Raw genomic sequence first — 72089 nt, forward strand, 5'->3', positions numbered from 1 at the left:
ATTGCTCATGAATTATCATGGGCTCATAACAGAGCTACTGTATATTCCACACCCCAGAAAAGCACTTAATACATTCTGCTCGGTGCCAGGGTGATTTTGGCTAAAAATTAAAAAATAGATGGAACTACAGCTCATCTTAGCTATGTACACATTCAGTAATTAATGCATATTTGGAAGCGTTGCTCAGGGCTTCGTTACACTTGTGAAGCTGTTGGGCTGTTGTCCTGGAACCCATTCACTGGGTTGCACGTACATGTCCCAGTATGCTCTCTCAAAGGTCAGAACAGGTGTCTGTGCATGAGGCCGTGTTCCCAGGATGATTAAGGCAGTGACTATGATTGGAGCATACAGCTATGGAAGATATATTTGCTTCTTTTGAATTTTGTTTCTTCTCATTTCTGCCTGACATTCTCTGTCAAGTTGCCATGCTTGGCTTTGTCAGTCTCATTTCCCTATTAAAGCTTGCTGGGAGGAATTCAGCTCCGGAAATCGCTCTCTAAAACCTCCTAAATCAGAGCTCAGCTAAATCACTTTCACCTGTGTCTCACCTTTTTTTTTGTGACAATCACTGAAAGAATAGTTTAGGAAAGGTTACCAGGATTATCTGGTTTATCACGCTGCTCTAGGGCAGGATTTACTCTCAGTGTTAAACCTGTGCATGTTTTGTCTACGCTACTCTGGATTATTCGTAATGGTGGTCCCTCAACTACCCTGCTCCTCTTGGCAGATCCTTGTGTTGTCTAATTGTCCTTTCTTTTGGCATTTTTATTCCTTATGTCTAACCTAAATTAATTTTCTTTCTTCAAGTTTCAGTCCATTACTTTTTATTATATTACTCTTAATCACTTGAAGTAATTCCTCTCCATATTTTTTGTTACTTCTCCTAAAGTAGTTAGACACAGCTGTCATATCTGCTCTTTGCCATTTTTCTCTCTGCTGTACAGGTTACATTCCTTTCCTGTCACTTTGTAGATCAGGCCTGTTAAATTATTTATTATTTTTTGCTGCCTTTCTTGCCATTTTATCTAATTTATTCCTATTTTTTCTTTAATGGTTAGGAAGCCTGTAATACACAACCAAAAGAAAACCTGTTAAATAAAGGAAAAGTGAACATGGAATCTCATTTGTAGCAGTCATTTTAAGAAAGTGTTCTGAAGGTTTATTAAGGTATTGCGTACCTAATTAGTCATTTTTATGAGTATTGAATCACTGTCTTCTGTGTTAGTATAATTAATTTATGTTAATTAATTTAATAAGTAGTCTGAATAATCAACCTTCTTAAAGTAAATATATCATTTAACACAAAGTTTTTGTTTGGTGTCCTGGCAGAATCATTAAAAAGCTAATTTAATCTCATGAACGTTGCTGGATTTGTAATTATTCTGAGTTGCACAAATAATCTTGGAAAGGATATAAATTTCTGAATTAAGAAGGCTGTAGATGATATTCACAGCAAATTCACAGATGACAAAAGTCAGCTGATGCCTGCAGAGATAACTGCACCTATGGCAGTGAGGAAGCAGCCCCCATTCATGTAAAGAATATCTTTCATGCTGCTTCAATTTGAGAGTCACGTGCCAGAGAAGTCTTTATTGAAAAATAAATGTTATATAAAAGTAAAGCATTGATAATTTTATTTTGTATGACCTTATTTTGTCCTTGGGCAGGCAATTTCTGAAAGCTGCTTTACATTTCAAAACTGGTAGTTGTATTTTAAAACCACACCAGAACTCTAGCCAACAAGGTGGCTGATCATCAACAGCTTAGACAGGGCCCATAGCTGTGCCGAAAGGCTCTGGAGAGCAAGCAATTGTCTTTAATGCTTCTTGAGCAGTTTCATATAATCCAGAGTGAATTTGGAAGGGCTTGACTGGGAGAGCTGCAGCAATTAGCGTTATTGCTGGACACTAACATCAGGACCTTCTCTTCACTGAAGAGTTTACAACCTAAATATAAGACAAAGGACTGTGCTCAGGAGGACATTTGAGAAACTGCTGGTTAAATCTACTTTGTGTTCCTGGGTTCCAGTGCATATTCTCTAATAGAGGAGGAAAGACAGATGAATGCACATCTCTTCCACTTATAATCTTGGTTTCTACTGCCAGAGGAGCCATTCTGTACTCACAATATCCCGGTGCTGGAGAATGATAGACCTCATCTGAGATGCCACTGTGCCACTGCAAAAAGCACTTGCTAAATTCTTCTTCACTTCATGTAAATCTCAGTGAAATTTGTAAAAGACACTTCAGGGATTTCTTTTTCTTGCATCACAAGAACAAGAATGATTGGGAGAACGAATCACAGCTTTACCCCAAACTGTTGCTTCTAGTGACAGGCTCCAGGATGCTTCATTGCATGGTTTTGATCAGAAGAATGACTATGGTTTATATTTTAAAGAAACAAAGCCTGCAAGACATACCAAAGTCAGACTGAGTTTTATGAATTTGCATTTTGATAAAAATAGATTGTGTTTTCATAAAAACCTTGGCAATGGCTTTTATTTTGGGTATTGTTGTTATGGTCGGTTTGGTTGTTGGTTTGGGTTTTTTTTTTTGTTTTTTTTTGAGAGCTAATGCACATGGAGACTCCCACGCTGTCTTTCTTTCAGTCATGCCCTAAACAACAGTGCTTAAATAGGCACCTCTTCTAGAGCGGTGCAATTACACGGTCAGCCTTGCAGCTCAAAGAATTTGTATATCCTCATTAGAAAACAAAATGTAGCTTTAATCTCAGGACCGTTTAATACTGCATTAGTTACATTGTCCAGCCTTTGGAAGGTGCCAACTATCTGTGACAATATGTGGTTTCTTAATTGAAATCTAGACTATAGCATTTGCAAAGGCTATGCATGGGATTATAGCAGATTAACCATTTCACTCCTGCTGAAGTAATGCATTCGGAAGACGCGTGCCTGCTTGGCTGCTTGCTGGAGCTGGCCTGACCTGAAGCATATGCTAAGTGGATGAGGGAAACAGGATGAGAATGTGTGGGTGGGAGACCAGACTGAAATTTTTCCCAGATTCAGATCCTGCTTAGAAAAGCAGGGAGATCATTTCATCTAATTTAATGGCAGTGTACCATGCTGGCAGCTTGCAGTCATTTCAGAAAACACAGTTGAAAGAAATGAAAAATCAACAAATATTATTGTCCTTTTGAAAGCAACTATAATTCAGACAGAGCTCAGCAAATGGATTGCTGTTATTTAGGATCCGGGGAGAGCTGCTCGTAATGCAGAGCTGAGCTATACAGGCTGTTATTCCACAATAGCTAATGTGTTTCACACCTGACCAGATCCAGATTTACTTTCAAGAACAGATAATTCTATCTCTAACCATCAGTCTGACTCTTCTAACCCATATGTGATTTTAAAAAAAGTGTATTTTTGTCGTGGAACACCTTCTGATTTAACTCATAAATTTAGGGCACAATAATGCCCTAAGAGCATGCCATTTGCCTGATAATCAAAGTGGGCATTCTCAATTAGTCTGAAAGAGAAAAGCTTAAAAAGAGGAACAAGAATTACAATATTCACCAAATAGTGTAAGTGGAAATTTAATTCACACTAAAGTAAGGTTTCAGTAGGGCTACTGAAATGGGAGGTATAACTAGAACAAAATCACTATGTCATCTCACTGTTTTGAAAAAAATCTCTGTATGCCTCTGTATGTAAGTCTAAGATAGCATATGTCATGGAAGAGTCTGAAGGAAAAATCCTTACTGGAGTTGATCTGAAATGGTCTGTATTTCACCAAAAAAACACTGAGAATACTTGACCTCTCCTCTGTTAAAAATAAAGAATTTGGGTAACTGCTTCATAAACTCAATACTTGAGAAATTTTTTGATAAAGGTTTTTTTTTTGTAGATTCATAATTAATGTAAATAATCTTACATGAGCGAACAGAAAGTAATTTCTGGATTAAGAAAGGAAGTAAGTATGGATGGATAATGTTCTTAAAACTTCTCTACTTGTTACTGTTATTCCTTTTGTCATTGTGATCTAGCAGCATATTTAAAAGTGTTTCATTGTTTAATTTCTATGGCATTGGCCCATATGTGTTTCAAACATATCAGGCATATTTCTAAAATTTTGTATTTAGTAATGATTTTAAAATTATTTTACTGTTGATTGTGCCACTATTTTCCATTTTTTTTTCTATTTGGAAATACAACCTCAAATTAATTGGTGTTTGGATATTTGAAAATTTAAGATGATGCTGTCTTTTCAGCATTATCAGTAAAGCCACATTGAATTTATTTCTTCCAAATTTTCATTTATTTACCTTGTAGTCAACTGCGGTAGTTCTGATAAGTAACTAAATTTGAGTTTAAAATAATGATTACTGAAGGATTGCTCCCCGGCCTTGGATTGGCAAATACCTTTTATATAAATAACTAATGCTTCAATTTAGGTTTTGATTATTTCTAATGGAACTAGTAATACACTGGAACTGAGATAATGCAAATTGAACAGATGGAATTGAATGAAAATGGCATAATTCTGTTTAATTATATTTCTTCCTGTTTTTCTTTTAAATAAAAACAATGAAGAGGATTTTATAGGAGATAATAAAATTTAATAATATTTAGTATGAAATAAGGCATTGCAAAGTAACTCAGTTGTCATTGAGAGTAACTTTGTAGGGAAGTCCTCCACTGTACTCTCCCTCAAAAATACAGAGAGGGTACAAAAGAAGTTTGATGATATTTCCACAATAAATGTTAACGTGTTAATCAGTCTCAGAATAAAGTATCTCTTATTTTCTTTTTCATGTTCCACAAACTTGAAAACAGCAATAAACAAAATCATATTTAGATAGTAAACTCTTTCAGAATGATTAAGTTATGATTGTGTTCTCATTTGCACCTTTATAACAGCAAATTTTTAAATCCAGATATTCCAGTACACATTATTCCCAGCTTAAGTTACAGAAGAAAAGTTAAAAAGATAATTTACGGGGGTTTTTTTTTTTCGTACCGCATTAAGTAGAAGCCTTAATCATCTATTCCATAGTAACATCTGGAATTCTGAGATAAAATGCTGTTCTGTTAGGTCCCCTACAAACACACAGTTGGAAAAAATCCAACTCCGAAGGAGCTCTCAGTCTCAGAAACGCTTGAGGAAGGAAAAATAACGATTCACTTTTTGTAGTGGCAGACACGAATCACAGAAAGGTGATGTGACTTGCCCAGGGATATACATGAAATCTCTGTCAGAGCTGGGATTTGCACTTTCATTTCACTGCTCAGTGCCTTAATCAGAAAACCTTCATTCCTCTTTTAGCCTGAAAGTGAATTATCTTTATCCTGCTTTGGTTTTAATAATAAATAAATAGTTTTCCCCAAGTTGAGCTTGTTTTGCCTGTAATGGTCACTTTAAGGATTTTCTCCCTGTCCTTATCTCAAACCTCGAGCCATTTTTGTTATATTATCTCTCCCTATTCTCTCGGAGGGTGGGGGAAGTGAGAGAGAGACTGCTTAGCTTGGTCCCGAGCAGGGCTAAACTATTTGACAATTAACTTTGCTGTAAAATATTTCTGGTTTTGAGGAAATAGTATTGTCTGGCTCTTCTGAATCTTAGTGTTCCTTGTGCACAAGTTCCCAGTCTTAAAATCTCTCTAGCTGAATCGGGTAGAACTTAAATTTAAAGGTTGATTTGCAGAATTCACAATACTCATTATTAGAAACTGAAGAACTTTAGCACAACTGTAAGAATGTATTTACAGCTGCCATCACATACGTTAGCTGTAGGCACTGTCTGAGATCTCTCTATCATTAAATTAGAAAAACAAAGTTTATTTTAAAAGCATTTCTTTGTCTATACTCACTTGTATGGCTCTTACCCTGTGTACTTGGCAAGTTATCCTGTTCTTCTTTAATTAATGAATTTGTATTCTACGGAATATAATAGCTGTGTTTACTTTTTGTTATTACAGTATTTCATTGATTACCAACCATTGCCATACAACGAGGTTTGATATCATATCAAGGAGAGGGGGCCGAATTTCTCTGTGGTTGACATGCTGACAGCAAGGTTTGAAAGGGCAGATTTTTAAAACAGTGAGCGAAATTATTAACATGAGACTGAAGGGCAAAGTAATAAAACTTTAAAGCCACTAACTAAGCCTGGAGGCCGCGTAAGAACGCTGTAGTAGAGGCACAGATGGTGTGCATACCGATGAGCAGAAAAACATAAAAGAGGAAGCAAAACTGTATGCCTAAATGGAGAATTATGTAACTTTTACTGGGGTAACAGATGCATTATTTTCTAAAGCAAAAACCCACTGTAGGCAGCAAAGAGAAACTCAGATGGAAAGCTATAGTAGATACACTACCAAGAGAAAATCAGGGAGTGAAGTTGTGGAAAGAAAAATAATAAAAGACGGAAAATAATGAAGTGACAACGAGAGATTTGAGACATAGAATGGAGTTACATAGTAACTCCCAGTTAGCACTTCTGGGAGTCTACCTCTGAGATTTCAGAATATTCATTGATGGCGTTGCATCTCAAGGTGTCTGTAGTCACCTTGTTGGGTTGTCTTGGCTAAATGCTGAAGTATTGCAGACATCAGCCTATGACCTCTTTTCTTCTCATCTGAAGCTATTGAGCTTCATGTCTTCTGCCTTTGGCTCTGAACTATGTGTGTTGGTCAAGCTAATGACACACAGAAATTTCTAAATCATTCCTTGATTTCCGGTCCGACTAAAGAATGCATGTTATAACAGTAACAAAATGTTCTGCCCTCCTATTCTCCTAATAGTTATATCTTCTCTGTTTTAAGATGATAGCTCTCACCATCTACAGAGGTGAAGCTAAGTACAGTAGATAAAGATGCAAATGTAATTGCCTTGGAATAACTGCCACTGAACCTGAATTTTAATTCTAAAGATCATGGATACTTGCAACATTTGTCGTCATAAATAGTCCCAGGTGGCTAAAAAATGCATTTATTCTGGATCCATGCTACCACAAAGTCCTGAGAGTCACATTATTATGTGGCATCCTTTTCTACTTGAAAGGCTCAGCTGTGGATGGGAATACACCCCTAGGAGTGTTAGCTGGACATACGGGAAGCAGAGCAATGGGGAAAGTGAGGCGATCACAGAGGTTGCTGATCCAGTGTTTCCCTTGTTTCCAAGAGATTTTCTGAAACACCTTAAAAGCCTCTATTCATTGGTTAAACTCTTAAATTGTTACTGTCTCCAGGGAGCACCATCAGCAGATGCTAATTACAACTCTTGGATTGCTATTACTTAATCTAGCCTATCAAATGCACTGCTTCTCAGCAGCAGAAAAAGATTTTCCATAGAAACTGGGAAAGTATTCCCAGTCCTGCCGTACAACTTCTTAGATGCAGTGTGTCTTCCTTCACAGTCTGTCTTTGAGGTGTCTCATTTTGGTCACCAACTGTGTTCAGATCATCAAAGTTGGTTCCTAAGTTTCCTTCATTTTTAAGTTTATTGCTATTCTGTCAAAATTTAATCAGTTGTTTTATTCCTCTCTCCGCTGTTCAGTGCCTATACATGTACTCTTTTTACACCTCTGATTTAGAAAATACTAAACATTAGCAATATCGCCCCTTCTGTTCTCAAGCTGACACAGTACTCCTCGACCCGCACGTATTTTCTGAGCTTCTTAGTTCTGCATCTGGACTCAGCATGGGGAAGTGCCATGCACAATGGGAGATGCAAGGAAAGGTGAAATTAATAATTAACTCAAATTCACATTTGTTTAATATTATACTGATGGTAATTCACCCATGTTCCTGTGCATGCTGCACTTGGGATCTACAACTGGATTGTTACCTTATAAAGATGACTCCTGTTTTATTATCCCTTAACTATCTATAGTTGCAAAATAAATTGTCTAAGTACATGTATGTGATAAACACTACTGCTGAAATGATGCAAAAGCTTTAGAAATGTCATTGTAGTCTGTGTTAATGGACATATTTTCAGTAGAATTTTGTTTTTATGCATGGCTTCAAATTTCATAGCACTTTAAAACAGATTAACTGTGTCAAAAACATGGTTGAAATATACTTAATGAGGCTATTCTGTGCCGAAAATAAAACTCTGCCCTTAATTCAGTGGCTGTAACTTCTGCATTCTTTACATATTTTAGGCAGGAGGGATGAGACCCAGTCCCACCACTTGGCCTGTGGCATTTATTGAACTTTCTGCTATTGTGAAGACATGTGCTGGTATTTGAGGTCTGAACACACTCTCTGATCCCTGTGTTGAGAAAGTCCAGGTATCTATAATCCTCTACCTTCCATATATAGTCGAGATAGAGCTCACCGGACCATGGCATCAGAATCTGGCTGGATGTTGTGGAGGGATTTCAACAAAACTAGGGCGTGTTACCAGAAGCCTGCTATGAGGTATGCTAGACAGCAGTATGGAGTTAGGCTTAAATACCCGAGATGCTTATTAAAGTGATAAACACAACCACTAAATTGCTTGGTCCTTCCACATAACATTTCTGAATTCACTAAACAATACTCATCAAGTGCCTTTTAATAGGCAACACATTTTTAATAGGAAATACAGAAAACTTTATTAGGAGACAAAAGCAGCAGCAGTGTATCTGAATGATTGCTAGGTGAATCACTTCTTTACCATAATATTGACAGCAATCTTTTTGTGTATTTCTTCACCTTGCAACAGGCTCTTCGTCACAGACTTTCTCTGTTCCATTTATGAATCACCACATACAAGCCTATCTCAGATGTCTCTCATCCCAGTGCCTAGCAATGCATTTGGGCAACACAGCTCTGTCAGAGCTCACTTGGCTCTGCTGTTGCAGCATACATCTTCGTGTGAGAGCCTCCCCTTGCCACCCTCCAACAGACTGTCCTCTTGCTGCTGCAAAGCCATTAACACAGGGAGAGGGCCGTAAGGCAGGGTACTCAGAGTTACTGAGGGTGGCTTTCTTGCTGCTTCATTTTTCCCTTCCCAATGCTTTTCTGCTCTCTGACCAGTATATGGTCATTTACATTCACTCCTGAAGTGGTTTTGAGAAATCCTGCATTGAACTCACTCCTGTATGCACTGACACATGGGAGTAGTTCTTGGTGTGCCCTGTCACAATCCCTGGCCCAGCTCTGCTCCTCACAGAGGGACAAAGCTGCTGGGGAAAGTCCCTCCCCAATCTGTACCATGGCCTCTGTTGCTACCTGCCCCGACCATGCTGCACTCTGACAGGAGACTCATAGGTTGCAGGCGGGAATCCAGAATGGACACTGATAGCTCTGTCCTGCTCACGGACCATGAGGCTCTGTTCACAGGGGATCAGAAAAACACCCTGTGAGACAGTCATAGAGATTTGCTTTGTCCTACCCTTCCTTTCAAAATTGCTTCTTATGGTGACAGGATGATCTAAGCAGGCTAGCAATCATAAGTACCACACAGAAATAAGGGAAAACCATCGAGGGCGTGGATGCTGGTGGGTACTTATTGCAAAGGAATGGCATTTTAGGGAGGATTTTGCTGTTTAGTTCATTCAGCTCATAACCTTCTTTCCCTGCGTGAGTCTGTTTCCCAAGAGCTCCTCAAAAACCATCTGCAGGCTTGACAAACTGCTCTGCTCGCAGTGACATCTAATTCTCTGTCTTTAATTTTTCCTGGGAGCCTTGTGATTGCTGTTGATTATATGACACGCCCAGACAGGTATCCCTAAGGGAGAAAGGAATAAGCATCTTTGGAAAAAAAATTCTAGGAAGGAGCTGCCTGTGCAATTGCCAAAGTAATTATTCTGGGTCTTCCCTACATTGTGTCTCTGAGTAGTTCCCAGGACAGAGAGAGACTTGCTGCAGATCATGTGCATTGCTTTTCTGGCTGCAGCTCATTTTCAATTGCTCTCAGCTCTAGTATACCTCAAACATAGGCAGGGATGAATAACAGGATAAGTGGACTTTGCATGGAAACTCTGGAAATGTTATGGGGTCCCTGTACAGGGTTTTCCATAGAAAATGGTCTGTGGCTCTTTCAGATGAAAACTGAGCACCACTTGGCTCTAGCAACCTCTAAGAACTATCTCCTGTATAGATCCCTTTAGTGTTAGGTCCCAAAGACACAGTCCAAGTTCAGCATTTCCTAAATTTGTGAGGGTTCCACTAAATATTTCATGTTGAATTCCCTAGCTGAAAAGAAACTGCACCCTAAAATGTTTATCTTCCATAAAGTTACTTCTCATTGCTTAACTGTTTGTCAAGAATTTTTTGTTTCTATGAAAATAACTATTAGGTTCCAACCAATCTAGGGTGTTTCACTTTTATTGTGCAGTGATGGTTACTTTGCTTTCATAGGTTGGCTAAGTGTTCATCCTTACTTGTTTATACAGATGTTATTCAGCACACAGAAAATTAAATTCAATATATCTACTGTAAAAGCCATATCTTGCTGGGGTCTGTGTGTGTGTGTCTGTGTATTACTAATGCATGTTGTTATCTTACAGCCAGTTGTACAGTTTAATATGCAGATACTTTATAGAGGTCTCATATTCATTATTTTATTTTTAAAAATAAATTAATGAGCCAAATAATAATTCTAAACACATACAGCAAAACAACACAATAAAAGATGAACTGACCAAGCCCAGAGCAGGGAGAGGGCTGTTAGGCTGAAAGGATGAGCTAGCCTAGTTCTCCTGGCAGTTGGGATAAAATTATACATACCAGGATACTGATTTTTAAGTTCTTGTTTAGTTTTGCTAGTATGCCTGTTGTGTTTTCCATCCCGACCCATAGAAAACTGAATTGAGATTGTAATCTTAAAAAACAGCAATAAAATCTGTCATATAGCTTTCTCTCCAAATTTCTGCAGCTTATCTCCTCCATTCTGACAGTTTGAATGTAAAAGTTAAAACATCCGAACAAACATACGTCTTTCCTCTGAGTATAGCACCTGGGTAGATAAACTGATGCAAAAATATCTAAACACGAGTTGAAGCAACATCTAGGAGTGGAGTGTATTTCATAACTCAAATAATCTCAGACTTCTTGCACAGCATACAGAATTAGTATGTTTATGTCTACACTTTCAGATTTAGGCTGAGATCTTTCATCACCCTTCTGAAGCAGGCAAAATCTTTTGTTTATTGTGTGCTAGGACCTAAAGTATGCCAGAGTTTTGAGGTGAGTCCATACAGATCTTTACCATACAGAGAGTTATTTTATTTTCTAGCAAATTATGATATTTTCCTTTATGTTTAAACTAGAATGATTAGCTTTCTGAGCTAACTGGTAAGAAAAAGCAGTGAAATGTCTTAAACATGATTCTACCTCTATCCATTGTGTCCTTGCTTCTAGTCTTAATTTCAGTCAGCTCATTCTCTCTCTGAGTTTCAAAAGGCTTACATACACAAGCTTCCTCTCATGCCTAGAAAAATTTGACCTTGAGACTTCGTTTGTCTGCTCGTTGGTGAGAATTTTATTCTCCTGCCACACTGCAGCACCTAGAACTATTTATTTCCTGAGCAAGTACATCTACCCTCCAGGATATAGCAGCTTCTGATTATTGTTTTTTTTCTTTAAGGGAACCAAGAGCAAACAACACAGACTGTTCATCCCAGCCACATTTTTTTTGGAATAAAATTAATTATATGAATTATATGGTGACTACTGAGTTTATTTATGTTGCATTATATCCAAATGACTTCCCTATTAAAAACAAAAATATTCCTATTTCATTAAAGTGTAAAACTACCAAAACAAAAGTTCAGCAATTAAGATTTCAGTAAATTATCACATATGGGTTTATCTGTGTTGTACTGAAAAAGTGATAATAAACTGACAAACATACAGCCAAGAGTCCAAGTAAGGCCCGCTCCCTCAAAACGACTTACAAAGAGCTGCAGAAGAAAGAGCAAATGAAACAAAGCAAAACCTTCATTACAACACTCCCAGTTTGAATAGAAGCATAAAACCCAATCATGCCGCTTTTTAAATCTGTAGATTTTGGTATCATGCCAAGATAATCAAGATAATTGCCAGCTCATTTTTTTCTAACATTAAAATAAAATCGTTCAGCAAGCTTCTTCATGGTAATCAGGAACACCTCACATCTGCATTATGAAATGGACGATTTAAAATATTTAGTTTAAAGCCACAATGCAAGAAAAAAGGCATCCTGTATTTTGCTCATCAAAACAACAGGACACCTGACTGCAGAAAAAAAAAGAGATCGTCACATCAAACATGACAGCTGGCCATCTTACACTAACATTTGAATTGCAAATATCCTTCTAATCTTCAGTATTATCAGTAAAGGCCAGGAATGACTTCTCTTCCTTACTATAGTTTCGGAAATGAGAAGGCTTTGTCCAAATTTCTGAGAAGAAATATTTCTTGACATCCCTTTTAGGGACTGCTTCAGGACATCGTGTGCTTGCAGTTGCGTGGAGGCAGAGAGCATCTGATTCTACAGAAAGACCAGGTGTCAGCTCTCGAAATGAGAGCACCTCCTCCCAGTTGGAAGCCACCATCCTGACTTTGAGATGAAATCGCTAACCTTTTCCCAGCCAGAGAGGCATTCCTTGGTACGATCAGACAATGTTAGCTCTTGCTGAGACATTGCCCCAGTCCTGTTTCTGGGGTTGGAGACAGATGTCTGGGATTTTGCACTCATCTAGATCCCCTGTCACTAAAGGACAGAGGTCCACCTGTGCAGGAAGGCTGTAGAGTCCTTTTTTCACTTTTCCATGCTGCCTAAGTACTTAATTATTCCTTGTGTTTGAGAGGAGCTGTCACCTATTCATTCTGTATCCTGATACACAAAACAACCCCTGGATGTGGATGATCTGGGTTCAAATCAGCATTCCGGACTAGAAAGAGGGGGTGAGTCCCAGTCTCAGTCTTTTACATGAATTAGTGAGAGCCAGTTGTCAGCCATGCTGGAGCTGCCTGAAGGCTTTTTTTTTTTGACAAATATTCATCACACTGTAACTTTCTCATGGAAAGTTTTAACTGTTGAAAATTTCCATGTCTAAGGGACTATCAGGGTGCAGCATGGCTAGGGTAGGCAGTGGTGGGGTAGTGGGGCAGGGACCTCCTGCAGTGGCCTCATCTCACCAGAGGTGGCAAGAAGAGTTGGGCTAGGGATGGTGATCAGGGTAGGTGAGGCAGGGACAGGCAAGGGACTGGGCTGGGTACAGTGTTGGAAGTGACAGCTCAGGCCAGGAACAGGGAAAGGCCTAAGCTTAGAGGCAGCTCCTGGGCAAACAGGATGAGGGGGCATGGGAGAAGGCCACTGTTGAAGCTGGTCAGGGTCATCAAAAACAATTAGTGCACTCAGGGCCCTGACAGCAAACTCAGTTCAGAAATACTCATTAAAATCAGCGCCAGACTAAACATCCTTTCATCTCCTACCAAAGTGTTATGGTGGTAGGCAAAGGAAGAGTGCAGAAGAAAGACAAATCTCTTGCCACAAATGCAAATTAAAATATGTTCAAAGCAAAATATGCATTAATAAAACATATCCTACTGAGATAATTCAGCATATAAGATTATATATACAAGAATGCAGCTGACAAACTGTCTTCTTCATTTTCATGTAAAATGAAATAAACTAAAATCTTTTCAGACCAGTATGTAAATCAAAATATATAAAATCATGCAATTGTTGACCATCTGCTTGCAGAGGACTTAGAGGACTTTTTTGACTGTGATAAGCTACTTAGTGATGTTGCTCACACTAACAATGCCTACAAATTAGAAAAGTCATGTGCCTTGCAACAATTTGCTCTTATGTCTCTTTTCCAAAATACCTTTATTGTCATTATTAGACCCTGGCACTGGAATTTATCCAAAGTAGGGTGTAATTAAAGCTGGCTGAGAGCTTGGTTCTTGGAACAGAATGTCGAGCTTGGTCGGATGGATGCTGTTTCAAGCTCTGCCAATGACCACTGACTGATATTTCAGCAGAAGACAACATTTAAAGCAATATAATGTACCTGGTCATGTTTTACAATATTGTCCATGGCTTATAACTTCTTACTTGAATTCAATGTGATCTAGTTTATCTTCTGTCACATAAAGTTTGATTATCCAGCTTACCATGCATAACTGCAAACATTGCTCTTAAGATTATCCATTTCTTTTTAAACTCAGCTGTAGCATGTGAAGACTTGAGATCCTCTAGCAGTGGAATGTGGAAAGGTTATCTAAAAATCATACGCTATATTAACTTCAAATACACACACTTATTATTAAATGTATAGCATGGCTTACATGATTGCAAGAGAATCTGAATAAGAGATTTTGGGTCTTCATCTCAGGACACAACATGAAGGAAGGTGATATTACTGCCAACACATAGCAGCAGCTGAAGTGAGCCCTAGGCTCAGGGAACTAACTCCCTGGGAAAAAGAGGAATTTTGACTCCACGTAGAAGAGTTTCTGAACTTGTGGATGGTACGTAGGATGAAATTCTCCAGACTTATCTTGACTCTTCCCAGGATACTTGGGTTTATACCTGTAGAAGTCAGATTAGTGAGTTTTATGAAGGAACTGGTTCAGTCACCACTTTACTAACAAAGGAGAAATAAAAGAAAAATGAAGGATCCAGCAAAACTCATCTCCAAAAAGGTTCTGGGCCTAACATTATCTCATGCACACTACAGTCAAGTAGTTCTGTTGTTAATTACTTGCTTGGTTTGCAGTACAGTTGAACAAAATGTTCCCAGTATGTCGTAGCTCAGCCCCGATCGGGACCAGACTATGCAGTCTCTCTCTCTCTCCCCCCACCCTCTGAGAGAATAGGGGGAGATGATATAAGAAAAATGGCTCAAGGTTTGAGATAAGGACAGGGAGAAATCCTTAAAGTTACCGTTACGGGCAAAACAGACTTGACTTGGGGAAAACTATTCATTTATTACTACAAACAGCAAGATAATGAGACAGGGAACAAGATAACCACCCTCCACCCCTCCCTCTTCCCAAGCTTAACATTATCTCTACTACCTCCCCTCCCGAGCGGCACCGGGGGGAAAAAGGGAATGGGGGTCGCAGTCAGTTCATCACACTTTGTTTTACGCTGCTGTGTCATCGTTGGAGAAAGAACTCCTCACATTCCTCCCCTGCTCCAGCGTGGGGTCCCTCCCACGGGCCACAGTCCTTCGTGAAACTGCTCCGGTGTGGGTCATCTCTTCCACGGGGTGCAGTCCCTCTAGAACAGCTGTCCCAACGGGCCCTCCACGGGCCACAGCCTCCTTCAGGCCTCCACCTGCTCCGGCATGGGGTCCTCCACGGGCTGCAGGTGGATCTCTGCCCCTCCGTGGACCTCCATGGGCTGCAGGGGGACAACCTGCTCCACCATGGTCATCACCACGAGTTGCAGAGGAATCTTGGCCAGAAGCTGCGTTACTCCTCCCCCTCCTTCTTCACTGACCTTGGCGTCTGCAGCCGTTCCTCACAACAGGCTGGCAGATGCCTCTCAGGATCCTTTTTACATCTTATTCACTTCTCATCTCCTCTCCACTTCTTGCAGCCGGGCCGGGCTGAGTTGAGCCCAGTCGGCTGCCCGGCGGGAGGCCAGAGGGTGAGGCCTGCAAGGCCCATGAGGCTCGCGCCTCCCCCTCTCTGCCCCCCGCTCAGCTGTTTCACATCTCTCTTCTCTTTTTTTTTCTGTTTTCCCCTACTGAAATATGTTATTACAGAGGCGTTATCATGGGACATTCTGCTACCAATTGGCTCGGCCTTGGCCAGCAGCAGGTCTGCCCTAGGCCCAGCTGAGTCCACTAAACAAAGGGGAGCAACTTCTAGCAGTTTCCCACAGAAGCTACCACCTTAGGCCCCCCTCACTAACAAAACCAGAACACAGTAATACTTCAAATTATGTGAAATGTGCTTGTTTTTTAGGTTTCATTGCAAATGAAATAATTTCAGTGGTTTTGTTGAGATTCACAAAAACCTTTTGGGTGAAAATGCATCTTTGTTGAGAAGAGAGGAATTGGTATTTATAGTAAAAGTGTTGAAAAAATGCTAGTCTTTGCCATTCTGATGTGAAAGACAGAAAAGCTTGCCTGATCTTTATTTTGCATTCTCTGAACCTTAAGACGAACCTCAAGAGTTATAAACATAGGTGGAAAAATGAAAAATGAGACTGTAAATGATAACTTATCACATTTCACCTTGCTTTATTCCTACCACTTACAGCTAAATTAGTAAGAGAAGAGAATTAACTCATTAAAGGAGTAGAGATGATGCCTTACAGAACGTGAAAAATCTCATTACTTGCATGCAAGATAGAGTGGGCCTAATTTGCATTTATGTAAATCCACTGGAAGAAACGCAATTATGCTAGCATAACTTAATGTGAAGATGAATCAAACTTGATGTCTTTCTTTATATCTGCAGGGAAAAAAAGTTTTACTAAAAGCTGGGTTTCACAAAGACCCTTTAAGGTGAAACTTAGGGTTTCTAGTTGATGGTTATTTCAGTGTTTCTGCCTCAGGAAAACAATTTTAAAATCCTCTTTATTTTATTTCTTTTTTAAAGGCAAAGTGAAGGACTTACGGGGAGTTACTTTTAGGTTATGTGCATATTTATTGGTCATGCATATTTTGTAACTGAGCTAGCTGGTCAGCTGGGCTACCCTGCAGATTCTGCCCTTTACAACTAGTGACCCAGGATCTTTTAGCAGGCACTCAGAGATATCTGGCCTGCCTGATATCCACCACACGATGTCACCTCGAAGTCCGATCAGAGACTGAATGCACAGTGCTGGGGCTCATTCCCACAGCAAACGAGTGTGCCACTCACACACCCACACATAAAACAAGGATGACAATCATAGTTCCCCTCACATACTACTGATGCCTTAACTGGACCAAACATCGCCTCTGAAGAGAAATAACCAGGACCTGAATCCACTCTTGGGCTGCTGCAGCCCAGCAGCAGAGCTACAGCCTTTTGCAGGGATGATACTGCCTCCAAGACAGAGTAGTGATGTGCCAACACGGGGACTCTGAGCTGAGGCTCTGGGCTGCAGGCTGGCTGCTGTAAAGCCTTTCCCTATGCGGTCTTGTTTCCCATGGCAGATCGCAAAGGCAAAACAGTCAAGGTTTAGGAAGACTTGGGGAAGGAGAAAGAAGGACTAGCTAGTATGTAATTAGTGAGTAGGTACATGTGGTCACTCAATACTAGAGTCCTCTTTTGAAAGACTCACTCACTAGGAGTAGGCAAAGATGGACGGATGCTGTATGGTACCCCAAATGCCTATGATCCCTCACCCGGCGCTCTCTCCCTCCTTGCAGTCCTGTTTGTCCCTCTGCTCAGAGCACCTTCCCAGTTGGGCTCTCTGAGCATCTTCCCAGAAGCCCTTTGCATTCAGAGACCACATAACTGCTCATTTCTGTCGTTCTGCTTATCTGATCACTGCTTTTCCCACTCCTCTCCATTCACAGGGTTTTATGGTCGTCTCCTGGCCCAGTTTACTGGCTCACCTACATTACATGTCACCTCATAAAATAAGTCCTTCTATGCAGGAGGACATTATAAAAGTCAGAACACAGGTACTTACACAAAGTCTTCACAAATACGGCAAGAAAAAAATGAGGTCCCCCGCAACATCATCAATAGTTATATCAATGCATGGGTGGACAACTCTCCATGCAATTTTTTTTTTTCACAAGTAAGAACCCATCTTTTATATGCTTAAAAAATATATATTTTTTTTTTTTTAAAAAAACAAGTGTTTGAAAACAGTGATCTAGGGAAATACCTCTCTTTTCCTGGAAACCTTTGTCCCTGTTTGTGGGTCTGAAGCTCATAGAGGATTATTTTTTTAAAAGAGAAGCTCTTCAGGACGTTCCTCCATATTTTTTGCTTGATGGAATTATGATATCATGTTCTTAGTTACAGCCAGTTCTCCGGGGATATTTTGAGATGGGCACAGAATCAAAAGAGCTGTCACTCATTGAAATGACTCCTTAGAGTCAGCAAGAAAGTAGTTATCTGTAGCTATATTATTTTCTGCATTTCATACCAGACTTCTAAACCATCAATTTACAGAACAACTATGTTATCACTCTATGTCAGAAGCAAACATTTCAGTAAGTAAATATATTCTCAAAATAAGGGTCAGGAAAATTATGCATTGTCTCCAAAAGATCTAACCTGAACTGACACTGATGTGTATCTGGAATATATATAGAAAATATATAAACAGATACATATCGACATACATCAACAATCAAATATATCAACATTTATATGTACATGCCTATATCAATATATGAACAGAGATACAATAGTGTGAGAATAGAGTCAGCTTCTTGGAGCTGGTTATTTTACCCAAACAGCACTTCAAATGTCTCATGGATTTTAAGACCAGAAAGAAAGGCCATTAAATAAACTCCAGCGTAACATAAGAACGTTCAGGAACCACCTGTGAAACTTGGAAAGCACGATTACAACAACAAGCACTAAAAGGCTAAGTCTATGTTTCAGCGTAGTCAGCTTTATATTAGTTTAGCTCAGGCACCAGATACAATCTCATTGTAAAATACCAAGCACACTTTGAGGTTTCCTCAAGGTGTGTGTTGCTGAAATTACACTATTTTTACAACTCATACTGTTGTATTTATAACTGTCTCAGCTTTTTCTAGGTGAAGGTGAGGTGTAGACAGGTTCCAGACTTTGATATACTGGGTTTAATGCATTAACCCAAGAAGAAGAAAATCTAATTATCATTCCATCCCAATTGCCACAACAGCAGCGTTGTTGAAGCTGCTGCAGAATCCAATTGGAGTTTTCTTGTCTATGTTACTAATTCAGCCCTATTTTTTTTGTCTGGAAAATTTTAACAGGTAGATAATCCTGTATGTGACTTGTATATAATGTCAGAGACATAATAATATGTATAAAGGAGCACCTCCTCCAAGCTCAGCAGAGGTGCATCCCGATGAAAAACAAGTCAGGCAAAAAGGCCAGGAGGCCGGCGTGGATGAGCAAGGAGCTCCTGGACCAACTGAAAGTGAAAAAGGAAGCCTATAGAGGGTGGAAGTGGGGACAGGTAGCCTGGGAGGACTACAAAGAGGCTGCACGAGTGGCCAGGGATAAGGTAAGGAAGGCCAAAGCCCTGGCAGAACTGAATCTGGCCAGGGATATAAAATGTAACAGGAAGAGCTTTTATAGGTATGTAGGGGACAAAAGAAAGTCCAGGGAAAATGTAGGCCCCCTCCAGAAGGGAACTGGTGTCCTGGTTACCCAGGACATGGAGAAGGCTGAGGTTCTCAATGACTTTTTTGCCTCAGTCTTCACCGACAAGAGTTCCTGTCCCACCAGCCAAGCTGTAGAAGGTGCAAGCAGGGACTGCGAGAACGAAGAACTGCCCATTGTACTCGAAGAGCAGGTTCGGGATCATCTAAGGAACCTGAAGGTGCACAAGTCCATGGGTCCTGATGAGATCCATCCGCGGGTCCTGAGGGAACTGGCGGATGAAGTTGCCAAGCCACTGGCTATCGTATTTGAGAAGTCGTGGCGGTCTGGTGAGGTCCCCGATGACTGGAAGAGAGGGAACATAACCCCCATTTTTAAAAAGGGGAATAAGGAAGACCTGGGTAACTACAGGCCGGTCAGCCTCACCTTTGTGCCTGCCAAGGTCATGGAGCAGATTCTCCTGGAAACCATGCTAAGGCACATGGAGAGCAAGGAGGTGGTTGGTGACAGCCAACATGGCTTCACCAAGGGCAGATCGTGCCTGACCAATTTGGTGGCCTTCTATGATGGGGTGACGGCATCGGTGGACAAGGGACGAGCAACTGACATCATCTACCTGGACTTGTGCAAAGCTTTTGACACTGTCCTGCACGACATCCTTCTCTCTAAACTAGAGAGACACGGGTTTGATGGACGGACCACTCGGTGGATAAGGAGTTGGCTGGATGGCCGCACTCAGAGAGTGGTGGTCAACGGCTCAATGTCCATGTGGAGACTGGTCACGAGTGGCATCCCTCAGGGGTCCGTGCTGGGCCCGGCCGTGTTCAACATCTTTGTTGGCGACATGGACAGTGGGATAGAGTGCACCCTCAGCAAGTTCGCCGACGACACCAAGTTGTGTGGTGCCATTGACACGCTGGAAGGGAGGGATGCCATCCAGAGGGACCTTGACAGGCTGGAGAGGTGGGCCTGTGCCAACCTCATGAAGTTCAACCAGGCCAAGTGCAAGGTCCTGCACCTGGGTCATGGCAATCCCAGGCACAAATACAGGCTGGGCGGGGAATGGATTGAGAGCAGCCCTGAGGAGAAGGACTTGGGAGTGCTGGTGGATGAGAAGCTTAACATGAGCTGGCAATGTGCCCTTGCGGCCCAGAAGGCCAACCGCATCCTGGGCTGCATCAAGAGAAGCGTGGCCAGCAGATCGAGGGAGGTGATTCTCCCCCTCTACTCTGCCCTGGTGAGACCCCACCTGGAGTACTGTGTCCAGTTCTGGAGTCCCCAACACAAGAAGGACATGGACCAGTTGGAGAAGGTCCAGAGGAGGGCCACAAAGATGATAAAAGGGCTGGAGCACCTCTCTTATGAGGACAGGCTGAGAGAGTTGGGGCTGTTCAGCCTGGAGAAGAGGAGGCTCCGGGGAGACCTGATAGCGGCCTTCCAGTACCTCAAGGGGGCCTACACGAAAGATGGGGAAAAGCTGTTTAGTAGGGCCTGTTGCAATAGGACGAGGGGTAATGGTTTTAAAATAGAGGGGGGTAGATTTAGATTGGAAATTAGGAAAAAATTTTTTACGATGCGAATTATAGAACACTGGAACAGGTTGCCCAGAAAGGTGGTGGAGGCCCCATCTCTGGAAACGTTCAAGACCAGGCTGGATGAGGCTCTGAGCAACCTGACCTAGTCAGGGATGTCCCTGCTCCTTGCAGGGGGGTTGGACTAGATGACCTTTGAAGGTCCCTTCCGACCCTAACCATTCTATGATTCTATGATTCTATGATAAACATAACTAGAAGAGTACTGTAGTTTGTTGCAGTCTGAGAACAAAATGGGGGTTAAATTAAGTAATGGCACAAAGTTCAACAGCAGGAATGTGCAAGTCACCTGATCATAAATTAATTTTCTCAGAACATTACCTCTCAGTATAACCCCATACACAAAACACCAGATTGAATCAAGTTACACTAGTTTAAAACTTCTATCAATTTTATATGTCCTCTTAAACTCACTTACCACTCAAATACAGCAAACATGATTATGAAATTTTCATAGACGCTTTCAGGTACTACCTTATACAAGTAAACACTGTCTCATTGTTTTGATTTGTGAAATAAGAAAAAGCAATGCAGAAATGATGATGGAAGAATAAATGTATCCTGCAATGTCATTTTTTACTGCCACTTTTCTGTTACTGAGCTTTAAAGATTTCGTTTTGATCTGTGACAGAAGAACTGTTTTAAAAACAAAATTTATTTCCCCAGTGAAATTATTGATTTTAGGCAGTTCTCCTCTGACTACCATGCTAGCTGTCCATGTGTAATAACATGTGGTTAAGGTAACCTGGGAAACCAGTATAAGCAGATGTAAAGGTCTACTGTTTTTAATCTTTTCCCATTTCTTGTCTTATCGCATCTCAGAATTGTTGATATAGTACATAATACAATTCTTGCTATCGAACCAACAGATATAAAGATGTTAAAATACTCAGGCTACTGAGGCAGAAAGGTTCCTTCTCCAGGTGTGCAGAGAAGATATGAAAAGCACTGGGGATTCAGAATACACACATCTATACAGCTGTGCCAGGAATGAATAGGGAAGATGCTTTTAGGATAGCTGCAATCGATGACAATTCCAGCTACAATAAAATGCTGAAAGCAGGGAACAGAAAGTGATTTTATGTAGCCATTCTACATGAGATTGGGTATAGAGTGATGAGTTTGATCATCACACACTAAACTTGCGTATGGGTGGAAATACTTCCCTGTTGATACAAAGACAAGACTCTGTGATGCACAAGATAGGAGCCCACCAGCACACTGGTTCAAATACAACTGCTCTTTTCTAAATAGCTCTACCAAGTTGTTGTGGTCAAAGAAACAACTTGGAAATTTGATTGAGGTGGAGAGAAGGGAAACTGACAAATTCACTCTTCCCCTACTCCTTGCAGAATGAGTTGTTCAAAAGGGGAATAGATAGCTACCAATTTCCTGACTTGTCCTCTCTTAATGACAGTGTGTCTGCAGAAGGAAAGTTGCATGTCCATCATGAGACTTCTCATCTCCATTACTATGTGCTGACAAGTATCTCTGTACTTCTACTTACCGTAATTATTACTGTACCATCAGGCATTGACATCTTCCAGCTCAATCTCAAAAGCAGGCTGGCCAATTGCCTTTGCAAACACATATTTTTAGTGAAATTACTATTTGAAACTGCCTGTTCAATCTTCAGTTTGAACCAGTGATAATATGGATTATTAGGTAGAACATTAAGGAGCAGTTGATCAATATGGGCTCCAAAACTTAAACAAAATTAAGTTAAATATAATAAAGCAAATATAATTTTCTAAGTGTATCTGATATCTGTGACATTACATTACATTTTTTTTTTCTGGTATAGTTTGTAGTAAATTTGAGCCTTCTTGAGTGGATGTGCAAGAATTATGTAGAATTTCATTGAATTATCTAGGCTTACTAAAGTATAACTCTTGCTTCATGTAATTTCCTAGTGACAAAGAGTATGTACCACTTCTCAAGGCAATAGGAAAAGATTCATATAGCCTATCTATGGCAATGATTCCTGGGTGGATTTGATCTCTCAAAAATCCCTACAGCCCTGTGAACATCTTAGAATCAAGCACCACTGAGACTTAAATTTATAATTAAGCACATGCATTCCAGTAGTAGTTTTGATCTGAGCTCTATTGTACGAAATGCTGTACAAACATTCAATGAAACAATTAATGGAAGAGGTAAAATGAGCATACAATGATCGAGTGTGAACAGCATGGTAACATGGTGGGCTTAAGGGCTTCCCTTCCTGCATAGTCTGTCTTTCAAGTATGTGTCTCTTCCTCTGGTGGAGATTCCCAGGGCTCTGTAACTAGCCCAAGTATGAGCTTTTCCTAAATTCAGTGTCAGTTGTGCATGTTTATTCCATTTTATACGACTCCTTCCCTCACTCACCCGTTGTCTGGATGATTTAAAGACCTAGTTCTGCCTTGCTAGCTTTTCAATTTCTCCTACTGTCATCTAGTCTCCTCAGTTCCTCCTCCCTCCTACAAATTTAGCCTTCTTAGAGGTATGAAGTACACATAGCTGATGAAAACATAAGAGGGAAATGGAGATGGAAAACACTGATTTAGTATCATCTTCTGTCAACTTCATCCTTTTAGAGACTCATCAGGGAAATTTATATTGCTTGGGCAGAATTTAGCAGAGTTTTCAAACTACCCTAGCACAACTGAGCTGCGTGATCTATTCTAGTATCTCCAGAGCCAGAAAGGACCTAGAACAATTAAAGGCCCAGATGGAGATCATGGTTTGGTCTTGAGCAGACTGTGGATTGAAATGTGTAACTTTACAAATTTTAGACCTTTTCTTCAGCCTGGAACTTGAGAAGAAGGACACCCACTAGCATACTGGCTGTATCCCAGAAAAGATTTGAACTTTCTTTGCATCTCACCAGGAACTTGCTCTACTCCAAAAAAAACTTGAATTCCCAAGGTTTTCAGTTCACCTTAGGAAAATATGCTAGTCAAATAAAGGGGGAAAACTGAGTTTATATAACAGTACAATACAAACCCCTGGTGCCTTCGAGTTAAAAGTCTGGCCACAAACATCTGCCACTCCATACCTACAAAATTGGCCAGTGAGATTTGCTGGATGAGAGAGACATAACACAGGTAGAACGCTACAGTATTCGTGATACTCCTTTGCTGAAAGAATGGCCAGTACCAGGGCTTGTTGCTGCAAAGGAGGCTGAAATCACTTTTTTGCTCCTCCAGAAATCAAATACGGCAGACAGATACAGAGAAGCAGAGGATTTCTCTTTTTTGGTAAGCAAGGCTGCTGAACCAAGCAATGAAGTGCTGTTGATGTACTTTATTCGACAAGGCAAAAAAAACCCCAAAACCCTGTAGGAAACTCAGGAAACCTTGTAGTACAGTGCCAGAAGACAAGTGGGAACTAGCTTCAGAATAACTTTATCTGCCCCCATCTCAAAAAACCCCAGCTCACAACCCAGTAAGAGGAGACTGTGGGAGGAAAAAATGGTCTGACTCACGGCAGAAACAAAAAAGTAACGCAAAAAGAACAACATCCATATGTCATAATAAAGAGACCTCATGGCTTTAAATAGCTCATTATAGAAGGGTGTAAAGCAGATAAAGGAATCCAATATGGAATTATTAAATCAATTGATATTAAATAAGAAAGCGTGGAGGAAAGAAGTTGCTCTTGATACAAGTCCTGCTGTTAGTGTGTTGTTCTAAGCAGAAGGGAAAAAGAAGTAATCTGGAAAGGATAAGAAGAAGGATGAAATGTAATAAAAAAGTTTGGACATAATCTACTGTACTGGAAGTGTTCACAGGAAGTGAATGGGGAGATTATATCACTGCCACCATTATTTTGCACATGTGTTTGTATTCCTGAGGAGGATCTCTCTTTCCCTGTCCGTATTCACTTTCAGGTCTCCAAACACCACAATACCTTAGGTTAAAGAAATGTTAAAAAATGATGTGGTGTAGCATGATGTGTCAAAATGTAGACATCAAGTGTAACTTGTCCTGACATTTAAAGATAAATGACATGAATTTCACGCTGTATCTGCCTAGCCTTTGCTGTTATATGATCTGCAATTCTGTAGCAAATGAAAGGAGATGAGCACTTTAGGTACTGTAAGTGTTCTGGCTGCAGCACACCATCAGCATAAGTTATACTTTTCAGCTCTACTCTCACAGAAAAAAAAACCTGTTAGATATTTTGCTACGTGTATGCTTTGTCCTTCTTTATATTTCTTTGAGTTGCCAAAACAAAGCAAAAACGCAAATATGCTTTAGAGACCATGGTATAATACATTTAATCTGGGTATGTTTCCAGCCACCCAGTGGTTGCTTCCACCATTGTAAGCACATTGTGCTTGCCTTGGCAGGTTTGCTGGAGTGTGATGTAATTAATCTGCCAGATGTCCCCATATTTATATTTCAGCCATCATCCTCCATACCACAGAGGCTTTAATGCCTGGCTTGATTGATTACAGCATGTTTCACATTCATGGATAACCTGTGCAAAAGTGTCCATGGTCAAGTCCACCCCTCGATCATAAGCCCTGTTATATGTTGCATCTCTTCACTGATGGCCTGAGGTGTCATGGGCCCACTGAGCTAAAATAATTCACCCTTATGCTACCAGTTCAGATCCACCTGAGACACTTAATTTTAGCAGCTTAGTAGTTGTTTTGATGTTCTTCAGTGGCCTGACTCTTGGGTAGGTGGGCATCTACATGAGGTATTTTTACAACCATCTTCTCTAACTGGGCAGTAGTATCTTGCTACACTGTGGCAGCCCGGATGAGCTTGCCTCTGTGCTGCCAGTTGCTCTGCTTCCATTGCTTTAACCGTCTCCCATAGGGCACTTGCCACCATCCGTGAGTCAGTATAGAAACAGAACATTGGCCAGTTTTCTCAGTCAGTGATGTCTAAAGCTAGCTGGATGGCTTTCACTTCCGCAAACTGACTTGATTTGTCTTCTCCTTCAGCAGTTTCTGCAAATTGTCATGTAGAACTCCATGCAACAACCTTCTACCTTTGAAGCCTTCCCACAATGCGATAGGACCCATCAGTAAAAAGGGCATATTTCTTATTATTTTCTGGCAATTTATTACACCGTGGAGCCTCTTCAGCACACATCACCGCCTCCTCTGGTGACATTCCGAAATCTTTGCCTCTGGCCAGTCCATGATTACTTCTAAGATTCCAGGGTGACTGGGGTTTCCCATTCAAGTCTACTGTGTGATCAAAACAAACCACTTACTCCACGTAACATCAGTCGCATGATGTGTAGAGGAGACCCTCTCTTTGAACATCCAGCTCAGCACCAGCAGTCAGGATACTAAGAAAAGCTGTGCTTCAGCAGGCAAAAATCGAACACCACACACCATCTCTCCTGCCCTAAAGGATTGTTATGACAGACAGAGCCCAAAGTCATGGACTAAATGAACTCAGTGGAGATTTTAGAGGGATGGTCCATAGACTGAGGGAATGATATCTGTGTATATATATAAAAAGACAGGAAAAGTCGTGGTGATTAATCAGAATGTATTGGAAAGTGTGGGGCCTGGGCATGATGTAGATGGTATAGAATAAGGAATGGATACTAGCCCATGTAGGGCACCAAAAGGGACTGTTATGGGTTAATCTCAGCAGGCAACTAAGCACCACACAGCTGCTCGCTCACTCTTCCCCCTCTCCCTGCCCTGGTGGGATGGGAAAGACAACTGGAAAAAAGTAAAACCCATGGCTTGAGGTAAAGACAGTTCCTTACCACGTGCTAACTGATGGCCAGCCCGATCCCAAGCAGTGATTACCCCCTAGCCAACTCCCTCCAGTTTATATACTGAGCATGATGTCATATGGTATGGAATATCCCTTTGGTCATTTTGGGTCAGCTGTCTTGGCTGTGCCCGCTCCCAGCTTCTTGTGCACCTCCAGCATTCTTGCTGGCAGGACACGGAAAGATGAAAAGTCCTTGACTTGATGTAAGCACTTCTTAAAAACAACTAAAATATCAGTGTACTATCAGCACTGTTCTGATACTAAATTTAAACCACAGCACTAGACTAGCTACCAGGAAAAAAATTAACTCTATCCCAGTCGAAACCAGGACAATCACTTACCTCTTAACTTCAGTTCTATTTCGATGTTTCTCTTCCCACACTCCCTATTCTCATTAGACAATTTATCCAACTGCAAGAAGGTCCAAGTGAGGCAAATCCACCCTAACATAAAAAAAAAAACCACAAAAAGTTAACACAGCACGTAAAGCTGTTATTTAAATTGTATATGCAGCAAAATAGTTTAAAATCAACTCCAGTTGTAAATTCAAAGTGTTGGAGTTAAAATAGCATGGGTATTATTTTTCAGAATTAAAATATCATCTATTTGATTTACACTAATTTACTAAAATTTTAGATCACTGTATTTTGAATACTGAATTTGAAAGTTATTACATCTTAAAATTCCTACCTTTGTTCATTTGGATTAATTTTTCTAATACTGCCTGGATAGGTGTAGAATTTTTATTCATTCCTCACCTAAGTAATTTAATTTAGCTTTTAACTAAACTAGTTACACATACTTCACGACTCTCAAGAGAGAAGAAGCTCTTCAAACGGGAAAACATAATCTACAGAGCTGCCTAAAAGTATGACTTTTTGCTCTTTTTTTTTTTCTTCAGTCTAGTGTCAGAAAATGGAATCTGGCTCTTAACCCTATTCACAGCTTGTTCTTCCTCCTGTCAAACAGCATCACAGACCGCAAGGTCGGAGGAGCCTATAGGAGGGTAACTTGCTTGCTTCTCACCTGTCCCAGACTCTAAGTTAATGTCTCACTGAACTGAAAAAAAAAAAAAAAAAAAGGAAAGAAGCATAACTGCTATCTAGAAAAAAGAAAAACTCCATCAGCTTTTAGACATTCTAAAGAAAAAAAAATGCTTTGGTATGTCAACTTATAAAGGAGCTCTTCTTTAAAATGTGCATTTCCTGAGGAAATGTTAGGAATTTGCAGTGTCTTTTGAAACCATGGCACAAAGTTATCCTGTCTAACTACCTGTGGCATTCAGAACAGGAACATGGAAAAGGTGAGACAAATATCAAGGGCTTGATCCTGCCCTTTGGTACAGCAGTTGAGCATCACTTCCAGTTGTTTAAAATAAACTTCTGACTGCATATGCCCTTGAAATCTGGGAGGCAAAACAGGAAAAACTCCTTTGACTGTGCCTATTTCAGTACAAAAGGTGATGACATTTTATTTGGGGATTGCTGTAAATGATTTTACGTTATTTTGTTCGGTGACAAATGTGATGTTCAGTTTTAATTTACACTGGCCAACAGAGAGCAATAATGCCGCCACAGCAAAAATATAAGAAGAGACTTTGTAAAGAAAGCAAATCCAACCAGTCAAATGAACAGTGCTCACACAACACAGCATCTCTCAGAACAACTGGCATTGTACTTATTTTCTCCTGAGCATTTTTCAGAGACGTTGGTTAGGTTGTTTTGTTTTTTTTTCTTACATGATGCTCTTTCATGGCACTGCTGAGTTTCATAGAGGTCTGTATTTTCAGAAAAATAGTTTTAAAATAACTCATAAGCATACTTTGAAGGCAAAATGGATTTATTTGTATGCCTGAAATTCCTTCTGTGTCTGACTCTATCCATCCCCAAAACTGCAGAAAATTGTGCTTTTCCTACACGTGGCCAAGAATCTGTAATATCTGCTGTAATGGAAGAAATACAGAGGGAGGAAAAAAGGAATGAGTAAAAGGAGAAGTTAGACAGGACAGTTTCAGACAAGTAACACTAATAAAACACCTAAAGAAAATAAAAAGGAAAGGGATAAACAGAATAGAGAGCAGAACAAACGATGTACTGAAACAAGCTAGGCAAAGAAGTTAAAAATCTGATAAGGGAACAGAGATGACAGAAATACAAAAGAAAAAGAAAAGAATTAAGTAAAAAAATCCCAGAGCAGCAGAAATCCAAGTGCCTGTTCCTTCATTTATGACAGAAGAACTATTTTTCCACTTACTTTGATAGGAGTGGGATAAGACTCTTAATGAAAAGTAGAGAAATAGAATGTTTTCTTGAAGATGAAGAAGAGGCAAGAAGAAAATTCTCCTAGAGAAAAATGGTAAGAATTAAGTCAACATTTTGAAGATGAAAAGTACTCTAGACCAGATATATATTACTGGGAATTGTAAAACTCACAGAAATTGGGAAGCAGAATTTGTCACTCTATTTTAACATGTTACAGTGGCTTCTTTTTCTGTCATAGAAAAAGGTCTCTGAAGAAGCACTGAAGTCAAAGAACTGCTGCTTACAGTTCTACTTCTTACAAAGTTTTTACCTTTTGTCTCTTCTTTCCTCCCCATCTCCCTGATAAGATGAACTGAAAATGGGTCTCACTCTATGGAATTCACCTGATACATTGATCAACACAGTATATGGCATTTTTATCCTCTTAAAGTAGGCTCGGAGGGCACAGGAAAAATACTTGCCAGTTAAAGTTGCTCCTTTATAGCAAATCTGGAAAAAAGACCAGTCTTGATACGTGTCTGGGGCTGAAAATATTTTTTTTTTTTTTTATTACTCTCCTATGTAATAGTGTGGCATGCAGACATGAGGAGGGAAAGACATTTTGTTGCTGTCATTGTACAGGAGCTCCAAGTCTCAGTGGCCCAAACAGAAGAGAGAGTGTAAGGACAGGGGAGAAAAGAAGTAAAGGCATATATCAAATTCAGTCATGGAGTTCAAAAGGCACCCCAATACAACCCTCCCAGAACTCCCATCCACCATGGATGTATTTCTATATGTATATTTATTTAAATTTTTGTATTATATTTTATATGTGTATGTTCTTATGTGTATATGAAACTTCTGTCCTTCCCATTGACTTTGCCTCTCAATAATCACAGTTTCCTCTTTTTTCCTCTTTTGTAACTACTTTATTTCCTTCTTAAAGGGTGCTAGACCCCCAAAAGTAATGGGGTATATAGGTAACTGACCACACTGGAGAAAACATGAAACCAATAACCTGAGAAGCCCTGCAGGATGGCCTTGGGAGGGGAGGAAAACAATGGCCATCAGCTGAAAAGGCTGCACATGGAGGCAGAGAAGATGGAATTTGCATCAAATCCTTTTGCTGAGAGGAATGAGTTTAATGACAACACTATTAAGTGAAGTCTTTCTGCCGCAGCAAAGAAACAAAATGTTGTGGGAACACATGTTTTGCTGGTAGGGACAGAGAGGAATGGCTGAATTTCTCAGATATATAAGAAATAGGAGAAGGTTTTAATGGCAATACTCAGGGGAAAATAAATGAAGAAAGAAGTTAAAAAAAAGCACCATCTTTGTGACTCTGATGACTACAGAAGATGAGAGAGTTGCCAGTGGTGACAAACAAAGCAGAGGATTTATGTGGAAAGTCTGTAAGTTAACCTCCAGCAAAATGTGAAGTATCAGCAAAACCTGGAAGAGGAGGTCTCTATTCTATGATTTATCTTGCCAAAGATCATCTAGGTGTTGTGATAATGAATATCAGAAGTCCTCAGCTTCAAAACACTTTAGACACCTATATTTCTTGGTTCTGCATTATCCCCCGATTAGCCAACAAAACTGTAACTTGACTAATTTTGGTTTTATCTGTGGCTTCCAGGGAGCTGAGTGAATTGATGAAAAGAAAACATCACATAAGGTTGAACTTGAGAAAGTTCAGTCTCATAGTGAAAGCAATCACTTTAAAATAACTCCCAATGTTTTCAGTACATTTTAATCTAACTTCTGGCTAAAAGTCAGCTTCTCCTTAGTGACTCAGTTTTCCTGTGTTTCAAGTACTCCTTGTTGGCTTCCAGCTGCCATTTTTCCTGCACAAACTGCTGTCTTGTGATAAGAGAGGAAAGCAGTTATATGGGAATGTCTCAAAATGGCATTCACCTTTCTTCAAAATGCATTTCTAAGACAGACTTTGTGTTAGATTTGGGTAACCAGAGTGTCATGTAATGAAGAGACATCAGATGTAATCGGTGCTTTGGGCTCCCGTCCCTTTCATAGTTTGCAGTGGTGGAGAGGTATGAAAGCAGTCTAAATATAAACCTTCCCAGGGAAGATTCCCCTAGAGCAGAAAGTGTGGACATAGTCAGCAGCTCTGTGGAATCAGAAGTTTTAATGACTCCTTCTGCCTCAGTTTGTCATTTGAAAAAATGAATGCTAGTTTACAAAGATACTTTGGGAGGTGACCTACTTAAAGTTTGAAAACCATTTTCCTTTATAATTTTTGAACAGTGTTATTTAGCTAGAATGAGAGCACTTGTGGACAATTGTAACCACAGACTTGAATTCATAACTGTAAGACATCTTTTGTTTAATAAAATCATGCTGAGAGCATTTGTATTCCCTTCACTATTTCAAGTACCTTAGTGAAGTCTCCAAACCAAATATATGGCCCCATCTTAGTGAAAGACCCTTCTTCTATCATTGTTAGGTTACAATCTACACAATAATAGTAATAATGGTAGCAGAAGTAATAACAAGAATAGTGGCAATAATTATCATCATTGTCATAATGAAGCCCTGGGTTTTTTTTTGTGACTAACAATCTTCCCACTGATTTCAATGGGTGCTAGATTTAAGACCAAGTAATCTAAATTTACCTTCCTTGCCTGGATCTTTTTATAAAATTTTGTATAGAACTGTTGATGTCACTGTTGTAGCAGGAATTCACAAAATATACCTTTCAAAGTCAAATGACCTACAAAGATACTAAAAGCCATAGAGTCAATTGAGATATTGGTTTTGTGCAATTTTTCCCAAGTCGTTTCCTGATAACTCAGTGTTCCATAGGTGATAATTACTAATTTCTCTTTTCATCCCGCAGGAGCTGATGACCTTATCATGTCTTCCTTTTCTAACATCCCCTTTTTCCTGACTGGTGTCATCGACATTTTTCTCTCAGATTGTCTAATTAAATAGCATAATTAAATTAAACTCAGAGCAGTTATTTCCAGTTTAGAACTGCATTGAATTTGCTACTTCTATTTCAGACCTAAAAAGTCTGAATTTTCATCTATGTTTATCTACAAATTTAGCATGCAGTAGTTCAAAAATAGTTATAATCTTTCTTAAGAATCTTGACTTGCTCAAGTCATTATCACCCTAACTGGATAAAAGAAGGGGAAAAAAAAAAGAGGACATGTTTCTATATTTTAGACTTTATTCTGAATTTTAAAAAATTTTATCTATACTTCCTGTTGCAGTCAAGCAGTGTTAATCCAGAGAAGGATGGGAGAGCCCTGTTCTGTAAATAGTCAGACTTTATATAATGCTGAAAAAAAATTGAGAATGGAAATGCCTGGACATGGTCAATCAAGGCATCAAGTGTCTACTGTAGCCTTCAAAACTCTAACTGACTGGAGGTTTTGTTCCTCCATTGTGGAGAGAAGGAAAAATTAGAACATATGTCTGACCCAAAAAGCTAAACATATCCTATTTAAGTCCAAGGAGCACTTCTGACAGAAGTCTACATGTATAAATGTAGATATAATCTTATTATGCTCTATTACATTATTTGTGACAATAAACATCTGTGAAACTGTCTACTCTGACTCAAGCACATGGCCAAAAATGACAAAGTAGGGAAATGTAAGTCTTGTAAAGGAAAATAATGTTTTGGACTAGCAACTGTTTGCTTGTTTGTTTGTTTGTTTTCTCTAAATCGTGGAGCAGTATATTTTTTTTTTCTACTGTCATATATAAAATTTTGAGTTAGTAAATGACCTGGTTTCCAAGCTATGACATTTACATTACTACTTGTCTTGGTTTCCTGGAAATATTCTTTCTCCATTGTTCCTCAGAGAAGTTAAAGATCAGCCAAAAGAGAAGCCACAGTTACACTTTCTTACACTAGAGCCCACCCCTGTACCTGGTGGAAAGAGCTCTGCCTGAAGGAAACCTCTGGGAGCAGCACTGGGTTCCAGGGGAGGAATTGCCCAGACCTTATGCTATGGTGTATGAATTTACAGACAAGCAATAACTCTATAGTAACTGCCCTGGGCAGACTCCTCTCACACAATATATTTTGGAGTAGCAAATGCTGTTTTCACTCAAAGGCAAAGAACTTAATATTAATTTGCTTTTACCAATGAATAATGGTGAAAATTACCTGATTCTGTAAATTCACTCTCTGACTTGCTTTATGGTAGGTTGTTCATAATTTCATATACTAAAGCCTGACTACAAATGAACCTCCACATCTTCATCTCTCTTAGCAACGCAAGAAGTTGCTTATATTGGGAAAGTTTGTGTGAGAAATTGGGCAAGTTATATCAGCAGGAAGCACAGGTACACTGGTATAACTGCATGTGCACTGGAATTGTAGCACTATATTACTAGTCCCTTTCATGTTGCAATCAATGCAGGCTAATACAAAACTTCTGCATAGAATTGGATCTAATATATATGCTAATATACAATACAAAACCTGCCCCTCTTCTGCTTAAAATGATGGAAAAATATACACACAGATCACCTCTCTAAGCAAAACCCCAAGTGTTTGGCTTTTGAGTGGCCCCATGATTACTAGAACAAAGACGGATTAAAGTTAATTTGCACCTTGTCACCTTCATGGAATTGACTGCTTGTATTTTGCATGTGGCAATTTTTTGGTAGATTGAAATACAGACTAATTTCCTAAAAATTGATCCACATTATATGACAGTAAATGAACAAACAACTAATGAGGAGGTCATTTTTTCCTCACTGAAAAGCAAACAAATACAAAATAAATTATTTTCTTTACTATTTGAAGGGTAACTAACGAACCAGTTCCTTTCAGATTATTTGAAATGCAAGCAAACAGTTTTACTTTACATGCTCCAAGTACCAGGAATTTAATAGTGGTCATATTCCTAATTTCAGCACTGGTGTTTTGTCAGTCTAGCACAGTGTTCTCAAACGGAGGATTACAACCTTTTTGGGCATCATGGAAAAATGCAAAATGCTGCAAAATGTTAGAAAAAGCATTACTTTGCTATTTGCCTAACACCTACTTTCACCAAGAAGAGGAGATACTGCTGTCATTACTAGCTAAAAATATTTATATAATGATATATCAAGGGTAAAGTGAAGCGCCTTAGAGTGCTGCCCCTAGCATAGTTCCCACGGGGCAAAGGAATGAGCATTTACACCCATGCTGAAATACTGTAGAGAGTTCTCACTTTCTTGCCCAGAGGAGCTGATCTCCAGCCATCCCAGACATTGGCTGAGAAGGGGCTGCTCTTCTGAGAAGTCTGAGATGCTCCGGTACATCCAGCATAGCCTGATACTCAAAAAAGACAGATGCACATAGGAGCAAAAAGTCAATGGCAGTGGCAGATACTTAGCACCTTGGGCAATCGGGCCAGAAGGCATTCTCTTAATCTTCCCACAGGTGGATCAGGTGGGATAGAGGCCATGAATAGTTCAAAGCGCTTCTAAGAGCTTTGGAATGGGTGTACTTTGTGGCTTTTTCAGTTCTGCACTTTCTCTCACCTTGCATTTCTGATGTATTTTCTACCTAAAACAGCAAGAGAAACATCTTACTCTGTAGCTGGTCTCTCTAGTTTAATTAAAAGCTTTATTTCAGCTCTGTACAGATTGTGTGTGCTTACTGGCAGCAGTTTCAGCAAAGAATACTATCTTCAGTCCCACTAGTTATCTCCAGGTCAACAGTAGAGGTATGGTCCAGTGGAGGAACAAGGACAATTGGGATTACTTTCCAGCTCCAGTCATTTGCATGCTTCTGTTTCATCTTCATCTTTGTTTCACTTCTTCCTTCTCCCTCTCAGTAGAGGGGAAAATCTTTTGCTCTACACTTTTTAAACACATGTAGTGCTTTCTATATAAATAAACACTCATTTCCCTTGTCACTGCCAAACAACAGGCTCCCCTTATCGTGAAAACAATGCAGTGGTTAAGTACAATTACTTCTCCAAATTCTCCCAAATGTCTTGGAGTGACTGCAGTCTTTGATAACTCTGTAGCTGTTTCATACCATAACTCTGTCATGCAAAGGTGTCTTTTGCTCTTCAGCACCTCTGAAGGTTTAAAAATAAATTTACCAGGAGCAAAAGTATATATAACTGTAAAAAATTATCTTAGCATCCTAAATTCTGGTCAGTCCTAATGGAGTCTAACCCACATGGACTGCATGTGTTAAGAATCTCTGAAATATTTGCAAAAATAAGATCACAAATGCCAATGACAGTTCCACATTTCAGTTCCTGACCTTCAGCTCATTGTTCCATTGCAGCTCCATTTTTTTTCTGGGCAATGCCAAAGTGCTCGTTTTGGCATTCCTAAAGCAGGATGCCAAGTATCATGTCCTAGCTTTCTGCTTGGATTTGATATTTTCTCTCCCATAAGCACTCAGTGTTCACTGTTAGCTTTGAATTATAAACTCGGTATAAAATGCTATTTTCTTTGGTCCAAAATCTGTTTATTTTCTTAGTTTTAAATATGTAAATTTGGCCTCAATCTGACAGATTAGTTTGAATAGCATTTATCTTCAGTTTGAGCTTCCAATATACAAAATCTTTAGCCTTTTTTTGATACATAATAGATTTCATAATAGATTCAAGTAGATTAAAAATGAATATTTTTTACTGAACTAAAAATAAAATAAATAATATATTAGTTACAGAGGTCTTCCTGTTTTGTAATCCGTTCAAAAGCCATCCACACATGGATCTGGGAAACCAGCTTTAGGAGGCCCTGCTTAATCAGGGGGGGTGGATCAGATGACCTCAGAGGTCTCTTCTAACCTCAACCATCCTGTGATTCTGTGATTCTTAAGGATTGAAAGGCAGCACAAGAAATGAAGGGAAAATGTCAGTATTCTGAATTTTTTTTTTTTAAAGAAATTGTGAAGATCACAAAGATATTTGGTTGTTATAACATAATGACACTTTTTGTTGGTGGGACTCAGATTTTAGATTTTGGGTTTTGGGAAGCAGAATGATCTTAAAACCAGGAGAATTAGGGCAGTTTTTGTATTCAAAGTGCATTTTTAACATCAAAACTGTTTGTATTCTTATCTTCAGAAAAAGAGAGACAAAGTAAAGATCCTACTGCTTAGGATTTTCACCTGACATACTAGCATGTGTAAATTCTATGCCATATCAGGACTTCTCACCTTTTTTAATAAATTGATGTACTGAGGGCTTCTTTTTGGTTAGCCATTTCTTTCACACAAGGCTGCAGAGTACACTTAAGTGTACGCTTTCTTGTGATGTGAGGTTAACTGCAGGTTCATCTTGTTCTGTTTCCTCATTCTTTCTTTCCAGTAAAGGCATATAGCTGATGTACAAAAGAGTTCCAGTCAAAAAAAAAATCTTTGATTTTGTCTCCTGAAAAAGTGAATGGGATTTCTCACTAGGAAAATTGTGTCTTGCCCCTAAAGGTGCTGGGGACATGGTGCACTTTATCATATAAGTTCAAGAACTAAAGGCTGCTCCTGGATTTAGCTAGGTGAAATAGGCATGGAAAGAGGACGTGGAGGTTCAAGACCCTGGTCTGAATGACAGAATTAATTTGGAATGTCAAACTGTAGGTTTCCTCTCTTACTGCTAAGATATTCACTACTATGGAGATATCTACCTATAGGTGGTTGAGTGGAGGAGAATTCCAGGAATTCAAACACCAAACTGAGAATATTTTCAAAGTACTTCGAAAAAAACTACATTGTTTTTGACACATCAGCATTTTCTAGTTAAAGATTTATTCAATGTTTTCTAATTCCTTCTAAATCTGAATAGTTGGAACTTACAGGATAATAATATCAGGAGATTTTTACAATGTTCGTCAGTGTTAATTACTATTCTAAAAATTAAATGTATGCAATTACAGTTCAAAACTAAGACAAACAAGGCCTTTCCTACTACATAATAATACTTATTTAAGACATCAAACAGGTTACTTTTGGAAGATATTTAAAAGGATGTTCTTTCTAATGGCAAATAATGCAACAATTAAGGAAAAAAAAAGGATTCTTTGACAAAGAACAGATTTTAGGGCATCTGGAAAATCACTAAGGATGGGAGTAGATACACATTAGAAAATTAAACAATTAGCAGTAATTGTTTAGAATAATTTTGCAGTGTCCTTTCTGATTTCACTGGTGATTTTGCCTAGGGAAAAAAAAAAAAAAAAAGCAAATAAGGATTGAAGAATCTCCACCACTTGCTGCCAAAATAGGAAAGCTACAAAGATGCCATAATGAGTTACATCTTATCAATGTCTTCTTCAATGCAACTGTTATGGCTGAAAGCCCTAGGTGCAACAGATCAGCAATCCTATCCATTTAGCCCTACTGGCAATAGCAGAAGAAAATCCATGGTGAATACTTCAAACAAGGACATCTCTTGTGCTTTTGATGAGCTGGTTTATCCAACTCTCACCTATACCGAATAATAATTTATGTTACCTATGTCAGGAGAAATCCTACTGACCACCCAAACAGTCCTGGTACATGAAGTAGAATATGTGCAGCTCCTTGCAGAGTACAGGGACTGTAACGGCAGACACTGCCTTAACTAACTAAATAAAAAAGCAATGGCTGCAGCTGCATATGAAAAACAAACATATTTCTTAGGTAACAGAGTGAAGAGCAAAGCAGTATAAAAATATATTCGTAACTGAGATCGTACCTAACCTCAACAAATTTAGTCACAGATTTATAGATGTGTTTCAGATAATTCAGGAGACCAAAAGCTGACATTACAGCTTGTTCTGTCACCCAGCCACCAGTCTGTCCTCAGCCCTTATTTCTACTGAAGCCTTGATGTCAGGGCCCATTTTGCAACTTTTGCTCTGATAATCTGTTTCAATTCTACATCCAAGACAGCATTATTTCTTCAGTTTCAATAACTCCAAGTGATCAAATCTCTATTTCCTTTCCTACTTACCTTTTGTTTGTCCATAACACTAATTCGAAGGTACTGTGATAGCAGTTTTCATCCAGGGCTTGGAAAGCAATTGTCTCAGCTTACAGGTCTTCTCAGAGCCATGAGGAATGTAACTGTGAGAGCCTTTCATCTCCCATTGGCTTTTTCTCCCTAATGAAGGAACTGGGAATGGATACCTCCAGAGGGATGCTGGAGAGGTTGGCCTGTTCAACAAGGCCAAATGCAAGGTCCTGAACATGGGTCAGGGAAATCCCAAGCACAAATACATGCTGGCTGGAGAATGGATCTAGAGCAGCCCTGAGGGGAAGGACTTGGGGGTACTGGTGGATGAGAAGCTCAACATAAGCCAGCAATACGTGCTTGCAGCCCAGAAGGCCAACTGCACCCTGGGCTCCATCAAGAAAAGCGTGGCCAACAGGTTGAGGGAGGGGATTCTGCCCCTCTACTCTGCTCTCATGAGACCCCACCTGGAGTCCAGCTGCGTCCAGCTCTGGAGCCCCCAACAGAAGAAGGATGTGGAACTGTTGGAGTGAGTCCAGAGGAGGGCCGTGAAGATCATCAGAGGACTGAAGCACCTCTCCTGTGATGTTAGGCTGAGAAAGTTGGGGCTATTCACCCTGGAGAAGAGAAGGCTCCAGAGAGACCTTATAGCAGTATTCCAATACCTAAAGTGGGCTTATAAGAAAGACAGGGAGAAACTCTTTAGCAGGGCCTGTTGTGATAGGATGAGGGGTAATGGTTTTAAAAGAGAAGGAGGTAGATTCAGACTAGAAAAATTATTTTACAATGAAGGTGGTGAAACACTGGCACAGGTTGCCCAGAGAGGTGTTAGATGCTCCATCCCTGGAAACATTCAAGGCCAGGTTGGACGGTGCTCTGAGCAAGCTGGGGTTGGACTAAATGGCCTTTAAAGGTCCTTTCCAACCCAAGCTATTCTATGATTCTATCATTCCATGGTTCTATGAATTTCTGATAACACATGTTGTCCCAGAATTATGTATGTATTTCATGAGATGGAGTGGGGTGAGGAAACTATTGAAGTCTTCTCTTATCTATCCCTGCTCTGCATTGCTGGCATAATTAGATGGTCATGGTGACAAATTCACTCTCTCCCTCCCTACAGCGCACTTGGTCCCAATATCCCTGTGTTTATTATGGGAAACATTTAGTAAGTGAGAGATCTGCTCCTTGAAGAAGAATAGTATGGAGACAGACCTCAGCCGAACCCGTGGAAGCCAGACAGAGAATGCAGAAGGTGGCAAGACCAATGGCTTCGATGCATAGTTCCCAACGAAGTCCATGTGGGGACACTCTGATTCTGTGAACATACAAATGATGATGTAATCCATGACAAATGAAGATTAGTAATAACCATTATAATTGCATTCAGTACTGCTTTGCTCAGACACAGTAGCTTTGAACTTCCTCAAAACAATTGCAAATTACTCTATTTAATTAAGTGATTCAAAAAGACCTGCACATTGTATGGAGCTGCATGCAGTGTGTGCTATGTTCAGATTGCTGCCTGCAATTGCAGACAGGTTCAGTCCATGACAAATCATATTGAAAAATCATTCTGACGGCATCTGATACTTCTCACAGTGTTTGGGGAGACAGAAATGACTTTGGACTTTGAAATAAACATTTTTTTCCCCTTTTGCAATGTAATTCATTATTCTCAGCACATAATCAATCTAAAGGCTTGTTTGAATACAGGGAGACGTGCCATTGCTCCGCATCAGGAAATACTTCTTACTTCAAAACATTCTCCCTTGCTACTCCCCTGCCTGAAGGAAAAAGTGGAAAGAGCAGGCTTCTAACTGCCTTCTTTCTCTCTCTCCAGACAATTATTTCACATATACCTGCAGACAAATGTACTACCTCTTTTCTTTCCTCTCCTTTCCTTCATTTGTTTTTTAATCTGGACTGTATTTGGCACCTGAATTACACGAAGAGTCCTAGGATGGGGGAGGAAACAAATCTTGCTGTGGGGCTACCTCAGGCAAAGTCCTGGGTCTACTCTCATCACGGGTGCAGAGTCCATGCACCACATGTGCTCCAAAAGGAAATTATCTTCAGGAGTGGAAAGACAGCAGTCACGTCAAAATGGTACTGCACTGGAGCTGGTGAGCCCTGCTCACTGGGGCAGGGCATTTTATCTCATGGTTATGCTGCTTCTCTGACACCAGCTAATATCTCTGCTTGAGTACCAAGAAGGCTGCTCTTACAGGGAATTTCCAATGTCATCTGTGTTGGTAGACAAATGTCCTTAGTGATCATGATTGTGATTACTGCAAATATATATATATATAGTATATGTATAAATTCACACACATCTATATGTACACTTATATGTACTTGCATATGTATATACCCACACACTCATGCACGTATGAGTACTCACATTCTCCGTGCCAGCTGTGGTGACACAAGTAAACCATCTTTATGATCAGTGAGACAGGTTAACCATATATAACATGAACAGAGGCGTTTGCCTGATCGAGTGGAACAAGGAATAAAGGTCAACTTGCCAATTCAAGGAGAGCATCTTACTGCATTTAGTGTATTAGATAGGCACTTTGTTCCACCATGTCTTCTATAATGCAGCTAAGTCTCTCATTGATTTGTACTTGGAAGTGTCAGAGTTCATTTAAATAACAGTACAGAAGCAGGAGGGAATTTTTCGGAGATGGGATTTAAAAGCATTTACAGGATTGAATCAAGAAGAGTTTGCTAGTGAAAAGGATCTTCTAAAAGGATCAGTAATTTCAGTTCAAACAACACCTCCCATAATCGTGAAAAGAGAACAGTTTGCAGAGCAAAAGCTCTTCTACAGTCCACAAAGTCAGTTTTTAAAATTGAAGGTAAGAAATAAAGTGTTTCAGTCTGGGAAAGTTTCTTGGTAATGTTTGAGCTTTCCCTGACCTTCACTTGCCCAAGGGAACCTAGCTGGAATAAGTACCAACTGTGCATGTTTGCATCACCATATATTATGAAATAAAATCTTCCTTGTATCCTTTTATTTGTGCTTGTGAATTAAACATTTATGAAAAAATATACTCCTTGATCTGAGGTGTGATTTATGCTTTGTTTCATGAAAGAGACTGCAGCTCAGTTCATCCCCCATAAAGCTGCCAGATTTGTTAATAGAATCAGCAAATATAAGACCCTGGTACATACCAGCAGATATTTTTTTTTACAGTGGCACAACAATTTGTGTGATAAATCCAAAAGAAATCCTCCTGTCCTGCAGATTGAGTAGATATTACAAACAAACTCTTTAAATGTGAAGACCTATTTCTCCCAGGAGATCTAGTGGAATCCCCAGTGCTCAACCCATGCCAGACATGTTCAGCAAAACACTGGAAAAGGTTGTAAGGTAGGGAAAAAGTCTGCACAGGCCAGGGAATAAGCTCTTCTTGATGAGTTACCATCACAATCTACTGGAGAATTTATGATGGAATTGGCATCAAAATATAATTTTAAAGAAATTTTAGTGAAGAAAAATGTAACAATAGAGTCCTTAAATACTCTTTATCTTCTTGGTCTATGGATGAAATTTCAATGTAACAAATTAAAGTCTTTAATTGGACAAGAAGTATCTTTGAGAAGCATGTTTTGGGGAAAAGAAAAAAGAGTTTCAGATTCTATCTTTGATTTGAGATATGTGCCTTGGATTGAATCTTATGACTACTGAAGTCTAAAGGAACAGTTTTATTCCATAATATTTAGTCATACCAAAAGCTATATGTTGAAGTTTCAGTATTTCATACTTCAGGTTGCGTATCATATCACTTAATTTCTATGTAGATTAGAGGGTGGGTTTTTTTTCCACTTCGCTGATTACTTGGTGAAGGAATAAGAGGGACAAAGTTTACATACAAGTGCTTGATGAAATTATGTTTATACACATGAAAAATAATCACTCAGATGCAGAGATGTTCATGATGACTACTGTAATTTTATGAAGGTGTGACTGGTGTAAACAGTCACCCAGTCTGACAGGCAGAATCACAACTGGAGGAACCGTGTTTCCAAGAGGAAGGACAAAAGCTCTCAGGAATAGGGTAGGGGATAGGAATATAAGGCTGGTGGTGGAGGCAAGGGGAAGAAGTTTCTGCCATGAAAATAGCCTTCTGGTTAACATACTCAGGTGGGAGTGGGAATGCTCCTTTTGCCCCAGAGCAACCTCTGTTCCTAGCCTCCTGCTACCACCTTGAAAACCAATAATGCTTTCCAAAATGACCTAGACAGGCACCCCTTCCCACTTGGAGGCTCCCTGCATGACCTGAGCTTGGTTATACTCTCACAGCACCGGATCATTCCTTCCCCAAATCCCTCACACATTCTGTGCCACTATCTGTGGAGCCCTCTCTGTACCTGCTGGTCTGTGTCAAACCTCAGTGCAACACATAATGTCATGGATGTCTTGTGTATTTTATAACTACACACACAGACTTACGGGGTCAACTGGAGGCTGGGGAAAGGAAGCAGTTTTGGTAATGAAGGATGTGTGCTAGCTCCGCTCTCACTGATGCTACAAGGCTGCATATTGGACTCTGAATTAGTATGCTCAGTGTCATTGCCTTTAATATTCTGTTACGCTTTTAAAAACTTTCAGTCATGAAAAATACTAATCTACATTTTCAGATTTTAGTCCAAGAGTCCAACGCAGTCAGACAGAGAAGAGGGAGAGGAGGGGAACTGTGAAGCATCAGATACAGTCAATAATGGTGTAACATGTGACGCAGTCCACTGGAGAGGGAACGACAAGTTACAGCTCTGTGAGCACCTGCACACCTCACAGTAAGTTTGTACCTGCTTCCTGATGAACTGGCACAGCTACTTTGTACCACGCTTGCAAATCCCATGCGACCTAGTCATAGGAATTTTTTCTTCATAATCCAAAAGAATTATCATATAAATTCTACTGGAAGCATAGGACTTAAATCCTCACATAATGTGATCCTTTTCCTTTGGGATTCCCCTGCATCCCCAAAAGTATGTTAAATTTTTTCTAGTAATACTTTTCAAAAGTAAAGTAAAATTTTCTTAGGAGAAGTTTGCTTTTTTAAAATGCATGGTAGAATATTTTGGATCAAAACATTTAGCCAAAAAGCCCTACATTTTTTTTTCTCTCTTAAATCTTTTTACTCTGATTCTTTCAATTCTTCACCTTTTGAAATGAAATGAAAATCAATAAAAGAAAGGTATGGGGAAATAAAGAAAGAAAGAAAATAAAGACCCGGAAATAATGAGTTGGAAAAGTTTGTATTAAGTAGTGTTGAAGCATTATTTTTCATTTGCTTCATTTCTCTTAGGAAACTGACATAAAATCTTTCTGCTTCAAAGAGAAAATCACTACAAATAGTACAATTTTCAGCATATTTGAAATGTTATTTTCCAGCAAAGAAATAATTAATGGAAAAAATATAAACAATTCTTGTTCCACTGAAGTCTATACCGCTTAGCTTGAAGCATAACATGAATTTTACAGATTAGCTGTAAACTGTCTAAAATAAACATTTCCTTTCATCAGTTTAGAATCTGACACTTTGCAGTTGTGTAAGTTGGAATAAAGAAGAGTTCCAAAATTCTTCTTATTTTTTTTTTGTAGCTACATACATTTTAATCTTGTTCAGTTCATTTTCACAGTAAAAAATCCTAATCTTAATTAATTTCTTTGTGACTTTTTAATGCTTATAATAATTCTTATTACTTGTTACTGAACAGTGTCAGTTTCTAGAATGTTATATTTAGCTTGAATAATGTCGTGGTTTAACTCCAGCCAGCAACTAAGTACCACACAGCCACTCACTCACCCTCCTTCCTCCACGGTGGGATGGAGGAGACAATCAGAAAGAAAGGAAAACTCATGGGTTGAGACAAAGACAGTTTACTAGGGCAGCAAAGGAAACAATAACAGTAATTATATATATATATATAAAAAAATAAATAATGATAGTGATAATAACAACATTAATGATAACAGAATATACAAAACAAAGGATGAACAATTTCTCACCACCTGACAACTGATACAGCCCGTCCTGAGCAGTGATCACGGAATAGAACCAAGGGCAATCCCAGAATGATCCTGAGAGAGAGAGTTACTCATTGGCCAACCCGCCTTACATACGGAGCATGACATCTATGGTATGGAATACTTCTTTTGGTCTGTTCGGGTCAGCTGTACTGGCTATAGCCCTCCCAGCTTCCTGCACCTGCTCGTTAGCAAAACCTGGGAAGCTGAAAAATGTCCTTGATCTCTTAGCAACAACTAATAATGTCAGTGTACTATCAATGTTCTTCACTATCAAATCACATACTAAATTCAAAACACAGCAGCTACTGGGAAGAATGTTAACTCCATCTCAGCCAAAACCAGGAGAGATAACCAAAGTCAGAGACAGTATTCAATATGTGGTTGTACAATTTTATCTGAAGACTTTGTAATTTCAGAATTATTTCTGTACCACTATTTATGCCTCTTGCAGATTTCCATGTGCATGCATGTGCTCTTACTGCCACAGCCACAACTATACTAAGGTTTATTTTGAACATGAAATTGTCCTTTACATTTAGCTAAAAGATTAGTTAACTCAGGCCCCAGCAAATGTACTGGGGTATGTCCAATTATTGTCTTGCATTTATCAATATTGAACTACAGCTGCCTCCATGCTCTGTGCGAGATCTAGCCAAGCAACTTAGGGATGTCCCTAGCCTTGAGGGGAGTGCTTCACCTGGGACTGGTGCTGCCTTGCCGTCTGGTCCCTTCTCTAGTTCACAAGCATTGCTACGCATGTGTCTATGACCACACCCTACCGTTACCCTTTTGTCCTGATGAAAACCGATGATTTTTTCTACTCTGTTTTCTGTCTTTAGCTTTTCCTAATCCCTGACAGTACTTTATCTTTCATATCATGACAACTTACATTCCTTAATAGCTTCTTATAATGTACTTTTTCATAAGCTTATGAATAATATTTGATGAATCACAAATCCAAACTGCTCTGTGAATGTGCAAGGGCCAGGAAACAAAAAGGGAATCAGTAGATGAAAGTAAAATTGGGTTATGTCAGTAAATCCAAAACTGACTAGACTGCTTACTTAAAGAAATACTCTGCACACTGCAGAAAATATATAGGGTCTGAAACATGAAATGGAGTATGAAGATTTTTTTTGACGTGGGCACCAATACACCAAATTGTTGTTCTCTTTGAAAGGCAATTGAAAAATATTCCACCTAAATGTCCAAGTTGGGTCTCTGTTTTCAAGGTAACAGACCTAGGTCTGTGTGCCTGATAGGTGGCGCTGGGAGTGGCACAAAAAACAACTTGGGAAATTGAAGAAAGAAATTAAGCACAGTCCTTATACTGTCTAAGGCTTAGCTCCACAGATATTAGTGACCAAAAGCATTTGACATGGGAAGATTTGTAGAAACACAATGGGAGTTACTGCTAAGGGCAGGCTGTACCTGACTGCTGTGTGATGAAATGTTAATTTTTATGCTATTGTAGTTCTTGGGGGGGTCCAGTTAGAAGCCAAGTCTGTATTTCACTGTGTGCCTGCACATAGAAACAGGTGTATTGAGGAATGTTTCAGCCACCTGAGATTTAGAGCCAAACCCACCATTTCCATCTCCCATGGCACAGAAACGGGAGCTACACCACTGGGTTCAGTGGGAAGCTGAGAGTCAGCAGAAACCAGAGTGACAGATTGGGGTGATTAGGGAAACTGTTCTTTCCTCCTCCATCCTCTTCTTTCACACGTCAGAGAAACTGTGGCATTTTGCTAAAAAAACAAACAAACACTTAACAAATCCATGAGGAAGCAAAATGTATTTTACAATGAGATTATATCACCATGTCATCTGAAAATTGTAGTTCATGGACTTGAAAACTTAGATGTCCCTCAAGGGAGCAGTCAAATATTAAGCTATCTTTTCCCAAATCCACTGTACTTTCCTTACCATCATGGCCTCTGAAACATTGTCAGCCCTGGGGTCCTACAACCAGCATGTGTGAAGGAGAGGGAAATCCAACCCTGAACAATTTGTTCTGGGAATACATTTGTCTTTCTTCTATTTATCCTTCAGGGCAATTTAAAATTTCTTTTAAGCCTCGAAAATGGTATTCATCTCCCTTCCACTGTTCCTTTTCTTTTTAATGTTAATTCTATAATGAGATCTTTTAATGTTCCAGATCTCCTCCTAGATTTTTTCCCCTGGTTTCCCTGGTATTTATCAATGCAAACTGCTAAATGAGAAAAATACAGAGGTGGCTGCCAAAATAATGACTGCAGTGGAGAAAGTACAGTCACTGCAGATTACGGAGGCATACACAAAGTAGCTCTAAAATTTGCAAGTTTGGATAGTAATAACAGCTGCTTCAGCTGCAAAGACTTACTGAGTGGCTTTTATAACACCTGCAGAGTACTTTGCTGCTGCTGCAGACCCACCCTTGTCCAGTCCTAAAATTGTAACGAGTATTCAATTGGCTGCTGTGACTGCATTTCCAGGAGGTGCAATGGTGCCTTTGACTACAGTGTAGACATAACCAACAGCGATGATAAATCATCACAAGTAGTAAAATTGTCCTTAAGTTAAGAATACAGAATGAAGCTGTTCTCACCTGCAAATTTTCATTACAAGGATGAGAGCTTTTCTAAAACATAATATTCCTGAAGGATAAAAAGACAGTGGTTCCCATGGTGATGAGAAAAAGGATATTGGAATGAAAATGTGGAGGTCTCTTGAAATAACTAGCAAACAAATGAACAGTAATGTTGATGAGTGAACACAGAACTATGGAAATGTATAGCTGAATCAAAAGAAAGGCATAAGATACGGGCTGCTTTGAGAGTTAGGAAACACTGTTTTGGGGTGGTTAGATATATATGACTTTTGTGTGTGAGAAAGCTATGTTCACTTTAAAATAAAAGGCATAAACCTCATGTTTATTGCTAGATATGAATGTATATTTTTTTCCTCCAAGTATATTTATCCTTAATTGTTTTTGGTTTTAAATTAAAAATAAAACTTAATTTTACATGAAAGTGGTTTATATAGGGTCGTTAAAGTCCTATTTTAATGATCTTTTAGAGATTTCCAGAAGTATATTGCCTTTTTGAAAGTTTTCAAATATGTTGAGTCTGCATTTACACATCCAGGATTTCATGGTAATGAGATCATAGTAATTGTATAAAGTTTAAGATCAATCTTGAATTCTTGAATCTACTAAAATTTTTAATTTAGCACATCCAGACTAAATGTCTGTAAGCAGATATGTTCTTAACAGAATAATTCTACAATGTTTCTTCTCCCTGCTCACCTCAAGGAGTTAGTGCATGTTAGAGATTCTATATATTTGGACTTTTAAAACATATGGCTGCAGCACAGTAAATCACCAGCTAATTTTAAACTTTTCAGACATGTTTGATCACCAGATTTGAGGCATAATGAAAGAATGAAAATTATTCTGTGGTTTTGCCAAGGAAATCAGGTAAATCAAATATTGATGCAAAATTATTTGGATATAAAATTATTTGTATTATTTGAAATGTAAAATCCCTTACAGCGTAAGTGAGGATGTGACTGAGAAAAAGCCCCAGGGAGCCAGAAGAAAAGAACAATCTCGGATTATGTATCTGTTATACAACATTAAATGATTAAGCAATATAATTTTAGAACAATATAATTTTTGAGAATTGTAGAAATATTAGACAGTTTTTGCTATCTAAGTAACTGCAGTTGCATAGGCTAGACTTCATATGTAATCTATTAATTCATAGAGAGAACTGGTATTTTTAGGATTATCAGGAAAATTTATTATTCTGTTTCTTAAAAGTTAGCCTAGCATATCTGAGGTAATTAAGAGGGATGGTAAAACAAAGGTAGGCCTCGAGGATGGAATGTAAAACAAGCCCAAGTCAGTTCTTTGTAGGTAAAGAAGATCAAGGAATACCGTGACCTGTTCTCAAGACCATATATGGAGATTTTAAAGAAGGTTCAACCAGTGAATTCGAGGAGGGGGCTCTCTGACGACCCCCTGGGACCATCAGATGACTCTCAACTCAAAAGACTGAGCATGCGCAAGTGGGTGGGGAATATGATAATGATTTCTAGGAAAACTAATGATTATCAATATTCCAGGAAATGCTGATGATTATGTATGAAATTATTGAATATATTCTGTCTGGATTTTTAGACTGGCATGCAGGCTAGGTGGAAGGATCCCCCGTGAATTCAGCACCGTAATAAAGAATGCCTGCTTCTTAATACTACATTGATGTTAAGGAGTTTTATTCTCAGTTTTGGTCACATATCTGTATCCCTAACCGGTAAAAAACTTCATGGACTAATCTGTTTTTCAACAACATGGAAGAGAATTGTTAAAAACACACATATCTTCTTTGAGTTTCCAACGACCTGGGGAGAGCACCACAAGGATTTGTGTTAGCATGGGTGCTGTACTATGACTTTTAACTGAAGCTGGATCAAATTGCAGCCTCTTTAAAATATTAACAGCTTCTGTACTTGCCTTATTGTTCCTCTCCTATGAAAAATCCACCCGACTTTGTCTCGGACTCTGTCAGTTGCTGACGGATTTAATGAGCCAGCCTTATTCACATCTTCCTACTTGTCTGTTCTCCAGTTTTAAAAATCTCATGCAATTCCTGGGAGAGAGCATTTAGAACTAAATCTATCAATCAAATGACCTCACACAGGAAATAATCCATTTTATTCAATTTCCTTTGCCATGGATTTGGCTTGCAGACTTGATATACAGAATCCTCATTTTGGCGTACTAAACAAGATCAAAGGTGACTCTGACTATTCCAAATTCCTTTGAAAAGCTAATCTGAATCATTATGCTTTAGACCACTTCTCTCCTAGGAGGCTTTTCTTTAATGAACCATTATTGTACATAGCTCAGAATCTGCTCAAATAAAATAAACCTAAGCATCTTAGAATTTTACAGCTGCTGCAATTAAAGAGACATTGTCAGACCAAACTTTTCTAAAAACATGGAGCAGAATATTTTTTATTAGACATTATATATATATGTATTAAATTTAGTGGATCAGTCAAGAACGTTTTCAGACACATTTTAAATCCATCTATGATTGTTTGTTGCCAATAAGCAAAAAATGAACAGGGAATCTAATTCAGTGTTTGCTACGACTAAAAGCAAAAAATGAACAGGGAATCTAATTCAGTGTTTGCTACGACTAAAAGCGCTTTAAAGTTCATTGCTTTGTTTAAGCAAAAGGCAAGAAACAATCTAATTAAATAATGGGGCCTGATCCAGTGGAACTGAATTAAATGGAATTGAAAACTAAAGTGAATTGAAATCTTTAAGCTCTTTGTCTTTCAGCAGGTGATGCTGCAGTAAGTGGTAGCATTAAGAGCATCTGATTTCTTCTCAAAATATCTCTGGGCAAGAATATCTCTTCAGTACTCCAAACATGGTAGCTATAGGTACTAAAACATTCAAAGTATTGTCATGAAAATATTCGTAAGACTACTGCTTGAAAAGACGAGAATCAATTTTCCGTAAGAGAAGCTGATTCCATTATCTGATTTCCTTTAAGAAAATATGTGGATAAGTTTTCATGTTTATTTAGAGCTGCTGCTTTCATTCTGTCTTGCTTTCTTATGTGCCATTTCATGCATTATGCAGGAGCAAAAATGAAACAAGATCCTGTGAAAATTTGGCTACAGAACAGCCATGAGTTTCACCAACTTAAATTTCCTGAAGTTTTCGAAAAAGTATATACTTTCGGCTGCTGGTGAGAGGGGCATGGGCTGAGCAGTATCCAGGGGCCAGGGGCCAGGGGCCTGGCAGTATCCAGGAGCAGGCTGGGTTCCCGATCAGCTGAGAAGAAGGAGGATATCAGTGCCTATCCTCTGCGGAGTGCGCTGAAGAGGGACCACTGAGGGGTTTCACACACAGCAAACCCATTTCTCTGTGGCAATAAATGGAGAGTCATGTCTGAAATATGACCATTTTTACGTACACAAGGGAACAAGGTGCAGTGGCTTTCACTCCCATTATCCAGACAGTCTTCAAATACTACTAAATCTAATCTGATGGACAGAATTTCCAGTTGCAGGTAGTTGATACCTCCTTGGGCATACACTATGGTATGAATGATGGTATGAATGGTATGGTGCCATTGATAGATGCCTTTGCAGATCAACATCTTTTAAAATATATGTTTTCTCTCTCTATTTTATTTTTTTTTGCTGGACTTACAGGAGTTAAAATAAAAAAAAAAAATCACACACCCTGATTCACATGATTATTTCTAGTTCTTTTTAATCTAGCCAGACTTCAACCATGAGAAAGATTATTTTATTCTTTTAACATTTGGTTTCACTAGTCTTCTGTACCTTTTCTGTTTAGCTGAGAAAGCTCCATAAGACATTTTATTACAGGTATTAATATGACATCTGATTAATATAGCCACCATTATAATTACAAAACCCTTGTTCCAAGAAGATAATTACATTTCATTTTCTTTTGATTTAATTATATTAGTATATTACACTTGCATTTTAATTTTCCACTTTTAAAGTGTTACATTATGATAGCAAAGTTTGATTTTGTTGGAATTTTGAATGTTTTTAAAGATTATATTTGGTCTCAATAATTAGATAATCAACAGAAAACATATAGCTGTATATAGAAGAACCTGCTGTTACTGATACTACTATGGGGTTTTTTTTTCTGTAATTTGTTGCTTCCAGACTTTAGCCAAAACCCATGAGAGTAAATTAAATGCCCAATAAATTGTTAAAAGTGAGTCACTTTCTGCTACTTGGCAACTGATACTGAGCTGGCCAGGAGAGATTGTCTGAGGGTATGGCAACCTGTGGTGTAGATTATGTTAACAGAATGGATCTAAATAATCATTTGGATGACTTTCTCTTAAATATAAGAACATTATCATTAACATTTTAACCTAAGTAAAGTGATAAAGTTACTAGGAATTATGCCTCATCTTCAATTGATGTCTTCCCAGCATAATTACCTTTCTCGGGCAGAAGAATGATGCTAGTCTCCAAAAGGCATATGAACACACAAGAAATGTGGGGAGAATCTTTATCATAAATAACCTCCCATGAAAAATATCATACATGCTACCTGCACTTAAATCTCACTCTGAAGGCACTTCTGACTGTGGCAAAGCTTCAAAAGCCAGAGACCTCATGAGAATTTCTCTGGGCAGAATTAACAATGCCAAGATTTATTCAAAGTAGCACAATAGTTAGATGACTGATGAAATCAAGGTTGTAAGCATCATACTCAAATTAGATTTTTTTTTTTTTAATAACTTGAAATCTTTTCCTTTTCCTTCCTGCCCATGCAATCATTTCTGTTAAAACTCTTCCATAACTTGTTCTGGAAAAACACCAGTTTGACATTTTGGAGACATAGTGGTCTCTGCATGTGCACAGAACAAGGAATAGCACAGAAACAAAAGTACAAATATCAATGCATTGCCCCAGAAACAAAGTGTCAGTCTGACTCTGAACATTTATAAATCAAAGAAGGGTGAGATTACTATCCACTTGGAGTTTTCCCCTCCAGGGTACCCAAAAGCATGCCAATTAGTGCCAGTTCTGCTGACAGCTATTCATTAAGTCTAAAAGGAAACTGCTCTGAGATTTAGGGGTTTCATTAAGTCTTCTAAAAGCATCAGAGCTAGTGCTTTATCCATAGTGGGAAATCCAAATGCTTCCTTTTAAGAGAGCTCATGTGTGCTTCAGTGTGCCTAATAATAGTTTTGGAGATGGTCATAAATGGCAGATTACTGGCACTTACTGGCAGTTCTGGCCCTGACAGCAAGTCCTCTCTTTCTCCACATTGCAGCAGAATCTCACCATGCACACACTGTGCCTGGGCATGTGATGTGATCTGTAGTTTTCAGGGATAAGTTCAGATCATACAGACAAGCAAGAAGAGTGATAGGAAGAAAATCTCCACTCTCAAGGATTTTCGTATACTTCAGGGAAAAGCAGCTGGGATTTTCCTCCCTCCCCACTGCCTAGATGAGTACCCTTAGCAGCAGCTGGCTCACCCTACAGAGGCTCTTCTCTCACAAGGCAGTATTTGTCAGTGCAGACCTTGACTATTTTGTGTTCTGGGATTCAGTTTGCCAAATTGTCCCTAGCAACAGAAATTACTATGGATGCTTTTCCTTTTTAGCTTATGACATGAAGGATGGAAATTTAACACTTGATACTTTTTCCTGATTGACAGGGTGGATGCTATTATTATCCACGTAAAGCTCAAAGTTTCTTGTACGTCAAATTTTTGAGCTTTGAGTCCCAATGACTGCATTTTCCTCTAGAAAGAAAGAAACTCAGAACACTGTGTCCCATTTTTACTTAATATCTTTCCATTACTTACTCTGTTTTATGAAACGTAAATTTGCAATTGCGTCTGCCATTTTGTATTCTCTGTCATTATATGTTCCTTGTATGTATCTCTATCATATAGTCTTTTTCTCATAAGCATCTAAAAGAGGCTTAGCCATTGAAGTCCTTCACAAAGAATTCAATTTTAATTTTTTTTTTATTTTTTATTTTTCTCTTAATTACTTATTTTTCTGTACTGAAACTGAAAATACTTCTGGTACTATCAATTTAATAATAATTGATATAATCTAAGCATCTCCATCTATGTTCATCTCTAGTTTTCTTCTTTCTTTCTTCATGTTTGTAGAACATTGGAATTAAGACTTGAGACACAGAGAATAGAGTTTGTTTCAATGCAAGTAATGTAAGTATGGTGATATTTTTACTTCTCTTTTTTTTTTTCCTTTTTAACAAAGGCATTTCAATTTACTTTTATTCATTCAAATCCCAAGAAGTATGCATTAAACAGAATGAATCCCATGTTGTGGTTTTGAATTCTCATCTTTCAAATCTTTCCAAATGAGACCAGTATATTTATTATTAATAACTGTAATTTCATAGACTCTCCATTGGCACATGGCCGTGATGTTACCTAGCTGTAACTGAAGCGTGTGTGTGTATACAAATATAGACATATGGATTATAAGAAATCAAGAACTACTTAATAAAGATGTTTTTTTTTTTTTTTCTCCCTGAAATAATTAAATATAAGTATCTGCCTTGAGGTCATATTTTTAAAAGGAATTGTGTAACTCTTCAGGATACACTGTGAAATTCCCATTAACACTAATAGAAGCAGAATTAGTTTCGTGAACAATACACTTTTAAAAACTTTGTGAAGAGCTCACATGTACAAAAGTTTGCAGGAACTCTAGAAGGGACCTAAGGCTTTTATTTTCTCTATCTACAATTTGGTAATGCATTAGGCTGTATTAACTCTGAATTTTTTTTTCTCTTTCTTTATATTTATGACAGATTTTTCTGTCACTTTTCTTCAGGGCTGGAAAGATGGACAACTTGAGAAAATGTTTTACCATTCAGGCAAGTGTAACTGATATCTCTTTTGTCTAGAATTTAATAAAGCTTTGAGTTGAGCTGCTTAGCTCCTTCTTTCTTTTCTTTGTTATTTTGCAATTATTTATGCCTTTATTTCCTTTAAGTGATCCAGAAGGTGATCTTGAAAACTAAAAGAATAAGGATTTTGAAAGAAATACAAGCACTATATAAGCACAACAGCCTTGTATTACTATTATTAAGATGGCTGTGCAACTACCTTGCTGTCACAGATCTAGACCTGCTCAGGTGGGACTGGATGCCAGGGAGGGCTCAGCCGTCCCTGAGTGCTTTCCCTCTCCAGGGATCACCTTTAACTCTTTATTACCTCTGAACTAGATGGTCAGCACAGGCTGCAAATAACCTTGCTCATCATGTAGCCTGACAGCAATGTTTTTGACTTTCTCTATGTCTAAGGCCAGTCAAGGGGTATTACTGACATTTCATGCCTTCTGGTCTCCCTCCCCAAGAGTGTTACAGAGCTGTGAAGTTAGGACAGTTGCTCGCAAAATTAATCTGTTGCTTCTCTGTTTTTCCAGCTCATATTGGATTAATCTCGCCAGTAAGACCTGAGCAGAGGTAGTCCATGGCCCACTTTCCTGAGTGGTGCCTTAGGGTAGGCTTTTCCACATGGAAAATGCCTATAAGGGTTTAGAATGGGACTGAGGCCATTTTTTGTCTAACTAAGGGTAACTTATGTCCATTTCTTATGGTTTTTGTTCCATTGTATCTGTGTACTCAGGTGACATCACATGTCCACAACAAAATTTTTAATTCTTAGAAGAAAACTGTGTTCCTACTGAGAAATCTAAAAGCAGGAACTAGCCCTGAGACTGGCAATATTTTATTATAACTCTGATCTTTTCCACTGTAGAACAGTGAATTTCAGCTGATCAATTATTTATCTGTGAAATGCTTCCTTATGCTATAAAGTACTATAGGCGAAAATGGACTCTTTTCAAACAACATATGGGCACTGCTGCCAAAATGTCTTTTACTTAAATAGAATTAGAGTCTACATTTAATGATGAAAGTGCTTACATGTGATGAAAGGGCTTCTATAGTTGCACCACTTTCTGATTAACAATTCCGAGCTACAAACCAAACTAACCAAAAGTAATGGATTTTATTTAACAGCTCCAAAATTATGACAGAAAATAAGATTTACAGTGCTGTAAATCTTTCTCCTTCTCCTAAAAGAATGAAACACTTTGTCTAAAATGCTAAGAGCAATAATTTCCTAAGTTCAGTTGGTAATGGGCACTTAAACAAAACATAACTAGAAAAAAAAAAAGAAAAAAAAAGAGAAAGAAGAAAGTTCCCATGAGAGATGTAGGTTTCCAGTCTTTAGGAATCTCAGTGTCCTGAGGCCTGCTTGCCCCAAAGGGCAAAGGAATGAGCAGAGCTGTCCATGGCAGGTAATAAGAGATTTAGAAAAGCAGACACCTCATTCTGACTCTTGTTCTGCCTCCTGAACCTGGTTTGAGGCTATGAGCTTATGTTGAGCCTGTCAACTGGAGAAGTGCATATCTTCTGAGGCAGAGAGAGCAGGAGTGGAGATGGAACAGAGGAATTATGAGTTTAGGAACCTCCCACCACCATAATGCTCTTTATTGAAGCAGAGACCCTTGGCCTGCCTGTGTGCATGTGCCTGAATTAGTCATATAAGAATAGCTGAAGCGTCAGCCCTTTCTTAGGCTGTGGGAGTCTTTGCACTGACTTTTAAGGTAATGGGTTTTCAGTCAGAAAAAGTGAACTTTTTCACAAGTACATTTATTAGATTGGAATATAGTTTTCCACGGGAAGTGTTAAAGGCAATAATACTAATTCACTTCAAAAGCATTTTTCCATTCACCCTCTGTGATCCTATGCATATTTTAGTTTCCATTTCACTTACACTAATATATTTTTAATTCTAGTTCTGGGACTAAGAAATTACATATTTATATGCTGTATTTGGAAATACTCTTTCTTGTACTCATATTTTCCACCAGATTAAATCAAGCAACATTTTGTTTAATAATCATGAGAATAATGAGAAAAATCAGCAGTGTATATGTTTAAATATATAACTGGAGCAATAGACCCAGCTGATAGGAGAGAGTAGTAAAATGGCATTTAAATTATCAGTCTTATAAGGAATCATGGTCACATTTCTAAATAGATATTACTAAATGAAGGATTTCAATTTACTCAAAAAAAACCAACATTTTTTTTTTTGTAGAGGAAGTAATAGGTCTGATTTTCCACCTAGCATTGCTTTAGAAAACTTCAATTATGAAGACCATTAGTCTGACCTCATTTACCAGCACAGAATTCTCTTAAAACTGATTAAGTAGCAAGTTATCTGTCATGCTCTTTTTAAATGCAAAGAACAAGAAAAATCGAATCAGTGTAGTGATTATACTAAAATATCTTCATTTTTCATAATTTTTTTAATATGTTAACAAGAAAGAACAATGTAACCAATGAAGTAATTACTTGTTTCTATCTGATCCTTTTTTTTTGTAAGAAAAAAAAATTAAAGCCCTGAACTAATTATTTTAGAACTCTTCTTTCACCCTGCCTTACTTTTTATATACTAGGCACTGAAAATTGATGTGCTCAGTGAAATAATTAACCTAAATGCTCCTCTTTTCTGCATATATTTATTTAATGTGTGTTGGATAGAGGAAACAACAAACAAGTCAATGAACTGACTACTGCAGAAATGAAAATCTTTCTATTCTTTCCCTCTTGGATGACTTTTCTGAGGCTGAAAGGAAATACAGCTTGATGTCTTTTTAAAATGGTTTTAGATAGGCTTGCAGCTGACCCTCACCAGCAAGGCACTTAGAGGTGTTTGTATTCTGCTCCCTTCCCTCCTCCTATGAGCTGGTGCTGCCAAACAGTGGGGCCAGCAGTGCTCAAACACCAACGTGGGGATCCACACAAATATTGCTCCAGAGAAGTGCCTCCCTGAGCTGCAGGGGCTACAATTTTATAGGCTGTCACTGGTTTAAGCTGAGGTTAAAGTCAGAATTGGCATTAGATGTAGGCTAAGGGAAGAAATCTGTTTCAGGATGATGCAACGTACAGGGCAGGATCAAAGTTGGTGCTTGCATTCACTGGTTTGCTAACTGTGTGGTTCTTTTCTGCAGTGACCAGAAGTCTCTAGCTATGGCTAAAGGTGGTGCTGGCTTTTACTGCATCTACAGCTGCGTATACACAGTTATAGCTGGGTGCTGTAGGCCCTCTTCGACATGAAGAGATGACCCCTCTTTGGCGTCCGAAGTGTACATAATCTGTGTCTAGGAGACATGGTAGAACTTCCAGAATTCAGCAACGGGTCTGCGTACTGTGAAGGCTGCCAGCTTGAGGCTTAGTTTCACAGTTAATAACACAGCCAACCTCAAAACCACTTGTTTCTTCAAGAATGTAAGGAATTACAGATAGGATATTCACTTATTCAACTCCTTTAGTTTGGAATTGTTCCTGAAACCTTACAAATTCAGTCCTAAGTCAAGATATTAACTATGTGAATATATACATTCATGTGTGTATATATATATATTCTATACATATATATATCTTTATATATACACACACATGGAAACACACCCACTCATGCAACACAGTGACCACTATTACCCTGGAATGACAACAAAGTATTCAACTTGCTGACAGTTGGCCTTGTCCAGTCAGGACCAGCAATTAATTATTCTTCTTTCATCCGGATTGTATTCAAGACACAAACCAAACTGCAATATCTAATGTAGCCCAATGACATAAACCCTCTTAAAATATAAGCATAGCCTAATTCTAACCCAGAAACAATTGTACCTCTTAAACCAGTAATTGTTTTTCACATCTATAAATGCTCTTTGTTCCTGCTTTGGCAAGTAGACAAGCATGAGGTGAGATCAGACACAGTCTTATTGTTGGGACTGGTCAGATCTCAGTTAGAACTAGATCTTGCTTTACCATTATGACAGCAGGGGTTGGGAGGGAATGAAATTTAATATATGAAGACCCTAACCTTCAAGCTAACCAGTATCAGAGACTATCTTTAGCCAGTGATGGCTCAGAACATGAGCAGGTGTAAACATATAATCATATGTGAATTGCAAAGTTGTGTAGATAATTGTTTTTGTTTGTGTGTCAAATAGAAAAATTATAAGTTTCATTTTTTTTTTGTGAGGGATTGTGATTATGTTGCTGTTCTCATAGCTATTTATATAAATTGTCAGATAAGGTGACACAAATGGAAAACTAATGGGGAAAAGTTTGAAAAGCTCATCTAACTAGCAGTGTCTGTGTCTTATTAAGGAGTAAGAATTATATTTCTTCATATAAAACATCAACAGACTCCAACATTTGTTTAACTTCTGTAGAAACCAAGGAGGAGCTAACTGTTTGACTGGAGGAATGGTTCATTGAGCTTTGGGATTATTTGGGAGGGTGTGATTTGACAATCCAGATACTACTATTTATTCATTAAAGAAACTTGAATACTCCCTCTACTAAATATGCTTGGCTTTAGCCTTTATGAATGCTACTGGAGCCTATTCTGAAACTGAAAAAATGAAAGCACGTTTCTGACTCTGGTAACCTTTTTAATTCTATGTGCTTCCGGGCTAGCTGAGGGCAGTGCCGAACATGAAGTCTGAGGACTGACAGAGAACTGGAGATATTAATGATAATGTATCTTGGCAGGCAGAAGTTGTGCTAGAGTTCATGATTAAGACTGGTGCTAGTGACTGCTGCCCCTGATGGGAACAGAAGCTGATTTTCCCCCTGGAGTCTGTTAGAACTAGGGGAAGGGACCAGATTGGTGCTATGAGCATATAAAAATTACATCCTGACTCTGTGGGTTTGACATGATACAGAAACACTTGGTTCTTTAAATCCTGTTACTTCTAGTCTTAACTCTAATTAAATTAGAGTGCCACCACCCATCAATTCCTAACAGTGTCTTAAAATGTTCACTTTTGAAAAGCTCCTACACCAGCCTCATAGGAGTGAGCAATAAATCTCCCAGTGTCTTCTTGCTCTTCTGTCCTCTAACGCTAGTGTTAATCCATCTGTGACAGCGTACAGGAGAATCTGTCACTAGCTCAAGAATTAACATTAAGCCACCCATATTGGTACTGTGACTGACTTCTCTGAAAACACCCCAGGACTTTTTGTCAGGCCAGGAGCTGCCAGGAGAGGTATCTAACTGCTACCGCTGTTAGAGCTGCAGTAAGATTTAGAACAGTGGAGCCAGCTGTATATTGTGGTTCCGCTCAGATCAATAAACTTTGTTACTGACATGGGCAAACACCTCATTTGGGAGGAGGATGAATTAGAGTGCTTTTCATTATGGATGGGGTTAGATGTGGAACAAGCCCATGTCTCTGCCTGCAAATGTTGCACGTCTAATTGGGATGAGCAATCCTGGAGCAGAGAGGGTTGATCCTGTGGACTTCCAGATCATCTCTGGAAGGGGAAGGAAGACTGGCCTGGGTCCTGGGGGATACAGGGTGGTGGGTTTTTTTTAAATTGAGGCTGAGGAACTAGATTCACTGGATTATTACTATCCAGTTCAGTTTATAATTGATTCCAAGACTGTGAGGGGTGAGTGCTTTATTGTGTAAGGCTATGTTTAGGTTTGTAGTTGGGGTTTAGGGCAGCTGAGGTGGGAGAATTAATGTTAAGTATGAATTCTACACAGTCCTTTTAGGGACATTTTGTGATGCAATCTGGATTAGATGGAGCTAATAAACTACTATATTAAATATAGGTTTGACATTAGGCTTTAGAACTAGAAGGAACAAATGCTATTGTGTTATATTGGGCTAAGTAGGAGTGAATGTTTACAGAGGTAAATGTGTTGTGATTCCGCTAAGGGCAGGGTTGCTGGTCAACTTTATTGAAGGCAGAGTTACATTTGAGTCAGACTTAATGTCAGCCTTTAGGAAAACAGGCTGAATTTAACTAGGGGTTATCTTAATTGCTTGGCTGTATGAGCATAAGCTAGCATCAGGTAAAAACACATTTGATCTTAAGATCCAGATAACTGCCCCTAGATGATTAATATTGGAAAACACTGAATAAAGATGAGCTAAATGTTTGTGAATACTGCTTGGGTTAATCAAGGTCATTATAGTATTATGTTCTTATACTAATGCCTAGAATTAACATCAAGTCTGACCATTGAGGTTCACTGACAGGCCCTGCAAAGCCTGCAGAGCTAGGATGAAGGTCAATGCCAGCAGTGGCATTTGGCTTTTGATAGATATTGGGACTCAGGAAGCTCACTGCACTTGTGTGTTAATGGTTGTGTTAGGCCAGGCATTTGAAATACCAGAGCTAGGTTTACTGATCAAATTGGCAAGATTACCAGTGCTTGGATGATATTTTAAATAGGTCATATTTAGTGCAGAGACTAACAAGAATTGCTGCTCTACTGTTTGTAATTAGAATTTGCTGTGTCGAGGACTAAAGAGCTGAGGCCAGCAGGCTGGAGAGGAATCAAACTGAGAAGATAGGCTTGTTTGTTCTGGAGGTAATTATCCCTGGGCTGTGGGATACTTGATAGGATAACTATGTCAATGAGTCTCCATTAAAAAAAAAAAAAAAAAAAAAAGAGGGATGCGATAGTCCAGGTGATGGAAAAATTCTGATAATACCCGTGCTTTGAAACTGATTGCATGACCTTACTCCTAATCTACTACAATTTATAAAGCTCAGACTACCTTGAATCTCCTTCACTTTGCAGCTGGAAATAGTGTATTGTGTAGCAAAAACAGATTTATCCTGCTTAGGTACAGCACTGAGTTCTAGCTATTAAGCTTTCTGAAATACAGAGCAATGGACAGCTCTGGCTGGGCACAGACTCATTCTGCACCTGTGGCACATCAAGACTTAATATTTCCAATGTAGCTGAGATTGCCCTGAAATATCTTTCTACTGTAAAGCCTAAACTTCTCATGAGTTCTAGAGCAGATCTTGGGGAAAAACAAAACAACGCAAACCACCCAAACCCCCAGAAAGTTTGAAAATCCCACCCAAACCACAAAAAAAACTCCATGATATAGAATTTGAGAACACATTTGCAAGTAACTTAAGAATATATTAGTTTACAACCATAGTGTAACTATTAAAACTAAAATACTATGCATCTGGTACTCAGAGTTACCTTCTACATATACAAATCAAAAGGATTTCTTTCCTAATGTTTTTTGTGAAAGTAAACAACGAGAAGAATATTTAAGTCATAATTGCATTACTGAAAATATTAATAAGATAATATTATCTATCTTTGTTTCGAAAGGAACATTCACTTTTAAAAAAATGAAACAAATATTGCTAAAATCCTAGAAGTTTTTAGTTTTGCTTTGGCATAAGAATTCAATATGTAGCTGTATCATGGTTGAAAGTATCTGAATGAATCTGTGAAATCATATAAAAGTGGGGAAAAAATTTGACAAACACTTTGTGAAATTGTTTTAGACTCTTGTTTTAAGGACAGGTAAACTGAATTAAAATTAATTGCTTGCTAAGTCTCTCCATCAAAATAAATCTCTCTGTATTCAGAAATAATGTGATGTGATTTTTGGAAAGGTTATACTGCACTAGTATATATACTATATATACTATACTGCACATATACTATACTATATACTATACTATACTGCACATGCACTAGTAGCTGAAGCCCTACTTCAAAACAAGAAAAACTCAACCGGGTGACCATTAGAGATTCTTCACCTTTGATTCTGTGATGAGTGAGAACGTACATTTGTACTGAAGCAGTGCAGGAAACCTTTACTCCTATCCATGATGAAATGATAAAAACACTGGGTGATCTCACATTTGACATTCCAAGTGGGACAATGAGGTTTAGTATGGTGCCCAAGGCAGCAGAGTTTATACTGATTTTACTTTTTCACTTTATCATGGGTACCTACAGTGTTGCAGGGAAATTAGTAGAGCAATGAAGATCGTACAATGCTCTGAGGATTATAATAGCATGAAAGACTGTTCTGGTTTTGTTTAGTGAGGGGGGGCCTAAGGTGGTAGCTTCTGTAGGAAACTGCTAGAAGTCGCTCCCCTTTGTTCAGTGGGCTCGGCTAGGCCTGGGGCGGACCTGCTGCTGGCCAAGGCTGAGCCAATTGGTAGCAGAATGTTCTGTGATAATGCCTCTGCGGTAACATATTTAAGAAGGGGAAAACAGAAAAAAAGAGGAGAGAAGATGTGCATCAGCTGAGCAGGGGCAGAGAGGGGGAGGTGTGAGCCTTGTGGGCCTTGCAGGCCTCACCCTCTGGCCTCCCGCCAGGCGGCCGACTGGGCCCAACTCGGCCCGGCATGGCTGCAAGAAGTGGAGAGGAGATGAGAAGTGAACAGGATGTAAAAAGAGATTCTGAGAGGCGTCTGCCAGCCTGTTGTGAAGAATTTTTCTTGTGAGAGGAACGGCTGCAGACACCAAGGTCAGTGAAGAAGGAGGGGGAGGAGTAATGTGGCTCCTGGCCAAGATTCCCCTGCAGCCTGCGGTGAAGACCATGGTGGAGCAGGTTGTCCCCCTGCAGCCCATGGAGGTCCACGGAGGGGCAGAGATTCACCTGTAGCCCGTGGAGGACCCCATGCCGGAGCAGGTGGGTGCCTGAAGGAGGCTGTGGCCCATGGAGGGCCCTCTAGGGGAGCTGTTCTGGAGGGACTGCACTCCGTGGAAGAGATGACCCATGCCAGAGCAGTTTCACGAAGGACTGTGGCGTATGGGTGGAACCCCACAACGGAGCAGGGGAGGAATGTGAGTAGTTCCTCCCCTGACCATGAAGCAGCGGCGTGAAACAACATGTGATGAACTGACCGCAACCCCCATCCCCTCTTCCCCCCTGTGCCGCTCGGGAGGGGAAGGTAGTAGAGATAATGTTAAGCTTGGGAAGAGGGAGGGGTGGAGGGTGGTTATCTTGTTCTCTGTCTCGTTATCCTGCTGTTTGTAGTAATAAATGAATAGTTTTGCCCAAGTCGAGTCTGTTTTGCCCTTAACAGTAACTTTAATAATTTTCTCCCTGTCCTTATCTCAAACCTCGAGCCGTTTTCCTTATATTATCTCTCCTTATTCTCTCGGAGGGTGGGGGGCGTGGGAAAGAGATTATATAGTCTGGTCCCGGTTGGGGCTGAACTACGGCAGTGAACTATCGAAAGGTTAATGCTACCTATTCTATCTGTTCTTACAAATCTTTGGTGAGATCATCAAACTGCTAGCAAGTGAAAAAATGTATGATATAAAAGGCAGAATATCATTTGAGTTGAATGTATAACATCTGGCCTGAGGAAAAAAAAAATATGAGAAAATGAATTACAAATAAGTTATACAGAATAAATACAGACAATGGAAGATGTCAATGTGAAAAGGCCTTTTTCTGATTAAAAATTTAATTAAATTTACAAATGCTTCTCTCCAGCCAAATGCTGAGGAAGCTCTGTTGTGTATTCACAATTTCCAGGATGTCCTAGAACTGACTGATGACAAGCATGTTATCAGTTTGTCACAAGAGATAGTTATACATGAAAAGAAAAAGGAAATATTTTCTCAGCATGAAAACTGCAGGTTTGTTTAGCAAGAAACTTGATTTTATAATAATGCTGTTGCATTTTCTTAACAAGTGAGACATCTGTGATCAATCACTTAGACCTGAACCCTCCAATAGGTTTTGAAATGCTACCATTCAGCAGACTAGCCAGTAATTACATTGGGGGTATGCGTTTAAATGCTCTCATTTAGTTAATAGTAACATATTATAATGTAATCAATACACAGAAGGAATTGTTTACTGTTTATGATAGCTAATGATGTTTAATTCTGAGAACTAATGACTTGGATAAAATGAAGAGTAAAAGCAGAAATCTAATTTGTGAGTAAGGCGAGTTCAGTTTAAAAAAACTGCAAACTGTTCAGAAAGCGAAAGATAGGAAAATGCCTACAAATCACTACAAATATATAATTTCAAATTACAGGGCTTTTTATGTACTGCAGAAAGCAACAAAGAATGATGAAAAGTAAATTTGTGTTAACCAAAGCACAAATCAGGTTTTTATCAAAGTGTAACAAAGTCTCGTAGAAGCCATTGGAAAGTTGTTTAAAACATGCAGTTTTAGTTAATATAAAATTTACAGCTCTCAAAGACATTTATTTTGAAGGTTTTCCTGTGGCTTACAAGTCATGTAGCCAGACATAGTACATGAAATTTGAGGTATTAGCATCTTTAGTAGTTAATATTGGAGACAGAATCATGGGATTTGTCATAAAACCCCTGGTTTTTGTGATGTTTGATTTTTTTTGTTGGTTTTTTTTTCTGCTTTGGGAAGACATGCTGAATAGACTATGAATAGACTATAACCTTAAATGAAGACGCAAATAGTATTATTGGTTTTATAGCTACTAAATCATACTTGCTGCTCTTCCCATGTCAACTTCCATTTTCTCTTCCACAACCTACCGCATTCACTTTTGATTTGCTATGAGGTTGGTTAGCTATCAAAATAAATCAAATGTGATAACTTATGGGCACTAGATTGTAATTGTAAATATCAGTTAAAAGTGTGCTATTTTTAACTTTAAAAGGGTAAGTCAATAAAAGCCAACTTCATATGCTACAGAGTGTCCAGAAAAATAGGCAAATCAACAAAATTTTTGTCTCTAATTCAGAAGAAAAATGTAAGGTGCCATTGTGGTTAGTGATCTTCTAATAAAAACTATGCCTGTGCTTTTCAGGAACTAATAGACTTGAACCTTTTTGCTATTTTAGATTCAAACTTTGGAAGAATTAAATCTGAGGGAACATAATCAAACACCAAAATAAACAAGATTCTAATTTACTTTCTCCTTAATAAAGACGTTAACATCTCTTTACAACAAGCGCACCATTGGAACTTGTCAAGTCAGCTTCCTGTTAGGAAAAAAAAAAAGATCAGTGACATGGTACAGTCACGGGCGTGTTCCCAGTGTCACTTGTTTCATCTAAATGCTTGCATGTCCTTTGTAATGTGGATGGTCATAAATGTCAAATTCCATTGGAAGTCACCTCCCAGGTGGAGTAGGCTGCAGAGGAGGATGGGTGGCTGCAGGCGGCCCTGACCATGACTGTCACTCTTACTGAATGAATATGGGGCTTTCTTCAGAGTTCTCAGCTTTGACACAATACCCAAAGGCTGGAAATAAGTACCTCTGAAATTCACTGCGTTCTAGGAAATTAAGGCAGGTAGCTTTCCATCTTCCCATATATGCCCTAAAGAACTAGCTATACTAATGAGAATGTATTTTTTTCCAAAGCCTGACTCATAAATGTTACATGCATATAAATGGAAGGCCACTGCCGCTGAGGTGAAATTATTTTTTATTTTAAAAAGTCACTTATATTTAATCCAATTATGTCCATGATGTACTAGGATATGTATCTTAACCATCTATATGTATAGGCTTGTTTCCAAAGACATTAAAGAAAGTACTGATGTATGCTCACTGTTGTTGGGAATGTTCCCAAAAAGACCTGTCACTTTAGATCATTCGTTCATGGCATGCAGCCGGAATTCAGCTGAGTTTCGGCTGCTGATAGATCTGATGTTGCAGCAGCCAATATCAGGAGGTTTCTAAGAAAGGCTGCGACAGTCTTTTGTATCTGATGCCATCACTGCCAGGACATCTGGAGATTTCATAGAGCACTTGAAAGTCTATTTGGTAAGCATGCACTGGAAAACCTCTCAAGGGACATAATATATGGGAGGTTTTCCCAAGGAGACACTAGCATGTGTTACTCCAGAATGTGGCCCGAGGGTGTTTTTGAAGTTATGTAGAAACACAGAAAACCTGATAGCTAGCTTACCCACAAGGTAATTCCCAGCTTTTCCAAAATATGACCGTGAAAACAATAATAATCAACTCCCACACATACTAGAGAGTGCTCTGTTTTAGAATTCATGTTGTTTCATTTCACCCAATCCACTAGTAATGTCATATGTGGAAATCGTAGGCAAGACATGATAAAAAATGTAGTCCATGGAATTATGTATGTATTTCGCCTGAACTATACTCCCTGTTAAGTCACCTGCACATTAGCTTGGACCCTTAATGGCTGCATAAGCAGTAAGGTGGTTAAGAATCAGACCCACTGCATTTTATACATAGCATAATTTTTGTTATTGTTATATATAGCACAACACGTGCATCTGGTGCTTGACAAGGAGGAAAAGAGCTGCTCTGTTGAAACAGTCAGCAATATCCATACAGGTCTTAAAAAAATTATATGGACTTTAGCCAGAAAAAAAGCAAAAGTTTCAGCAACATGGTGGTTGTTACAGCCTCATACCGAGGATGACTTTCCATTTCAGGTGCTTTGAGTGCTTCTGGCACAGCCCGTAACCAGGCTGCTCACAGCCCTCTCTCTATTTCTCCCAAACCAAGACCATAGTTTTTTAATCTAGACGGTGACATGGTTTATGGTAATAGTCTGTCACAATGTTAATTGCTTTTATGAATTTAGGCTCTCATCAAAGTTGTGCCATCATGTTCTAGTGAATGTATATCACATTTCCTAGGAAGTATTACGTCTCGAGTATTACAGTGACTAAAAGGGATGGGAATGCTTAAAGTACTGCCTCTCTCTGGGTGCAAACCAAATGACAGCCACAAAGTATAGTTTAGTTTGTGGCTGTTTTTTTAAAGGAACCTAAAGGTGCACAAGTCCATGGGTCCTGATGAGATCCATCAGTGGGTCCTGAGGGAACTGGCGGATGAAGTTGCCAACTTTGAGAAGTCGTGGCGGTCTGGTGAGGTCCCCGATGACTGGAAGAGAGGGAACATAACCCCCATTTTTAAAAAGGGGAATAAGGAAGACCTGGGTAACTACAGGCCGGTCAGCCTCACCTTTGTGCCTGCCAAGGTCATGGAGCAGATTCTCCTGGAAACCATGCTAAGGCACATGGAGAGCAAGGAGGTGGTTGGTGACAGCCAACATGGCTTCACCAAGGGCAGATCATGCCTGACCAATTTGGTGGCCTTCTATGACGGGGTGACGGCATCGGTGGACAAGGGACGAGCAACTGACATCATCTCCCTGGACTTGTGCAAAGCTTTTGACACTGTCTCGCAAGACATCCTTCTCTCTAAACTAGAGAGACACGGGTTTGGTGGACGGACCACTCGGTGGATAAGGAGTTGGCTGGATGGCCGCGCTCAGAGAGTGGTGGTCAACGGCTCAATGTCCATGTGGAGACTGGTCACGAGTGGCGTCCCTCAGGGGTCCGTGCTAGGCCTGGCCCTGTTCAACATCTTTGTCGGCGACGTGGACAGTGGGATAGAGTGCACCCTCAGCAAGTTCGCCGATGACACCAAGTTGTGTGGTGCCGTCGACACGCTGGAAGGGAGGGATGCCATCCAGAGGGACCTGGACAGGCTGGAGAGGTGGGCCCGTGCCAACCTCATGAAGTTCAACCAGGCCAAGTGCAAGGTCCTGCACCTGGGTCATGGCAATCCCAGGCACAAATACAGGCTGGGCGGGGAATGGATCGAGAGCAGCCCTGAGGGGAAGGACTTGAGAGTGCTGGTGGATGAGAAGCTCAACATGAGCAGGCAATGCGCCCTTGTGGCCCAGAAGGCCAACCGCATCCTGGACTGCATCAAGAGAAGCGTGGCCAGCAGGTCGAGGGAGGTGATTCTCCCCCTCTACTCTGCCCTGGTGAGACCCCACCTGGAGTATTGTGTCCAGTTCTGGAGCCCCCAAGACAAGAAGGACATGGACCAGTTGGAGAAGGTCCAGAGGAGGGCCACGAAGATGATGAAAGGGCTGGAGCACCTCTCTTATGAGGACAAGCTGAGAGAGTTGGGGCTGTTCAGCCTGGAGAAGAGGAGGCTCCAGGGAGACGTAAGAGTGGCCTTCCAGTACCTACAGGGGGCCTACAAGAAAGACAAGGAGAAACTCTTTGGCAGAGCCTGTTGTAATAGGACAAGAGATAGTGGTTTTAAAATAGAGGGAGATGATAGATTCAGACTGGACATCAGGAAATTTTTATTTACAATGAGGGTGGTGGAACACTGGCACAGGTTGCCCAGAGAGGTGGTGGATGCCCCATCCCTGGAAACATTCAAGGCCAGATTGGATGGGGCTCTGAGCAACCTGATCTAGCTGGAGATGTCCCTGCTCCTTGCCCGGGAGTTGGATTAGATGACCTTTAAAGATCCCTTCCAACCCTAACCATTCTGTGGTTCTATGATTCTAATATAGATATAAACTCCGATAGAAAGTGATTAAACTGTATGTCTCGGGTAATTTAACATTTTAGAATTTTAGAAGTTTTAGGTTTTAAATAGCCGTAACAACTTAAATTCTTCTTAAAGTTACTTTTACATTTAAATTCTACTAATATTTATGTTTCAAATTACAAAAGCATTATTTTATTATTAGTTTAATAAAAGTGATTAAAGTATTATATTTTAAAATATAATCTTGTAAAGAAACTCCAAAATAATGAAGTTTGCTGTTCAGTTAAGTGGGAGTACTGAAAATTGCTTAGGTCACATGTGCATTATAATTTGGTAATTGCTGCAAATTTAGTTTGAGACATTGTATTAAAGATGCTCCAGAAACACAATACACTGCTCACTCATGTGAGCATAGGAATGATCACGGACAGAACTTATGACTTTGTTTATGCCACTTTTGAGGGGGCTAAGTTAGGTTATGTTTTACGGTAGCCTGAGAATTACTCTCCTTCTGTTGCCAAAATGGATTTTTTCTTACCAGCAAGCAGATGACATTGGCAGATATGGAATAGGGAGGGGGACCAAGGGACAGATCAGTGTTATACAAAAAATCATTCATTTGAAAAAGGAATGCACACAATTCTCAACAATTCCTCTGAATTACTTTCAAAGTACATAGTCTCTTGTGAAATTTCACTCTGACCGTCCTAATCGGCAGACTCCAATGCCAAGTGTGCTCCTGGGAGACCTGTTCATATTCATTATAGCTGGAGCAAGAACTGTCAGACAGAAGAGAGAATGTGGATACTGAGGCTGAATGTGCACCATAAAGACTAAAAACCAAATCATTAAAATATATATACACATACATTTTTAGATTTCATTTTGCTGCTGATTTCATCTAGCAATACATTATGTGTCCATACATTATGTTACTTAGAGCTATTTTAGAGTTCTTTTCATTATTCAGACCCTTACTAAAAAATCATTTCATACTTACAACACTTGAGGTTGGTGCTGCATTTGCTCAAATCAGGGTCTGTTCTTTTATTCCCTCAGCTTTTATCTTTCTTTTTGTGAACCTTTCATATTTGTGCTACAATAAGTTACTTCTTTGCAAGATACGGCATGTACTCTCCACCCAAAAGATGCCAGAAAGCTCTACCTGAAGGGTGGTCTGTTTGGTGTAAACAACTGCTGAAATCACTGTACCTTACTCATGCTAGATAGCTGTCACATCTAAGCTTGCCTAATAGCACAGAATTTGGGCAGCCTGTGTTTACAAGGCTATGTAGAAAAGATACGCAAAACTTAACATGACGAACTGAAATGTGAAAACAGACTTGATTTTCAGTTCTCTATTTGTGGAGTCAGTACAGTAGTCATCATAGTGTCACTATAGAACTATCCAAGAAAACAAGAACCTAAGTATAGTAAAAATAAGAGGGTTTTTTTTTTTTTTCTGAAAACAAATATTAAGTCACAAGCAAGACTTTTTCTCCTATTCTTACAGTCTATACCATGGTCTTTTTTATTGCTTATGCTATCTGAGTCATGGTAAGCTTTAATAAGTTGCGATTGCTGTATTTTCTCCATGTATCTGAACCTAAAAACAATGAAAAGCCCATTAAAACATATATCTGACTCGCAACAAGTTACAAATTATTATGTAGTCATCTTCACCCACTTTAATATATCAGCTCTTTTGTTGGATTGCCTTATTATTCCTATCATATAGCTATAAATTCTATGTTCCCGTTGGACATACTTTTTGCCCTTTAATCTTTCAGGAAATTCAAGAAGGTAAATAAAATCATTAAAACAAACTCAATTTACTTTTATCCAAAGAAAAGAACTGGCAAGAGATTTTGAGGCACTAAAGGCAAAAGGTAGCTATATCAGGCAAGGGAGAACAGGAAAAGGTTTTTTTATTAATGGATGTGAAACATTCTTAAAGGTAGGTAGTCTCAATATAGTTTTTGTTTTAATGCCTGAACATCTACAGCATTTTTCTCAACTGTAAGGCCAGTGAATTGATGAATAAGTATATTTGCTAAGTTTTTATGAAAACCCTCTACCTTTTCATAACAACAAATAAATTAAATGGAAGAAAGTACAATAACGTAGTATGAGTAAAGCAGAAGGACTCTGGGGAGATTCTAACCTCTAATCAAGACTGTAAGAAATCCCTCTTGTTTGAGACAGATTCTCAGACATGCTTCTTGAGAGGCAAAATATCCCACCTACGGGATTTTCTGGTTCCTCACCTCCCAGTGAAATTTTTGCATTTTTAAGTACCTCTTTTCAGGTGTTAATCTTGCAGTTTATTGCATTCAGGCATATGTTACATGAATTTACAATGAAGTCATGAGGGATTTCTGAAAATTCAGCAATAATCTGGTGTCAAATAATTAAAGAAGTTGTATCTAGATTTCTTAATCTCCCAATTGAAACCAATTGGAATCTTGTCTTATAGAGCTAAAATTTACTGGTTTTCACTTGTCCAAAACAATTAAGTAAAAAAGTGCCTCTTTTCCTATGAAAAAAAATAATTGACTGAAACAAAGAACATTGAGAAAAAATCCATCCACAAAACAAAGAGAAGGCTATATTCACTGAAAAATATATATATATATTCTGAGATTCAGTACCTTTGGATGTCCCATGTTGCTTGGGAAAAAAAAAAATTAGTTAATCGACTGGAGAAGGTGAACCTGCAAACTTTAAGAAAAGTGGGAATAGAATGAATGGAGAAGGGATATCAATTTAGACATCCTCTTCATAAACAAGCTCCTTACCCATAGGCTACAAAGTAATTTTTCCTATGCTTTCTTTGGACTATTGAATATTTAATTACTGTATGTGAAGTGGAACAACTTCAATGGAAGGAATTTAACATCCCACCTCAAAAATCCTTACCTGATAATGCTTGAGTCCGTCCCATCACCCTAAGCAGGAATGGAGAAGGAACAGAACGAAGCCTTCACGACTCTTGCACCAGTCCGAGTCTGAGATGGAGTTTTCATAGATGCTTAGTTCAGGGATCGAATTTCTGCTGGGAACAGACAACCTGTGCTGGCCTGAAGGGAAATATCTAACTCTGAGAAAAAGGTACACTTTATTATATGTGTTTGTTCTCATCATTTTGTACCCTCTGGCGTAGATGTTCATTACTCCATGTGCTATTTTCTGTGATTCTCCTTAAACACAAGGTTTTCTTCCTGCAAGGTGCAAGGAACATAAATTCTTAGGAAGGGCTGTGAATGTCACTAGGTAACTGTGTACCATAAAGATGGGCAGTGCATTGACAATCTGCACTCTGAGGCTAACTTCTCTTGAACAGTCTCAAATTCCTCTGCAAGGACATGACATACACCTGTGTAAGAAAGGTGGCAGTGACCCTGGTGCTGAAAGATCTAGTGATGGGCAGAGCATGCTAACAAAATTATACTTCTGTTTTTCTTTCTCTATCCAACTTGAGGTATCAAAATCCATCTTTTCAAACCTCCTTCTTTCATTCTTTGTAGTAAATGTTTTCCAGGTCAAATCATACCCCGTATATATTTTTGCAACTCCATTGATTTCCACAATCCCTTGTTGACAGCTGTGTAGTCATATTACCTTCATTTTATGTCAGCTGTGGCACCTAGGCAACCCAAGGACATCAGTAAATTGGATCACTGCCTCAGATTGCCTTAGCCTGCAGTTAGTGTTACTTTGGTTATTTCTATGGAGGAGCGTCCACTTGTACCTAGCTATAGCTGGCCCTGCAGGACTGATTACAGCAGAAGCAATAAAATCTTACATTTGTTAACACATTTAAGAGGTATTATTCTGAATAAGTATCAGGAATTATTCTGATTCACATGAAAAAAACAAACATTTTTAATTTAGGCATTTTGCAGAGCCACCTCCCTGTTCTTTGCCCCAGTACATTTCAACAACTTGATTTAAGTTGACAGAAGATAAGAAGATTTAAAATAATACCTGACACTTCATCCATAATCCTTGCTGTGATGCCATCTTCTTGCCCTCTTCTAATTTAGTTTAATACAGTGGTGGGTGACAAGGACATGTTAGGTGCCTTCACTTTAGATTTCCTGATTCTGTTAGACCATTGCAGTCATTTGCATCCCATTGGTACACTTTATAATAAGAAACATACTTCCTCCTGTGTGGAAAGACAATAAACATAGCAACAAAGAACAAACAAATGAATTCTAAATTGTGCATATGGGGTTAAGCTAAATAGGAAATTAAATAATTGAAAGGTGCTTCACCCAGGTGAAACTAACTAAAGTAAAGTTGAATGACCTGTGCACAGGTTTTACAAGGGAAGTACTGGAGAGTTAAAACTGAGTTAAAAGCATCTTGATTGGTATTTCTTTGACTATGATTATTTGGTCACTATAAAACCTGGTGTTCTGGTTTTGTTTGGTGAGGGGGAGCCTGAGGTTGTAGCTTCTGTAGGAAACTGCTAGAAGTTGCTCCCCTTTGTTCAGTGGACTTGGCCGGGCCTAGGGCAGACCTGCTGCTGGCCAAGGCCGAGCCAATTGGTAGCAGAATGTTCTGTGATAATGCCTCTCTGATAATGTATTTAAGATGGGGAAAAGAGGAAAGAAAAGAGAGATGTGCATCAGCTGAGCAGGGGCAGAGAGGGGGGGGTGTGAGCCTTGTGGGCCTTGCAGGCCTCACCCTCTGGCCTCCTGCCGGGCAGCCGACTGGGCCCAAC

This window comes from Chlamydotis macqueenii, chromosome 1 (assembly GCF_036417535.1).
Source record: "Chlamydotis macqueenii isolate bChlMac1 chromosome 1, bChlMac1.mat, whole genome shotgun sequence".
In the NCBI taxonomy this organism is placed as follows: domain Eukaryota; kingdom Metazoa; phylum Chordata; class Aves; order Otidiformes; family Otididae; genus Chlamydotis; species Chlamydotis macqueenii.